Genomic DNA, 70,958 nt, shown 5'->3' with positions numbered 1-70,958 from the left:
TGTATAAATAAAGCTTGATTTAATTTGATCTAAAAGGCCCTGCTTAATCAAAGGCTTTATTAATTAAATATCTAATGTGACTGACACAATATGATCAGTGGATTTGTGGATTAATCTACTTCAGCCACACCTGTTGGTGACAGGTGTATAAAATCAAGCACACAGCCATCCAATCTCCATAGACAAAGATAGGCAGTAGAATTGTCTTACTGAAGAGCTCAGTGACTTCCAACGTGGCACCGTCATAGGATGCCACCTTTTCAATAAGTCAGTTCGTCAAATTTCTGCTTTGCTAGAGCTGCCCTGGTCAACTGTAAGTGCTGTTATTGTGAAGTGGAAACGTCTAGGAGCAACAACGGCTCTGCCGCTAAGTGGTAGGCCACACAAGCTCACAGAACGGGCCTGCAGAGTGCTGAAGCGCCAGCGTGTAAAAATTGTCTGTCCTCACTATCTAGTTCCAAACTGCCTCTGTAAGCAACGTCAGCAGAAGAACTGTTCGTCGGGAGCTTCATGAAATGGGTTTCCATGGCTGAGCAGCCGCACACAAGCCTAAGATCGCAATGCCAAGCGTCGGCTGGAGTGGTGTAAAGCTTGTCGCCATTGAACACTGGAGCAGTAGAAACACGTTCTCTGGAGTGATGAATCGCGGTTCACCATCTGGCAGTCCGACAGACGAATCTGAGTTTTGCGGCTGCCTGGAGAACACTACCTGCCCGAATGTATAGTGCCAACTGTAAAATTTGGTGAAGGAGGAATAATGGTCTGGGGCTGTTTTTCAAGGTTTGGGCTAGGCCCCTTAGTTCCAGTGAAAGGAAATCTTAACACTACAGAATTTAAAGACATTCAAAACAATTCTGTGCTTCCAACTTTCTAGCAACAGTTTGGGGGAGGCCCTTTCCTGCATGACAATGCCCCCATGCACAAAGCGAGTTCTGTACAGAAATGTTTTGTCAAGATCGGTGTGGAAGAAGCCCTGACCTCAACCTCATCGAACACCTTTGGGATGAATTGGAACGCCGACTGCGAGCCAGGCATAATCGTCCAACATCAGTGCCCGATCTCACTAATGCTCATTGCTGAATTGAAACAAGTCCCCGCAGCAATGTTCCAACATCTAGTGCAAAGCCTTCCCAGAAGAGTGGAGGCTGTTATAGCAAAAGGAGAGGCCAACTCCATATTAATGCCCATGAGTTTGTAATGAGATGTTCGACAAGCAGTTGTCCACATACTTTGGTCATGTAGTGTATAACATCATAGCCTAGGTTGAAATGCAACCTTTCATCACAAGAAGGAGAATGCCAGAGTTGTCACTTGTACTGGATATCTTTAGGTAGCTTCAGTGTGTGTGTGTGGGTGTGTGTCTCTCCTCTACCTTCGAGACGTGACTCTCCCTTAGGGGCGATAATGGCATTCTCCATGACAACGGCCACATGACATCGCCGCTGCCCTTGAGGGCCAGGACACATCCTCCGGGGGGGATCACCGTGGAAACACGATAGGGTCAGAGGTCACCTCACAAGCTAGAGGAGAGGAGTGTATCCCAGCGCTCTGCCCTGGTCTGGTAGTAAGAGACTTTAACCACAGGCTGCATCTGCTCTGGCTAGGCCTGACTATGTAGCGACGGCTGCTTGCTGGCTGTCTCTCTCTAAGGCCAGAGGTGAATCAATATACTGTGGATGCACTCAGCACCCATGCATACTGTTACACAGTGCAGCCTTCGGGCAGGGGTACAGTATGTCAACAGTACAAGATTTAACACTGTATATCATCTCAGTTTATTCAGTAATGTGTGGCACTCTGAACAACAATGCATTGCAAGAACATGATTTGTTTCACATCATGTCCATTTCATATCACATATCTTCCTGCAATGTTCTAAACATGGCACCCTGTAGAATATCCTTGTCAAATACCAACCATAACTTCATAATTGAAAAGATAACAAGGCTTGAAATAAAAACACTAATGCATTAAAAAAAAAACAGTAAAAAAAGTATAACCATTAAAGACAAAAGAAGATGAACGATAATTGATGCTCTTCTTTAGTATCTGGATATGTCAATGCTAATAATTGATCAAGTGTGGATCACAAAACAGCCCACTCAGTGGTTCTGTGCATGAGATATTTGTGAGGTGTGCTCCTGCCCTCCAGTGGCAAAAGAAAGCAACACACTAGTTGATTAAGGCATATCATTTACTTATAGTCATTTTACATGTCTGGGAAAAAATATATAGAATAATTCACTCAGAAAGGTGTGATATGTACAGAATGAAATGTAACATTTTAATTCGGCTTATTTCAGAGTTCTGTCCTTGGCAAACAAAAAGAGATGGTGAGGAGAGATTACGTAATATTTAATCTCGGTTTTGGCACATTTCAACACTAACGAGTCAGCAGGAAACTCCAAGTACAAAAATGCAGAGCCCATAAATACTGTACTACCAAGGTCAAATAAATACATCTTTGCATAAAAGTCAGAAATCGTAATAACATAACGAAAAGGCAGCACTGCCTCCAATTAATTCAGGTAGCATGATACAAAAACAAACATTCAGTGAACATAAAATGACCTGTACACTAATCAAACTCTTGGATGAAGTCCTGGATAAATGTTGTTTTAATAACGCGCTGACTCCCAGTGCAAAACAGGGGCCTGGGCTTCATTGGAATTTGTCAGTCGACCTCTAAGTGGGGTCCGTTTGGAGGTCATGTGACTATGTGGTGGCCGGCTCTACTTCACTGCAGTTGCCTCACCCTAAACAGAAACTTCCATTTCACAGATTTACTCTGAAGCCATTATGGCCCCTGTAGGACAAGAGACACGAATATCATCCGTTTAGATGAGGTCTTTCCTCCACCAGGTCACACAGAGTGTGAGCATGTCCATAGATGTATTCTACAGGGCCATATACCACCTTTTGCACAAACACATGAAGATAACAGACAAACACTAAGGTGTCTCAGAAGAATACCAGCCTGCCAGGATTGTTTAGAAAGGCATATGTCGCCATTTAATGTAACAAATGGCGTCTTTCCAGAGAGAGAGAAAAAAAATAAAAAATGACACTGTAGAATGTACACACTTCCATAAAGATATGCCCTTCCCTTCTTTCCTGTGTAATGCAGTGGAGGCTGGTGGGGTGAGCTGTATGAGGCTGGTGGGGTGAGCTGTATGAGGCTGGTGGGGTGAGCTGTATGAGGCTGGTGGGGTGAGCTGTATGAGGCTGGTGGGGTGAGCTGTATGAGGCTGGTGGGGTGAGCTGTATGAGGCTGGTGGGGTGAGCTGTATGAGGGCAGGCTCATTGGAATGTCTGGAATGGAAGGGTATCCAACACATAGAAACCCTGTTTCACTCTGTTCCATTTATTCCATTCCAGCCATTCCAATGAGCCCGTCCTCCTATGGCTCCTCCCACCAGCCTCCACTGGTGTAAAGAGTTCACCTGTGGAACATGTGAGGTTCACAGAGAGATCATGAAAGTTAAGAATGACAACTTTATGTATAGAAGGAAGCACATTGTAGTATGATAGGGGTAACCAATGGTTCAGTTTGGAGTCCAATCCAGTTGCTACAATGGCAAAATGTGCATGTCATCACTGTGTCAGTGCAGGTCAAAATCATCACTCACCGCATTGGTTAGCAGTAAAGCAGTGGAGGGTGAGGAGCCGGAGAGGGAGGGAAGCAAGTCTGGTGCTGGCCTTCGAGGACAGGAGGACTGGGACTTATGGGCGGCTAGAGCCACAGCCTGGGTAAAGCAGGAGGGAATGGCAGTTTTCCTGGCCAGGGCTGCAGGCACGTATATCAATGGTTTGTGCTGGGTCTAAGGCCTGGGTCTTCGCCAGGGTCAGGTCCACCTCCAAGCCTCTCTGCTCCTTCAGGGACGGCCCTAGGGGCACCACGGTAAATGTGGTCATCCCCTCCCTCAGACTGGGACTCCGACAAGCTTCACCAGGGTCCTTGGTCTTGAGGGGGGGGACTGAGTCCCTTACTTCCACCTGACGGTGTCAAGGACCCAGGTGAGCCTCCATTGGTGGAGTTGACGGGTCTTGGGGTTGGGAACAAAGGATGCTTGAGGTTGGCCCGGGTTTGACAAAGCAGGAAAGGGGTTAGTATCTCCCCTAGGGTGGCAGGGGAGGGAGAGCAGCAAGGAGAGGGATGGTAGGGATTGGAGGGTGGAAAGGTGCTAGAGGTAGTGGAGGGGGTAGAAGGGGGAGTGGGGGACACTCGAGGCTGACTCAAAGGCCTGGAGATGTTTGGGGATGAGGATGGGGAGTCCAGGTCCCCCTCACACTCTCCCATCACCTCCTCCAGTGTGTGAAGTGACTGTCCATTCCCTGTAAACACAGAGAAATTGTTAAGTTCATCTAGAATAGATAATGGCTGGTGGTTTGAGTAACTGAGGATTGCAATATAGGAAATAAGGGTGCAAAGATGATCGTAGATTAGATTGTGATTGAAATGAATACTAAGGTGGTTATAACTCCTTTTAGACACAGCCCAGTTTCTGACAAAACAAGTTAATCAAAGCACTTCAGTAAAATCGAACGAATACATTTGCACAAGGAATATCAACCTATTATCTCCTCAACAGACGTAGTTTAAACTATGACTGAAAAGAAAGAGGGGAATGGTAGAAAACATGTCAATTGAGGAGCAGAAAAACAAAGAAAACTGAAAGGACAAGTTGGAGACAATAAAAACCAAATCCCTTCGTGGTTTTATTCAAAAGCGAACTTGTGAGGTAATATACGTCATTTACACAGAGGTGTGTATTGTCTGATGCGTCTCTCTAGAAGGCACAGTTATGATGTTGCAGGAAATAAAGCAATGTGTTACTGTACTGAGAAACCTACCATCTAAACCCAGAGAAACGAAACAAAAGTTTACACAGGCGGTAAAAGCACAACACACTAACAAATGAAACAGAAATAAAATAAAGAGCTTATAAAGAAGACAACCAAGTGATAAACACGACAGTCCAAAAAACCAACATGGAGGAGAGCAGGAAGAATCGTTCACCACGGGGACAAGAGGAAGAGGAAAGGAGGACACAGCTCTCACTCGCCGTCTGCAGGGGAGAAAGAAGAGGACACAGCTCTCACTCGCCGTCTGCAGGGGAGAAAGAAGAGGACACAGCTCTCACTCGCCGTCTGCAGGGGAGAAAGAAGAGGACACAGCTCTCACTCGCCGTCTGCAGGGGAGAAAAGAGGACACAGCTCTCACTCGCCGTCTGCAGGACACAGCTCTCACTCGCCGTCTGGGAAGAGGACACAAGGGGAGAAAGAAGAGGACACAGCTCTCACTCGCCGTCTGCAGGGGAGAAAGAAGAGGACACAGCTCTCACTCGCCGTCTGCAGGGGAGAAAGAAGAGGACACAGCTCTCACTCGCCGTCTGCACTCGCCGTCTGGGGAGAAAGAAGAGGACACAGCTCTCACTCGCCGTCTCTGCGCCGTCTGCAGGGAGAAAGAAGAGGACACAGCTCTCACTCGCCATCTGCAGGGGAGAAAGAAGAGGACACAGCTCTCACTCGCTGTCTGCAGGGGAGAAAGAAGAGGACACAGCTCTCACTCGCCGTCTGCAGGGGAGAAAGAAGAGGACACAGCTCTCACTCGCCGTCTGCAGGGGAGAAACTCGCCGTCTGCAAGAGGACACAGCTCTCACTCGCCGTCTGCAGGGGAGAAAGAAGAGGACACAGCTCTCACTCGCCGTCTGCAGGGGAGAAAGAAGAGGACACAGCTTAGAACAGTGGTCTACAGTCCTGCTCAGGTGCCAGGATTGAGAAGTACTGCCTACAGGGAGCCCTAATCAGTGTTTAACAGCCTACAGATGAACACCACTGCCAAGGAGAACCAACAGTCAAGCAGGACAACCAGTCAGACAGGGGAATAGGAGTCAACAGAACGAGCCCACTAACATATTGACCACTAGCAGACAGGTGAGACACCATATGCAGTATATGATTCGACATGAGCCCACCCTCTAACTCAGGGATGGTCAACTGTATGATTTGGGTATGCAGACCCACGAGCCACTGCAGCCCCTCATGATAAGTTCTGTTTTTTTGTGCCCCCCCCCTCCATCAAAGTTGCCTATTCCTGATATAACTCAATATTACAACACTGCGAGTTCATTCAAATGTCAAGTCAACTAGTGATTCAAAATGACTGACCTTTGATCTCAGGGGTGATCCATTGTGGGTGTTAACACAGGAGGATGATGGTGGGGGGGCACAGGGAGGAGGCGTGGGGGCTCTCCTCTTCTTCCTAGAGGTCAACTGGAAAACACCAGAAACAAATACCACTTTAACCCAGGATCCTCCAAATCCACCATACATTCTCACTGTGTTCAGGGAACAAGGATTTGGACCACTAGTGTAAGTCTAAAGTCATCGGCTGAGTCTCAATAGTATTGACATGCTTCCTTTTCTTGTGTCCTTTTCTCTATAACCACTAAACTTGCAGGACATAGTCAGGCAATCAGATCAGGTGAAGTCAATATGGTGGAAGCCTCCCCTGTCCTTTCACCTATAGAGAGCCCCACGGTGGTGGTGTAATAATACCCATAAAAACCTAGTGGACAAACAAGGAAATGGTTCCAATCATTTTTCCACCATTCATTTTTCTAATAGGGGATTTTAGAAACACTTAAAATAAGGGCTGTGTTTCGTAAAGGCTGAACAAAGCAGACAAGCAAAGAAAACCATGAAATAGCATCGAGACACAGCCCTAAATCCTACTCCCTAACCACCAGTCACTCACCGGCTGGACGTTGAGGTTAGCAGGGGCGCTTTGGGAGCCTGCCATGGGGGGCATGGGTGCCCGTCTTTTCATGGCCATGGTGTTGTCCATGGGCAGGGTGTTGGAGGAGTGGGTACCCAGGGAGTTCATGCTGATGCTGGCCACCCGCTGGTTTTTCAGACCACGTGAGAAAGGGACACTCACTGAGAGACCCTTTAGAAGAAGACCACAGCAAAAAACACATCTCACAAAGCTTAATCAGTGTAGACTGAAATCCTACCACACACTCAATTCTAGTACGGCTGAGAGAAAAAACTGCATCCACAGATCTAGTCAAAGTATAAAATCTACTTCTGACACAATGCTTTACGTACAATATTAAAGCTAAGTTGTGGGAGAGTAAAATAAAGTACCTTTTCTGGTTTCTTCTTAATTCTCCTGGATAAGCAGAACAATCCTCTGTTCTCTTTCTCCTTCTGTTCCCTTTACTTGGTGGGGGGGGGGGACAGCTGTTCAAGATTAGAAATAGACATCCATGTTAGCATTTTCCTATTTACAGTATATAGACACGATGCACTCAGTGGGTAAATAATATACTGTAGACATTCTCCAAAACACAGTTTGGGTATGAAACAAGTATGCCACCAAAACTACCATGTCCTTGGCGTACAGTTCCCTTAGCCATCAAGGGACCTGCTCAGGTTTAAAGGTTCTTCAGAGCCATTGGCTCCCATTAAAATGGTGGACTCCAGGTCAAACTCACACTTCACACACACCGCAGGCAGGAGCTGCTCCAGAGGGACTCTAGGGCTGACCCTCACAACGACCTTATGGTTCTTCTTGTAGTTGATCAGCAGACGTAAAGTGACCTTTCAGGAAACAGTATCCCTTCAGTACATAAACTGACCTAGGTTGGAGATTGGCTAGTGTGTACAGATGCATTTTGTCAGTATTTACCTCTGGCACGTACAGCCTCCTTCTCCTCTCCCCCTTTAGGTTTCAGTAGGATCCTGTGAGGCTCCATGGCTCCAATCAGAGAGCTGGGATTGAAGGAGATTTGGTTTCTGGAGTTCTATGGTGAACTCCGATGGATTCAGGTGGTTCAGGGCACAGAGTGTGACCAGTATGTCCATCACAGGTTTACTGTAGGGAAAGAAACACAGCGCAGGTGTCCTACATGTGTCCACAGTATAGAGTTATATTCATGGTTTTAAATTCATTTCAATGATGTTCAAATAAATATGAAAGGAACCCATTTACATTTTAGTCATTTAGCAGATGCTCTTATCGAGAGCATCTTAGTGAGTGCATACATTTTCATAACTTTTTCGTACAAAGTCAATCCATTCCAAATACACAGTACGATTTTGTAGGGCTCCAACGAAACATTCTGTCTGTATGCCTCTTACCTCCCATGTATCTGGGCCGTTTTCTCCAGGCCTCCTGGTAGAACCACTGCTAGAGCATGCTCCCTCTCCAGCAGGTACTCCTCCATGGAGCCTTGACTGAATCTCAGGTGAATCTCCTAACAGAGAGGGACAATGTCAACATAAGGAGAGGAGATGACATCCTGTGAGAAGCTGATGCCACAGTCAACTAAAAGTGTTACTATAATACATGACTTACACTGCATGACCAAAAGTATGTGGACACCTGCTCGTCCAACATCTCATTACAAAATCATGGGCATAAATATGGAGTTGGTCCCCCTTTGCTGCTATAACAGCCTCCACTCTTCTGGGAACGGCTTTCCACTTGATGTTGGAACATTGCTGCGAGGACTTGCTTCCATTCAGCTACAAGAGCATTAGTGAGATCGGGCACTGATGTTGTGCGATTAGGCCTGGCTCGCAGTCGGCGTTCCAATTATCCTAAAGGTGTTCGATGGGGTTGAGGTCAGGGCTCTGTGCAGGCCAGTCAAGTTTTTCCACACCGATCTCAACAAACCATTTCTGTATGGACATCGCTTTGTGCACGAGGAACAGGAAAGGGCCTGCTGAAACAGGAAAGGGCCTTCCCCAAACTGTTGCCTCAAGGTTGGAAGCACATCATCTTCATTGTATGCTGTAGTGTTAAGATTTCCCTTCACTGGAATGAAAAACAGCCCCAGAACATTGTTCCTCCTACACCAAACATTACAGTTGGAACTATGCATTGGGGCAGGTAGACTTCTCCTGGCATCCACCAAACCCAGATTCCTCGGTTGCAACCGAGGACAGACAATTTTTACGCGGTACATGCTTCAGCACTTAGCAATCCCATTCTGTAAGCTTGTGTGGCCTACCACTTCACTGCTGAGCTGTTGTTGTGCCTATACATTTCCACATCACAATAACAGCACAGTTGACCAGGGCAGCTCTAGCAGGGCAGACATTTGATGAACTGACTTGTTGGAAAGGTGGCATCCCATGAAGGTGCCATGTTGAAAGTCATTGAGTTCTTCAGTAAGGCCATTCTACTGCCAATGTTTGTTTATGGAGATTGCATGGCTGCTTGCTCGATTTTATACACCTGTCAGCAACAGGTGTGCCTGAAAAAGTCAAATCCACTAATTTGAAGGGGGTGTCCACATACTTTTGCATATATAGTCTATCACAGACCGTAAAACAGCTATCCTCCTTTTCTCCGACAAAAACATGGACTTATCCTACAAGACTTACTCAGCAAGAGTAACTACGTTTAAATTGTTTTAATTTGAAATTGTCACCAGACTTGACCACCTGGCAATGACACACTAGTTCTAAATTAAATATTTGAATGTCACTGCTAAGTACATTCATACTTCTTCTCGTTTAAAAGTTATACAAACTACAACAACATGAATCTGCTTACGAGACAACATCGAAACGGCTTTTCTGGACACGTTGGTCAAATAAGGGAGACCTACTGTAATATTCACGCACCAACCGCGATGCACACGATCGTATTGTTCAAGGTTTTGGGGCACGCGTGGTTGACAAAACCGAGCACCAGCCTGCAAAGACTTTTATCTCCCTCACCAACTTCAAACATCTGCTATCTGAGCAGCTAACCGATCGTTGCAGCTGTACATAGTCTATTGGTAAATAGCCCACCCAATTTTACCTACCTCATCCCCATACTTTTCTGCTCTTTTGCACACCAATATCTCTATCTGTACATGACCATCTGATCATTAATCACTCCAGTGTTAATCTGCAAAATTGTAATTATTCGCCTACCTCCTCATGCCTTTTGCACACAATGTATATAGACTCTCTTTTTTTCTACTGTGTTGTTAATTGTTTACTTGTTAATTGTTTACTCCATGTGTAACTCTCTGTTGTCTGTTCACACTGCAATGCTTTATCTTGGCCAGGTCGCAGTTGCAAATGAGAACTTGTTTTCAACTAGCCTATCTGGTTAAATAAAGGTGAAATAAAAAATAAATAATAAAAATAAAGTGTCAAACCCCTGGTCTATAACAGACATCCCCCAGAGTATTTAAAGAAGTGAGTTCAACGATGCATGCCTTCCTCAGCAGCTCTGAGTAACTGTTCGTCACCACGTTCCTATACTCATGCAACGCATGAGTGTTTACTCTCTGGAATGAGTTGCTAGTAAGCTTTATAGCTGTTGGACTCGAAGAATTTGGGGGTGCCTGCGCTCCACTCAGTGTAGAAGAATATGCTGGGGGCTCCTTTGAACATCTACAGTGCCTTGCGAAAGTATTCGGCCCCCTTGAACTTTGCGACCTTTTGCCACATTTCAGGCTTCAAACATAAAGATATAAAACTGTATTTTTTTGTGAAGAATCAACAACAAGTGGGACACAATCATGAAGTGGAACGACATTTATTGGATATTTCAAACTTTTTTAACAAATCAAAAACTGAAAAATTGGGCGTGCAAAATTATTCAGCCCCCTTAAGTTAATACTTTGTAGCGCCACCTTTTGCTGCGATTACAGCTGTAAGTCGCTTGGGCTATGTCTCTATCAGTTTTGTACATCGAGAGACTGACATTTTTTCCCATTCCTCCTTGCAAAACAGCTCGAGCTCAGTGAGGTTGGATGGAGAGCATTTGTGAACAGCAGTTTTCAGTTCTTTCCACAGATTGTCGATTGGATTCAGGTCTGGACTTTGACTTGGCCATTCTAACACTTGGATATGTTTATTTTTGAACCATTCCATTGTAGATTTTGCTTTATGTTTTGGATCATTGTCTTGTTGGAAGACAAATCTCCGTCCCAGTCTCAGGTCTTTTGCAGACTCCATCAGGTTTTCTTCCAGAATGGTCCTGTATTTGGCTCCATCCATCTTCCCATCAATTTTAACCATCTTCCCTGTCCCTGCTGAAGAAAAGCAGGCCCAAACCATGATGCTGCCACCACCATGTTTGACAGTGGGGATGGTGTGGTCAGGGTGATGAGCTGTGTTGCTTTTACGCCAAACATAACGTTTTGCATTGTTGCCAAAAAGTTCCATTTTGGTTTCATCTGACCAGAGCACCTTCTTCCACATGTTTGGTGTGTCTCCCAGGTGGCTTGTGGCAAACTTTAAACGACACTTTTTATGGATATCTTTAAGAAATGGCTTTCTTCTTGCCACTCGTCCATAAAGGCCAAATTTGTGCAATATAAGACTGATTGTTGTCCTATGGACAGAGTCTCCCACCTCAGCTGTAGATCTCTGCAGTTCATCCAGTGATCATGGGCCTCTTGGCTGCATCTCTGATCAGTCTTCTCCTTGTATGAGCTGAAAGTTTAGAGGGACGGCCAGGTCTTGGTAGATTTGCAGTGGTCTGATACTCCTTCCATTTCAATATTATCGCTTGCACAGTGCTCCTTGGGATGTTTAAAGCTTGGGAAATCTTTTTGTATCCAAATCCGGCTTTAAACTTCTTCACAACAGTATCTCGGACCTGCCTGGTGTGTTCCTTGTTCTTCATGATGCTCTCTGCGCTTTTAACGGACCTCTGAGACTATCACAGTGCAGGTGCATTTATACGGAGACTTGATTACACACAGGTGGATTGTATTTATCATCATTAGTCATTTAGGTCAACATTGGATCATTCAGAGATCCTCACTGAACTTCTGGAGAGAGTTTGCTGCACTGAAAGTAAAGGGGCTGAATAATTTTGCACGCCCAATTTTTCAGTTTTTGATTTGTTAAAAAAGTTTGAAATATCCAATAAATGTCGTTCCACTTCATGATTGTGTCGCACTTGTTGTTGATTCTTCACAAAAAAATACAGTTTTATATATTTATGTTTGAAGCCTGAAATGTGGCAAAAGGTCGCAAAGTTCAAGGGGGCCGAATACTTTCGCAAGGCACTGTAAATGACATAACCAAAACACGTTATATTTTATAGCCGTTCCATTCTTGCCTCTACTAAGTACACAACGGAATGTTGGTAGTAATCAGAGCACCTAATTGAATAGGTTAAACACTTACATTCACACTTATTTTTTGTCTCTTTAAACAAGAGCAAATATACTCAGAATAGACCAAGCACATAATGAAATGCAACCCTGCCTGGGCCATGTTGGTCAACTGGCTAATGCAAACCAGAATAGGCTTTAGTCCTCCAAGAGCAGGAGGGATTAGTGCTCTCCAAGCCCTGTCTCAACATATTGTCCCGCAGTTACACAACAATCAAATCCACAAATCAGTTTCAAATAGACAATGTCCTTACCGCTCTCTGTCCAGAAATGAGATTCCATCAACATGACTGTCATTTCACCACCATCAGAGGGAGAGAATTAGAGAGAGGGAGATATCCCTTGTTTAGCAGACAGCCTACTGCACCTTCTGACCCTGCCCAGCCCTCTGACATCACATACTCTGTCCTGTCTACACATGGACCCTACTGTACTATACAGCCTAGTGAACCCTAACTACTGCACCTTCTGGCCCTGCCCAGCCCTCTGACATCACATACTCTGTCCTGTCTACACATGGACCCTACTGTACTATACAGCCTAGTGAACCCTAACTACTGCACCTTCTGGCCCTGCCCAGCCCTCTGACATCACATACTCTGTCCTGTCTACACATGGACCCTACTGTACTATACAGCCTAGTGAACCCTAACTACTGCACCTTCTGGCCCTGCCCAGCCCTCTGACATCACATACTCTGTCCTGTCTACACATGGACCCTACTGTACTATACAGCCTAGTGAACCCTAACTACTGCACCTTCTGGCCCTGCCCAGCCCTCTGACATCACAGACTCTGTCATGTCTACACATAGACCCTACTGTACTATACAGCCTAGTGAACCCTAACTACTGCACCTTCTGGCCCTGCCCAGCCCTCTGACATCACAGACTCTGTCATGTCTACACATAGACCCTACTGTCTGAAGGTAACCCATTCCGATTTCTGAGTCTACAATGCATTCACATCAATGGGGAGGACTGTTCTGGGGTGTATTCATTAGTCAGATTCCATTGCAAAACGTTTAGTCTGTTGCAAAACGTTTTGCAACAAAAACCCTTTACTCCAAATGAAAACAAGAGTTTGTATTGTACAAATTCATGTACAGTACCCGTCAAAAGTTTGGAAACTCATTCAAGAGTTTTTCTTTATTTTTACTATGTTTTACATAGTAGAATAATAGTGAAGACATCAAAACTAGGAATAACAAATATGGAATCATGTAGTAACCAAAATAGTGTTAAACAAATATACAAATATATTGTATATTTTAGATTCTTCAAAGTAGCCACCCTTTGCCTTGATGACAGCTATGCACACTCTTGGCATTCTCTCAACCAGCTTAATGAGGAATGCTTGTCCAACAGTCTTAAAGGAGTTCCCACATACTGTATGCTGATCACTTGTTGGCTGCTTTTCCTTCACTCTGCAGTTCAACTCATCCCAAACCATCTCAATTGGGTTGAGGTCGGCTGATTGTGGAGGCCAGTTCATCTGATGCAGCACTCCATCACTCTCCTTCTTGGTCAAATAGCCCTTACACAGCCTGGAGGTGTGTTGGGTAATTGTCCTGTTGTAAAACAAGTGATAGTCCCACTAAGCGCAAAACAGATGGGATGGCGTATCGCTGCCGAATGCTGTGGTAGCCATGCTAGACAAAATATCTAAATAAATCACAGACAGTGTCACCAGCAAAGCACCCCCACACCGTCACACCTAAAGGAGACAGTAAACAATTTGTTTCCTTTGCAAAACCTTTCGTCTGTTGCATAATGCAAAGCACATAATGCAAAGCATTATGCAACAGACGAAAGGTTTTGCAAAGGAATGCAACTAATGAATACACACACCCTTGCCTGTGATTTATGGAGACAAAGTAGTACCATTGAGGGAGTAGAAATCTACTGTTCGGAGGCTCCGCTTGGTTCAACACTATAACACAAGGTCAGATTGGACTATGGCAGGCGATGGACATTGTCCCTATACTAAAGTTTCATTTACACAGTAGCAGTCACTCACCAAGTAGGAGTTTAATCAAATTAAGCCCAGAGGAACACATGTCCACATTGAATGTAATTGTGTAACCTTCTTTAGTGGTTAAACAGTGAAGATTCCCCGCACCAGTTAGTTAGTAAATATATACTTATGTAAATGTGTTGTATTGGCTACATTTCATTGTTACAAATCAATTGTCACTTATCTGGTGTGCACTCATGTTAATATAGTGAAATCTGTGAGATGGACACACACACACACACTATCATTTTTAAATGGTTGTCTTAGAATAATAATCAACATTTCTCCTACTATTACAGCCTAGACACACAGATCTAAACTTATCCATCTTAAAACAGTGGCGGCCATGTTGATTAACATTTCTTAAAAAACGTTGCACCCTGACCCCATAGTGAATAGTCTTATCAATAGGTGAGGAAATAGAGTCAGTAATTATAAAGCCCTTAATATGAACTCATTTTCCTCCTCTGTTTTCCCGCATGCCTTTAAAAAAATCTCAATGCACTGTTTACTCGAGACAGTTTATTGAATAGGTCAGAGGTAACTCTGGAAGTTTTGACTCTGGCTTGTGTGTGTAGCCCCTAGACTCCTACTGGATTCCTGTCCTGTACAATGTCGGGGAAAATTGCAAGATTATGTTTTAATGCTTGTAAGATTGTTATAATGCTGGTATTACATTATAATAGTTGTTACATTCGACAGAATAGAGTATTGTGTGTGTGTGTGTTCCACTGAGGATGGGCCTCTATGAGATAGCACTGACAGAGGAGATTTACGATGTCTTTGGGTAATAAAGCCTAAAGAGCATTCCAGATAGTAAAGGTAATGTTTTTGTGCTATACCGTACCAGGGTGAGATGGGTTCCAGTTTGGAGTAGGAGGGGGCCAGACACTGGTCTTTACAATGAGAACTGTTGACAAAGCACTAACTATCTGCTATGTTTTATAGATATCTTTCATACAAATCTTAACCTTGTGAACTGTTCCTAAGATCTGTGGTTCGTCATGTAAGTTGAGAGGGGTGTATCTTGGCTATAAAAGATCTTTGTACTTTTCTGGTGGTACTTTTCAATGGTTCATTAGAGACAGCACATCATTGAAAGTCAAAAAGGGCTATTGCAAAGCTCTTAATAAAAAATATGTAGTTTAAGTGTAACTCTGACTGGTGTGTAGTTTGTAACTCTCCTCATTTGGTAAAGCATAAAAATGCCAACAATCACCTGATCACATGTCCACCAGTAAAATGGAGGTTAGTCAGAAAACATTACCATCTGACTAAATTAACAGTTTTAAATAAATCAACATTTGACCGAAGCAAGCGCAATTTAGGCAATTAATTCAGAATTTTCAATATTCAGTTATTACTATTTTAACAGTCTTGGAATAATCAGGAAGTGCAGTAGATATACAGTGTATTGAGTGGCTAACTAACTCCCAACACCCACTGAGTACTATGGCATGATATAACCCTAAATACCACAGAGCTGTAAGGGTCAAGCTGTTGCAAGGCACTCACATTCACCACTAGCCCTCTAATGAAACCGTTAGCAGAGTCACAGCCAAATGTCAAGAGGGGACAGGAGCCATGAGCTCCACCTCAGTCACATAGCTGACATTGTTTAAGGAGCACAATGAGGTCAGTCCGATGACCTGCCAGCCTGATAAACAACTAAAGAATTTGTCACAATATGACATCCCAGACACCTTCAACTGTCTTCTTCTACTCGAGTAGAATGTAATGTGTCCGGAATGTAATATTGTGACAATTTAAAAAATATATATTTATTGCATATGCCTGTAGTCACTTTGAATGGCAGGTCCAGGTTTAGATCAGCGCTTGATCAATAGTTTGATTAGATGCATTAAGGCTTAAAAATATGGTGTTTGGGAGAAACCCCAGTTTGTTCTTCTTGGAAAGCCATGCTAAGCTGAAGTCTTGGGTGTGTCTGTCGATGGAGTGATCGTTGATCGGGAGATCATGCGTGTGTGTGTGTAGTGCAAGTGTACAGCGCATTCGGAAAGTATTCAGACCCCTCCACTTTTTCCACATTTTGTTGTGTTACAGCCTTATTCTAAAATGGAATAAATGTTTTTGTCCTCATCAAACTAAACACAATACCCCATATTTTGCGAATATGTTAAACATAAAAAACGGTATTATCACATTTACATAAGTAAGCACCTTTGGCAGCGATTACAGCCTCGAGACTTCTTGAGTATGACGCTACAAGCTTGGCACACCTGTATTTGGGGAGTTTCTCCCATTCTTCTCTGCAGATCGTCTCGAGCTGTCAGGTTAGATGGGGTGCATCGCTGCACAGCTATTTTCAGGTCTCTCCAGAGATGTTCGGTCTGGTTCAAGTCCGGGCTCTGGCTGGGCCACTCAAGGACATTCAGAGATTTGTCCCGAAGCCACTCCTGCAATGGCTGTGTGCTTAGGGTTGTTGTCCTGTTGGAAGGTGAACGTTTGACCCAGTCTGAGGTCCTGAGCACTCTGGAGCAGGTTTTCAGCAAGGATCACTGTACTTTGCTCCGTTCATCTTTCCCTCGATCCTGACTAGTCTCCCAGTCCCTGCCACTGAAAAACATCCCCACAGCATGATGCTGCCACCACGCTTCACCATAGGGATGGTGCCAGGTTTCCTCCAGACATGACGCTTGGCATTCAGGCCAAATAGTTCAATCTTGGTTTCATCAGACCAGAGAATCTTGTTTCTCATGGTCTGAGAGTCCTTTAGGTGCCTTTTGGCAAACTCCAAGTGGGCTGTCATGTGCCTTTTACTGAGGAGTGGCTTCTGTCTGGCCACTCAACCATAAAGGCCTGATTGGTGGAGTGCTGCATAGATGGTTGTCCTTCTGGATGGTTCTTCCATCTCCACAGAGGAACTCAGGAGCTGTGGCCATCGGGTTCTTGGTCACCCCCCTGACCAAGGCCCTTCTTCCCCAATTGCTCAGTTTGGCAGGGCAGCCAGCTCTAGGAAGAGTCTTGGTGGTTCCAAACGTCTATATGTCGATTAAGGCAGCCCCCCGCACCTCTCTGACTCAGAGGGGTTGGGTTAAATACAGAAGACACATTTCAGTTGAATGCATTCAGTTGTACAACTGACTAGGTATTCCCCTTTCCCTTACGTAAATATGGTATTTCTGTTTTTTTAAATACATTTGCTAACATTTCAAAAAAACTATTTTCGCTTTGTCATTATGGGGTATTGTGTGTAGATTAATTATGGAAACATTTTATTTAATCAATTTTAGAGTAATTCTTTAACATGATAAAATGTGGAAAACGTCAAGGGGTAAAGTAAAACAATTAGCGCTTTCCATGTGTATAGGTGTCTGTGTGTGTTTTTGTGTCTGTGTGCGCGTGTATGTGACAGAAACTCACATGTATTACTTTTATCACTGAGACGGTAATGAGAAGAGAACAGTGTAACCATGATGACAGGCAGCTTCAGGAACTTTGATGAGCCAGGTGAATGTCAAATAGTCAGACACTCCACAAGGGCAACGCTACAGCCTTTTACTCACTATGACAGCATTGAAAAACGAAAATGTCATGTTCTGTGTTAAATTCAGGTATATTTTGGCATGTGAGGGGTTAGAGTGTATTTGATGGAGATGTGCTTTCTTGGCTTGAAGTAAAAATGCACATTCACCAGCAGAGGGCAGGGACCTGCAAGAATCACAGGGGGGTTACACTTAAGGTGGAAAAATGGTATAGACATGCTATCGTGCTTCCCTCACACACACACACACACACACACACACACACACACACACACACACACACACACACACACACACACACACACACACACACACACACACACACACACACACACACAGCTTGCCGGTTCTCCCTGAGTGCCACTACAGAAGGAACACATGTCGCTCTTTCGTTGGCAGTGTAGTTCTGTAGAATGCTCAAGTATGGCTTGTGCTAAGAAGACAGATCTGTAGCCTGTTTCACTCACACTACAGCCCATCTGACAGAGTGCCTGCGTCCCAATAGTCTACAGTGGCACCCGGACCTTGTGTCCTATCCTTCATCTTCTGCATTGATCTGAATGAAACAGCTGGATAGGTGGAAGCAAAATCATCTAATATGATTTCTGTCATTATATTTGGTGTTTTCAGATTGGTGCAGTTGTGGAGGATCAAGATCACCAGTGAGCTGGAGTTTCTTTATAGGCCGAGGCTACGAATACAGTTTTTACTCCCGCCCCTCCCTTCTGGAAACTTATTTCCCAAATCTAAGGATCCAAATCCCATACTGTACATGTGTTATTCACACACATTCATGTTTCTCTCTTTACTCACCCTCTTCTGAAGCCTCAACCGATTAGATCGATATGATGATGGAGCCTTTTCTCTCTGCCTCATATTTCTGAACAGCTGCGATTTTAACGAACGTTCCAAAAATATACAGCGAGCTCCAAAAGTATTGGGACTGTGACACATTTTTTGTAGTTTTGGATTGTAAATAATACAATGAGTGCAGACTGACAGCTTTCATTTCGGGTGTACCATTTAGAAACTTTTTGTTACATAGTTCCCCCATCCAACCAGTTTGTTGAGTCACAAGCTTGATGTTATCATTGCGTGCGAGGAATATGGGACCAAATACAACTACACTTGACTACTTTAATACACATAGAAGTGAATTTGGCCCAATACTTTTTGGTCCCCTAATATGGGGGGGGGGGGGGGACTATGTCCAAAAAGTGCTGTAATTTCTTTCTAAACGTTCACCTGATATGGATGAAAATACCCTCAAATTAAAGCTGACGTCTGCACTTTAAGCACTTTAACCTCACAGACATTGTGTAATTTCAAATCCAAAGTGCTGGAGTACAGAGCCAAAACAACAAAAAACGTCACTGTCCCAATACTTTTGCAGCTCACTGTATCTGAAGTCTACATACAACGGTCTGTCTGTTGTAACGGAAATTGCCGTAGCACAAGCAAGAAGCAGTCTACACATTGCATTGGGGCAAAAACAATTAGCGTTTTGTGTAGTAATGTAATTTTTGTAGTTATGCTGCCATATAGTTAACAATATGACTCCAGTTTAGCCAATGTTTGCAAAGATGCAAAAAAAGTTTAAACATTAAATTCGCTATTGACTATCTGTCTGTGACTTACTTGTATGATATGCTGAGTAGGCTACATATAGCTTGCCCTAAATATCTGCATGTAACTCCCCTCCTGAAAAAAGTACGAAATTGCTAGACAATCTGTTTGTGTTGTGCGTATTTTTGCAATAGCCTACTGTTACAATAGATTTACGTTTCTTCGAACCATCTCGTGAACACGCGGAAGGCGGAGTCATGGAGTGACTAAGCAGCTGCTGAGAGCAGTGTTGCCAACTAATTTTCACGGTAAATTGTTAGAGCGGCAGGTTGATTTGTTGCTAAAAGTTGCTAAATGACGTTGTGTTATAACATAAAACTGCGTCATTACGTTGAATACATAATAACGTTACACAAATTGACTGGCCATCTCGGCAAAAAATATGATTTTACATTTTTTTAGGTACAGACTCCCACTATTTTCTGTACTTCTGGCGGTATATTTTTGTTTAAGGCATGTTGATTGATGTTGTAAGTTCTGTTCAAGATCAAACATTCGTGACCAACTATATTCATTGGGTTTGGCTCGTCGAACCCCTACCACTGCTACTGCAGTCAGCCAACAACGATTTGAAATTAGCTGAAATTGCTGCTGGCTGTGCACCAGCTGAGCGCCTGCTGCTGACGTCACTCACAATGCACTTTTGCAGCCAGGCACGTGTGTTGTGACTGAGTGTGTGACAGAGAAAATCGTTTTTGTGTAATTTATAGGGAAAATGCCTGCATTTTAGCGTTTGAGTCACTTTTCAAAAGTTGCTAAAAGTTCAAAATACATTTTTAAACGTACCTAAATGTGTTGCTAGGTGCTGTTTGAAAAGAAGTTGCTAAATATAGCAACAAATTTGCTAAATTGGCATCACTGGCTGAGAAGTAGGAGAGTGGTCTATTTAATAGTCTATCTCAGACTTACAAATATATATATTTTTTGTATTATTGGATTTCATAAAACGTTCACACAAACATTACAAGACAATAACCCAATGATAACCTGGATTGTTGATGCTATGTAATGGCCAATGAGAGGCTTTGAAGCCACCGGCCGCCATATTGGCACTCCCCAGAAGGAGCAGTCCTCCATTGGAATGAAAGGAATACAACAGTATGTCAATAAAATTAGAAAATTGCATGTATTTAAGTATTTCATTTTTTGTAGTGGGCAAAGTATCATTAGCACTCTCAAATGTGTTTTTCTTAAGAAATATGTTTTATATACATGAAATAAAATCATGTTACGTTCACATAATATAGTATAAAAGTATGCATTAAGGTGTCTGTCGAACAGACTTGTCAAAAACGAATGTAGACATTAATAAATGCATTTTTTTGTATATTTTTTTTACAATGGAGGGGAGTACCAAAATGACTGTGCGGTTGGCTTTAAAACAGCACCCCCTTTCAGACATCGAGAGATATCATTGGCAATAAGCCAGATCCATAATTATTGGCACCCTTGAAAAAGATGAGCGAAAAAGACTAACACTCCTGCTTTCAATACTCTAGCACCCTCCCCTTGCGAGGATAATAACACAGCCTTTTTGTAAAATGTTTTATGAGATTGGAGAACACGTTGGGATGGATCTTAGACAATTCCTCCAGGCATAATCTTTCCAGATACTTGATATCTTTCGTCTGCTCTAATGGACTGACCTCTTCAACTCAAACCACAGGTTTTCAATGGGGTTCAAGATGTTGATTTGTCATGAACAGTGCTTGTGCCCATAGACATAGACATGGCGTTTGCGCACAGGGGGAGCGCAGGGTGTTCCCATTGGGGGAACCGAGTGAAATGACAATCAATTATTATTAGGCTACCTTCCTATGCTTCTTTCTTATAATCTCCAAATAATGGCCTAACTTTTTTATACGTGGGTGTCGCAATTAGATCATTTAATTTGTTGTAATACATATCAATGACAAGAAGCCTATTGTTTAACAGATTTGCCTTAAATTGACATATACACTTCTAGCAATGCATTTATCAAAATTGGTAGGGATGTTGTTGTCTCTAAATGTGTGTTACTCAAACACACGAACGCATTGAGCAAACGTTGATCACGATAATATTTCCCATCGATATTGTACAAATAGCTTGAGTCATTTGCGGTCATGATAATGTAAAAATAGATGGCTAAACCTCTTCTTAGGCTTTTACTTAGGATAGATGACTCTAGTGTCATGGACATAAGATATTCTCATGGCTATAGATGAAACACTGCTACATAGAGAATGTAGTGGCAAAATACCAACGTTTATCCATATTTCAGCTAACAGGATCTATAGTGGATCCATTACAAGGAATAAACAACTGGTAAGGGTAAGGGAACGCCCAGGCACTGTTAAGAGATCCATTCACACCCATTCAGTTGGGTGGTTCACGGTGACGCGCGCTTGGGAACAGATTTTGTCACTCACGTCACTGTTTTCGGGAATTGTGGTGATTGAGAGAGATGGCCACTGTTGTTTCTTAATGTTCCTCGCTCTTTCTAACTATGATCTGAGTGACTCGGTTTTTGGAGACTTATGTGCGTGTCAGATGGTGGTGGCAGGGCGGAGATGTTACAAATGAGAAGCGGTAAATTCGAGGAAATACACGGATACGTCAATATGGCGACAGCTGCCGCCTCCCCTGCTCGTTTTGAATCCACGACAATTAAGGTATGGCTACTAGCCTCACCTTCTCTTTCAGATTACACCTGTAGCCTGTGCTTATTGTTCGTGATAAGACTACATAAATGTATTTAAAAGCAAACCACTGCACTTGTCTAGACGGATGTATTAGCCATCAATCGATTCCTAACTTGTTTCACACCTTCATGTGTTTGGCTATGCGTTTCATGATGACAAAACGGCTGTATGTTGTGGTTACCTGTGTCTCTGTTAGTAGTTTACCATTTGGTTTCTGTCTGCCGTTGGGCGTATGAGCCACAAATTGGTGTTTTCCGTGTTGTTTCACATTTCAGCACCATGGACAGCAGACGGGTTCAGAGAAAATTAGGCAACGCAGCAATACGTACTAATATGAACGGTTACTATTACTCATATGTCACATTTAATGTATTGATATAATAGCAGTATGTATTGATTTAATATATGTCTTGAGTACATACTTTTGTTGATAACAGCCTACATAAAGTCTCGAGGGATTCGTGTGTCTGTGAACAGATCTGACAAATTCCAGCTGTGATATCGATCACCTGCTGAGTATGATATTCCCGAAGCTTCTTTATCCCTATCACAGACAGACATCATCATATTAAAACAACCTTTTTAAATGTGGAGGTCGACATTAGAAACATTCTTTGGATAAATGCCGTCCACCCAGGACTACCTTTTGATTTGAACTGTCTTTGGAAATGTAATGTCCATTCAAAACCCTAACGTACCAGAATGTATAGCTAACTATGCATGCTAGAACTGGAGATACCATTGAATTCATCGTTAGAGGATAGAAATAATCAGTGTGTGCAGTGTTGTTTGACTCCAGGCAAAACAAGCCGCCAGAGACTGGTTTAGTTGTGGGCGTGTGTACTAGCATAGGGTCTAGCAAACCTCTCATAGGGTTCTTAGATGAGGTGCTGTCGACTAACTCACACATCAGAGCAGTGGATCCCCAAGCTGTCATTAGAACACAAGCAGATGTATTTATGAAGTTCCCCATGGGAAAAGCTAGCTAGGACACAGTGACACAGATATCGGCTAAAGTACAAAGAACCATAGGATATAGAGTTGAAGTCAGAAGTTTACATACACTTAGGTTGTAGTCATTTAACTTGTTTTTCAACCACTCCACACATTTCTTGTTAACAAACTATAGTTTTGGCAAGTCAGTTAGGACATCTACTTTGTGCATGTGTAACGGATGTGAAACGGCTAGCTTAGTTAGCGGTGCGCGCTAAATAGCATTTCAATCGGTGACGTCAATTACTCTGAGACCTTGAAGTAGTGGTTCCCCTTGCTCTGCAAGGGCCGCGGCTTTTGTGGAGCGATAGGTAACGATGCTTCGTGGGTGACTGTTGTTGATGTGTGCAGAGGGTCCCTGGTTCGAGCCCCCGGGTATGGGCGAGGGGACGGTTTAAAGTTATACTGTTACATTGGTGCCGTGACCCGGATCACTGGTTGCTGCGGAAAAGGAGAAGTTCAAAAGGGGGGTGAGTGTAACGGATGTGAAACGGCTAGCTTAGTTAGCAGTGCGCGCTAAATAGCATTTCAATCGGTGACATCACTTGCTCTGAGACCTTGAAGTAGTGGTTCCCCTTGCTCTGCAAGGGCCGCGGCTTTTGTGGAGCGATAGGTAACGATGCTTCGTGGGTGACTGTTGTGCATGTGTGCAGAGGGTCCCTGGTTCGAGCCCCCGGGTATGGGCGAGGGGACGGTTTAAAGTTATACTGTTACATTGGTGCCGTGACCCGGATCACTGGTTGCTGCGGAAAAGGAGAAGTTCAAAAGGGGGGTGAGTGTAACGGATGTGAAACGGCTAGCTTATTTAGCGGTGCGCGCTAAATAGCATTTCAATCGGTGACGTCACTTGCTCTGAGACCTTGAAGTAGTGGTTCCCCTTGCTCTGCAAGGGCCGCGGCTTTTGTGGAGCGATAGGTAACGATGCTTCGTGGGTGACTGTTGTTGATGTGTGCAGAGGGTCCCTGGTTCGAGCCCCCGGGTATGGGCGAGGGGACGGTTTAAAGTTATACTGTTACATTGGTGCCGTGACCCGGATCACTGGTTGCTGCGGAAAAGGAGAAGTTCAAAAGGGGGGTGAGTGTAACGGATGTGAAACGGCTAGCTTAGTTAGCGGTGCGCGCTAAATAGCATTTCAATCGGCGACGTCACTTGCTCTGAGACCTTGAAGTAGTGGTTCCCCTTGCTCTGCAAGGGCCGCGGCTTTTGTGGAGCGATAGGTAACGATGCTTCGTGGGTGACTGTTGTTGATGTGTGCAGAGGGTCCCTGGTTCGAGCCCCCGGGTATGGGCGAGGGGACGGTTTAAAGTTATACTGTTACACATGACACAAGTAGTATTTCCAACAATTGTTTACAGGCAGATTATTTCACATATAATTCACTGTATCACAATTCCAGTGGGTCAGAAGTTTACATACACTAAGTTGACTGTGCCTTTAAACAGCTTGTAAAATTCCAGAAAATAATGTCATGGCTTTAGAAGCTTCTGATAGGCTAATGGACATCATTTGAGTCAATTGGAGGTGTACCTGTGGATGTATTTCAAGGCCTACCTTCAAACTCAGTGCTTCTTTGCTTGACATCATGGGAAAATCCAAAGAAATCAGCAAAGACCTCAGAAAAAAATTGTAGTCCTCCACAGGTCTGGTTCATCCTTTGGAGCAATTACCAAATGCCTGAAGGTACCACATTCATCTGTACAAACAAGAGTACGCAAGTATAAACACCATGGGACCACGCAGTCGTCATACCGCTCAGGAAGGAGACGCGTTCCGTCTCTTAGAGATGAACGTACTTTGGTGCGAAAAGTGCAAATCAATCCCAGAACAACAGCAAAGGACCTTGTGAAGATGCTGGAGGAAACGGGTACAAAAGTAAGGAGAGGCCACTGCTCCAAAACCGCCATAAAAAAGCCAGACTACGGTTTGCAACTGCACATGGGGACAAAGATCGTACTTTTTAGAGAAATGTCCTCTGGTCTGATGAAACAAAAACAGAACTGTTTGGCCATAATGACCATCGTTATGTTTGGAGGAGAAAAGGGGAGGCTTGCAAGCCGAAGAACACCATCCCAACCGTGAAGCACGGGGGTGGCAGCATCATGTTGTGGGGTGTGGGGGTGCTTTGCTGCAGGAGGAACTGGTGCACTTCACAAAATAGATGGCATTATGAGGATGGAAAATTCTGTGGATTTATTGAAGCAACATCTCAAGACATCAGTCAGGAAGTTAAAGCTTGGTCGCAAATGGGTCTTCCAAATGGACAATGACCCCAAGCATACTTCCATTGTTGTGGTCAAATGGCTTAAGGACAACAAAGTCAAGGTATTGGAGTGGCCATCACAAAGCCCTGACCTCAACCCTATAGAAAATGTGTGGGCAGAACTGAAAAAGTGTGTGTTCTGGGCAAGGAGGCCTACAAACCTGACTCAGTTACACCAGCTCTGTCAGGTGGAATTGGCCGAAATTCACCCAAATTATTGTGGGAAGCTTGTGGAAGGCTACCTGAAACATTTGACTCAAGTTAAGCAATTTAAAGGTAATGCTACCAAATACTAATTGAGTGTACGTAAACTTCTGACCCACTGGGAATGTGATGAAAGAAATAAAAGCTGAAATAAATCATTCTCTCTACTATTATTCTGACATTTCACATTCTTAAAATAATGTTGTGATCCTAACTGACTGAAGACAGGGAATTTTTACTTGGATTAAATGTCAGGAATTGTGAAAAACTGAGTTTAAATGTATTTTGCTAAGGTGTATGTAAACTTCAACTGTATGAGGTCACTGTAATTCCCCATTTATACGCCTATTCCATGCCATGAATTAGAACATAGGTGTTTTCTGGCACACTTTATTTAGATAGTCCATCTGTAGATGCTCAAACAGGGGTCATACTATCAACAAACTATCTGTTGATAAGCAACTGGTTGCTAAGGTTACGGTTAGGTTTAGAACACGAGTTATAGGGTAAGGGTTAGTGCTAGGATAAGGGTAACAGTTAAGTTTAGGGTTAGGATAAGGGTTAGGGTCAGTAGATGGTTAGTTGAATTGCTACTTATAGTCTGTAGAAACACTAATCAACTCTGAAAACACCTACTACTTTGGTGTCCGTTGCTTAAACGGCAATCAGAAACCAAATGGTGCTAACCTGATGAATGCAAATGAGATCCCTCCTCGGCTGGCCTAGGAGCCCTGTGGAAGTGTATGCTGGGTGCCGTGTCACTGTTTTGTACGTGCCATTTCTCATAAGTCAGACAATATTAGGGTTGCTAGGTGACACAACTGCAGCTCCTTCATTGTTTCAGAAATATTACATGGTAAAGACTGACAATGAAGGCTTTGTCAGTAGTGCCATTCTGTGACGAGGATCAAAGTGTTAAAGATGTGATGAGAGAGGAGCCGGTGAGGGAACACAGTCGTATTCCCTGGCCCCTGCTCCCAGACAAGGAGGCCCCCCACTGCCCTCTGAATATGTGTTGTCTTCAAGGTACAGGCTTTGTTCTAATTGCCCACTTGGGTTTTAAGGGAGTCCTTGTTTGTATCACTCCATTGGCCTCTGGAGGAAACAGGGTAGACCTTTGGAGAGAGGGAGAGAAAGAGAAACAGGGGAGTGGAAGGTGTGGGCGTTGATTGATGTTTATGGAGAATTTGGCCATGGTGAGAGAGAAAATGAGTGGTTATTTCCATCACAGATGTATCCACAATGAGAGTGATCTATCCACAGCAGTTGGCTGTTTTTAAAAGAACCACAGTGGCAGTGACAACCCTGGGGACATATTGAAGGTCACCTACGTAGAATTACATTTAAGAATCTTAAAATAATCTCTGTGTAACGATTGTCGTTGGTGTAAGAAGGTGAGGACCAAGGTGCAGCGTGGTATGTGTTCGGCATTTTATTAAATATAACTGAACACTAGGTAGCAAAAGGCACAACCGAAACAGCTCCGTCAGGTGCAACACACACTAAACAGAAAATAACTACCCACAACCCATAGTGGGAAAACAGACTACCTAAGTATGGTTCTCAATCAGAGACAACGACAGACAGCTGCCCCTGATTGAGAACCATACCTGGCCAAAAACAAAGAAATACAAAAACATAGAAAAAAGAACATAGAACGCCCACCCGTGACACTCTGTGGTCACCTATATCTCTGTTTTAACTTGGTGACCGCTTCCCTTCTCAGCAGAAAAAGAGTGTGTATTGTTTCATATAAACAAAAGGGCTGAAACCAGGTCTCTGTGCATGATGACGTACTGGTATATCTGAACATGGTGCTACAGTACAGTAAAATACAGTAGACGTCATGGGAAATGAAGATTATATTGCCATTCATGCTGTTTCAGTTGTGTCCTCCCAATACGTATTTGACATTCGTCTTAGGGGGAGGGGGGAGTAATCTGTCTAAACATACAGTAGAGTACTGGGTGTATCCCTGGCCACTTGTCATGCACACCATGTGCTATAGGCTAACTGTTGTAGCTGTGCCTTCCTGATCTCCCTCCCTCCCTCCCTCTCTCCCCAGCCCCCTGCCCTGGCGGAGCCCCAAGCGTTCCTGTGAAGGAGCACCATGACAAGATGGCACAGCTGCTTGTACCGCCCGGACCTGACAGCTTCTGCCACTTCTGTCCCGACTCGCTTGCCGCCATCGAAAGGCGCGTCGCCGAGGAGGAGACCGGGAGACCCCGCGTTGACCGCTGTAGCGACAGCGATGACAACGGGCCCAAGCCCAACAGCGACCTGGAGGCAGGGAAGTCCCTCCCCTTCATCTACGGTGACGTCCCCCAAGGCTTTGTCTCCACCCCTCTGGAGGACCTGGACCCCTTCTACTCCAATCAGAAGGTACGTCTGGAGTCTGGACACACCCACACCTAGCCTAAGTTCCAGATCTGTTTGTGCTGTCTAGCCAACTCCTATTTCATGTCATATGGTACTCAGGCTAAACCCCACCCACAACCTTTAAGGTTTGGTCTATTTTTCAATCCCAAATGATTATGGTACATTCACAAGACATTGCAAGACTCATTGGCAATCACGTTATCACCTGCTGGCCAATAATGACACATAGGAGTTCACAGAATGTTCTGAATTTTAAGCAAAGCTAGCATACCGTGCTCCAAAGCGGCAACATGGTGTTGTGTCCTCATGCTGCCTTCATGTGCCATGTTGTGTCATTTATGTATTAACTGGTGCAATCAGTGATGCATTTTCAAAGAATAACAAAAACAGACCAAATTACATTTGAGGCACTGTTTCTGAGCACTCAGTTCATGCCATCACACTCCAGGGTCCTCCTCAGATGGTGCCACGGCTAACTAGCAGCCACACTCTAGGGTCCTCCTCAGATGGTGCCACGGGTAACTAGCAGCCAACACACAGGTGACAGGAACTGAGCTGAACTGTGGCCCCAGCGGAGTTTTTGACACAGTGTACTGTAGAAGCCCCTTCTGTAGGGTGGTTGTTTACAGAGCTTACCTAACACTTTCACACTGCCATGATCAGACACACACACACCCACATAGACAGAAACACACAAACACACTTAGTGAGAAACACAAATACACACATACATGCATTACACTTGCATGGGTAAATGCACACACCCCTCACACCCTACAAACATGTGTACACATACAAACACATAGAAAGTCACACTTGCACGGGTACATACACACACACGCCTCATGAGTCCATCTTTGAGAGAGAGAGAGGGACTGCCTGACTGCTCTCCTTTTCTCTGGGGTTTGAGCGTGCCAGACAGAAGGATCAACACCAACAGTAACAGGACCACAGGACCACAGGACAGCCTCAGTACACCATCAACAGTGGTGGACAATGTCCTGGCCTTGCCTTGGTGCTGTGGTGGTGTGGTGGTGTGGTGCTGTGGTGGTGTGGTGCTGTGGTGGTGCGGTGGTGTGGTGCTATGGTGGTGTGGTGCTGTGGTGGTGTGGTGGTGTGGTGCTGTGCACAGCTGGGATGGGTGTGTTTCACACTCACAGTCACTTTTTGTAGTCTTAGTTCCATAGTCAGTCGAGATGTTCTACTTATTACCTCATGTCATGTCTCTCTGTCTCTCTCTCTCTCTCTCGCTCTCTCTTTCACTCTCTCTCTCTGTCTCTGTCTCTCTCTCTTTCACTCTCTCTCTCTGTCTCTCTCTCTTTCACTCTCTCTCTCTGTCTCACTCTCTTTCACTCTCTCTCTGTCTCGCTCTCTCTCTCTCTCTCTCTTTCACTCTCTCTCTGTCTCTGTCTCTCTGTCTCTCTCTCTCACTCTCTCTCTCTGTCTCTCTCTTTCACTCTCTCTGTCTCTCTCTCTCTCTCTCTCTCTCTCTCTCTCTGTCTCTCTTTCTCTCTCTGTCTCTCTTTGCCTCTCTCTGTCTCTCTCTTTCACTCTGTCTCTCTCTCTTTCACTCGCTCTCTCTGTCTCTCTCTTTCACTCTCTCTGTCTCTCTCTTTCACTCTCTCTGTCTCTCTCTTTCACTCTCTCTCTGTCTCTCTCTTTCACTCTCTCTGTCTCTCTCTTTCACTCTCTCTGTCTCTCTCTTTCACTCTCTCTGTCTCTCTCTTTCACTCTCTCTCTCTGTCTCTCTCTTTCACTCTCTCTCTGTCTCTCTCTTTCACTCTCTCTGTCTCTCTCTTTCACTCTCTCTGTCTCTCTCTTTCACTCTCTCTGTCTCTCTCTTTCACTCTCTCTCTCACTCTCTCTCTCTGTCTCTCTCTTTCACTCTCTCTGTCTCTCTCTCTCTCTCTCTCTCTCTCTCTCTCTTTCACTCTCTCTCTGTCTCTCTTTGCCTCTCTCTGTCTCTCTCTCTTTCACTCTCTCTCTCTGTCTCTCTCTCTGTCTCTCTCTTTCACTCTGTCTCTCTCTCTTTCACTCGCTCTCTCTGTCTCTCTCTTTCACTCTCTCTGTCTCTCTCTTTCACTCTCTCTGTCTCTCTCTTTCACTCTCTCTCTGTCTCTCTCTTTCACTCTCTCTCTCTCTCTCTTTCACTCTCTCTGTCTCTCTCTTTCACTCTCTCTGTCTCTCTCTTTCACTCTCTCTCTGTCTCTCTCTCTTTCACTCGCTCTCTCTGTCTCTCTCTTTCTCTCTCTCTCTGTCTCTCTCTTTCACTCTCTCTGTCTCTCTCTCTCTCTCTGTCTCTCTTTGCCTCTCTCTCTCTGTCTCTCTCTCTCTCTCTCTCTCTCTTTCACTCTCTCTCTGTCTCTCTTTGCCTCTCTCTGTCTCTCTCTCTTTCACTCTCTCTCTCTGTCTCTCTCTCTTTCTCTCTCTTTCTCTGTCTCTCTCTTTGCCTCTCTCTGTCTCTCTCTTTCACTCTCTCTCTCTGTCTCTCTCTCTGTCTCTCTCTCTTTTCTCTCTCTGTCTCTCTTTCTTCTCTCTCTCTCTCTTTCACTCTGTCTGTCTCTCTCTTTCTGTTTCTCTCTGTCTCTCTTTGCCTCTCTCTGTCTCTCTCTCTTTCACTCTCTCTCTCTGTCTCTCTCTCTGTCTCTCTCTCTTTCACTCTGTCTCTCTCTTTCACTCTGTCTCTCTCTTTCTGTCTCTCTCTCTTTCACTCTCTCTCTCTGTCTCTCTCTCTGTCTCTCTCTCTTTCACTCTGTCTCTCTCTTTCACTCTGTCTCTCTCTTTCTGTCTCTCTCTCTGTCTCTCTTTGCCTCTCTCTGTCTCTCTCTCTTTCACTCTGTCTCTCTCTTTCACTCTGTCTCTCTCTTTCTGTCTCTCTCTCTGTCTCTCTTTGCCTCTCTCTGTCTCTCTCTCTTTCACTCTGTCTCTCTCTTTCACTCTGTCTCTCTCTTTCTGTCTCTCTCTCTGTCTCTCTTTGCCTCTCTCTGTCTCTCTCTCTTTCACTCTGTCTCTCTCTTTCACTCTGTCTCTCTCTTTCTGTCTCTCTCTCTGTCTCTCTTTGCCTCTCTCTGTCTCTCTCTCTTTCACTCTGTCTCTCTCTTTCACTCTGTCTCTCTCTTTCTGTCTCTTTCACTCTCTCTCTCTGTCTTTCTCTCTTTCACTCTCTCTTTCAGACATTTATAGTGTTGAATCGCGGCAAGGCAATATTCCGTTTCAACGCCACTCCTGCCTGTTACATCCTAAGCCCCTTCAATCCTCTACGGAGAATAGCAATTGCAGTTTTAGTACACTCATATCCTTTCACATCTATATCAAGGCTTGGATTGAAATAATTATGGCCAAGTTTGGTGTCATATGGAGCATGTACAGGTGTATGTGAGAGAAATGTGACTAAATTGTATGTTGACTTTGAAAATATGTTATGGTAGAGGGGTCCCTGAGTGGTTCGTGACCATGTGACCTGACCAAGAAAAAACTCTGGGTCGATATTTCTCGGCTGTATAGGGCATGGAGTTTTCCTGGTAAATGCCTATGTTCACGGAACACTCTGGGCCTAGTCCTCATTATTAGTTAGCCTTGATGTCACATTGCTTTACATGTGTCTCTGAACGTGTTGGGTTCTTTCCTTGACTTGTGTCTCTGTACGTTGTTCAGCATGTTGATCATGTTCACCATTCTGACCAACTGTGCTTTTATGACTCTGAGCAACCCCCCGGACTGGGCCAAGAATGTTGAGTAAGTAACTTATATTCTAGATTTAATTCCTATAGGTTATTTATTATGGGATGTTACCCTATTCAATTGACACCAGTTTTTATAGCTTCCTTGGTAAGACAAAGATACCATCCTGTTTCCAGTGTGAGAATGCATATTTGCGTTTGGGCTCAAGTCATCTCAGGAATTTTTACTGTGAGAAACCAAAAGAAACAAATTAGCATGACAATTCAAACATTGGCCATGCTCCAGTATCCACCACAGGAGGTTGGCGGCACCTTAATTGGGGAGGACGGGCTGGTAATGACTGGAGGAATAGGTGGAATGGTATCAAATACATCAAACACATAGTTTCAATGTGTTTGATGCCATTCCATTCGCTCCGTTCCAGGCATTATTATGAGCCGTCCTCCCCTCAGCAGCCTCCACTGATATCCACACTAGCGTAACACTTACAATTGTTATCTTGGTATCAAAATTGGAACAGAGCCGACATTGGCACAGGACAAATAGTGTTGTTTTGGTCCAGCCCCGGAAAACAGGCATAAGGTTTTGATTGAATAGGGCTGTTGTTGTTGACTTCCATAGCAACCGTCATAATGCATTTCTCTCTTGGTTTGATCAGGTACACGTTCACAGGGATTTACACATTCGAGTCTCTCATTAAAATCTTGGCGAGGGGGTTCTGTGTGGGGAAGTTCACCTTCCTCAGGGATCCATGGAACTGGTTGGACTTCATGGTAATCTCCATGGCGTAAGTATTACCACAGATGTATGTATGACTTATATTTCCAGCTAGGATCAATAGAATAGGATATTATGAGGCATTGATGCATTATTACCTAGGACTGATGTCTGTATTCCTCCTAACCAGCGTAGATTAAAGTAATATCATTAATATAACACTTCACTACAAAACTGCTACTCATGTCACTAATCCAAATATCAATATACACTGACTATACCAAACATGAGGAACACCTTCAGTTGCTACCCCCCCCCACCCACGCTCAAAATGCTGGCCCATGTTGAGCGTGGAAAACCCAGCAGCATTGCAGTTCTTGACACAAACCGGTGTGCCTGGCACCTACTACCATACCCCGTTCAAAGGCACTTATTTTGGCTCGCCCATTCACCGTCTGAATGGCACACATACCCAATCCATGTCTCAATTGTCACGAGGCTTAAACATCTTTCTCTAACCAGTCTCCTCCCCTTCATCTACACTGACTGAAGTGGATTTAACGGATTTAAGTGACATCAATAAGGGATCCTAACTTTTCACCTGGAATCACCTGTTCAATCTATGTCATGGAGAGAGCAGGTGTCCTTAATGTTTGTACAGTCAGTGTATATTCTACTTCTGCCATGTAACTGGAAGGACTGGTTTTAAAAGTGTGGACACAGAGGTCTGTCAGGACACAGAGGTCTGTCAGGTCTGTCAGGACACAGAGGCTAGAGCAGTGTCACCACACTCAACACTCTAGACCGGTGGCATTCCAACTTTTTCAGCGGGGACCCCATTTTTTTTTGCCAGAATTTCTGGGGACCCTGTTTATTTTGTTCTCGCGACCCCACCCCTAATCTAATGGCGCAACCTTAGTTTGTTACGTTTCTATTTTTACATTAACAAAGGGCCATCAATTCATTACATTTGAATCTCTCTCCAAAATGAAAATAATCCATTAACTACATTTCCTCAATACATTTTTTTTTCAAATGATCTTTCTCGAAACGTATGTATGATATCTAATGTACTCCTATGTTTATGGTGTAGTGCATTTGATCGAATGAATTCTACTGTGAAAGTGTGTACTTGGTGTATTCATATGCGCGTATGTGTGTACCAGCGTCTGTACGTGTGTGTGTGTGTGTGTGTGTGTGTGTGTGTGTGTGCATTTGCAAGTATGTCAGGGTACAATGCAGATTTTTAACTGTGCATTTAATCCTGCAGGTATGTAACAGAGTTTGTAAACCTAGGCAATGTTTCAGCTCTGCGCACTTTCAGAGTATTGCGAGCTTTGAAAACTATCTCGGTCATCCCAGGTAAGAACCTGTGTCTGCTCTCTCACCCGTCAGCCAAGATGTCTTTTGTTTGTGACGTTTGTCGACCTCCCTGTCCTGTCCTGTCCTTTTGTGTGACTTCCCCCTTCCTTCCCTCGCTCCTCCTCCCTCCCCCAAACCTCCCCCTGCTGCCTTCCCTTACAGATATGTGACAGAGTTTGTGGACCTGGGTAATGTCTCGGCCCTCAGAACCTTCAGGGTTCTCCGAGCCCTCAAAACTATATCAGTCATCCCAGGTGAGAGAGCCCAGGTCAGAGGTTAAAGGTTAAATGCTTAAATGCTAGCAACAAGGCTATAAGCTAATGGCTAATTCGCTCCATCTGAGATACAGTAACTGCTCATCTCACATTAGCTTAGCCTAGCGTTGTTGCCTCTGTCACGCTGCCTTTCCACAGGCCAGTAAAAGCAGGAATCCGGGCCCACTCCATCGAGATGGAAGAGATTCCATGCTTTTAGACACATGACATTACTTTCACTTTCTTCCTGTAATTCTCTTTCTTTGTTATCTTGCCCTTTGGGGAAATTAGGTAGAATATTTATGATTTGTTTGGTTTTTATGCATGAGACATTGCAAAAATGTCAATTTGTGTGGTGAGCATTTGTGTCTAGGGTTCCCCCTCTGTCCTTGTTCTAGGTTGCATGTATGTCTTGTTCACTGTGTATGGTGGTTGTTGAATAGGGTTGTACTAGAGTGATGCTAGGCAATGCCATGACACACACTCTCACAAAGTTGTCATCTCTCGGTTTCATGGACCAACCAATCACATCATTGACCCCCTGATTAGTGGGGGTCGCTAACCTCAACCTACATCAGCCCGCTTTCAAATCAAATCAAATCTAATGTTATTTGTCACATGTGCCGAATACAACAGGTAGATCTTACAGTGAAATGCTTACTTAGAAGACCCTAACCAACAATGCAGTTTTAAGAAAAATACCAAATAAATAAAGAGCAGCAGAAAAATAACAATAGCGAGGCTATATACAGGGGATACCGGTACAGAGTCAATGTGCGGGGGCACCGGTTAGTCGAGGTAATTGAGGTAATATACATATGGGCAGAGTTATTAAAGTGACTTATGCATAGATAATAACAGAGAGTAGCAGCAGTGTAAAAGAGGGGGGGGGGCAATGCAAATATTCTGGGTAGCCATTTGACTAGATGTTTAGGAGTCTTATGGCTTGAGGGTAGAAGCTGTTTAGAAGCCTCTTGGACCTAGACTTGGCACTCTGGTACCGCTTGCCGTGCTGTAGCAGAGAGAACAGTCTATGACTAGGGTGGCTGGAGTATTTGACCATTTTTAGGGCCTTCCTCTGACACCACCTGGTATAGAGGTCCTGGAGGACAGGAAGCTTGGCCCCAGTGATGTACTGGGCCATGTGCACTACCCTCTGTAGTGCCTTGCAGTCGGAGGCCGAGCAGTTGCCGTACCAGGCAGTGATGCAACCCATCAGGATGCTCTTGATGGTGCAGCTGTAGAACTTTTTGAAGATCTGAGAACCCATGCCAAATCTTTTCAGTGTATCGAGGGGGAATAGGTTTTGTCGTGCCCTCTTCACAACTGTCTTGGTGTGCTTTGACCTTGTTAGTTTGTTGGTGATGTGTTTGTGCTCGGCCCTCCTTTTCCTGTAGTCTACAATCAACTCCTTTGTCTCGATCATGTTGAGGGAGAGGTTGTTGTCCTGGCACCACATGGCCAGGTCTCTGACCTCCTCCCTATAGGCTGTCTCGTCATTGTCAGCAATCAGGCCTACCACTGTTGTGTCATCTGCAAACTTATTGATGGTGTTGGAGTCATGCTTGACTATGCAGTCATGAGTGAACAGGAAGTACAGGAGGGGACTGAGCATGCACCCCTGAGGGGCCACCGTGTTGAGGATCAGCGTGGCGGATGTGTTGTTACCTACCCTTACCACCTGGGGGCGGCCTGTCAGGAAGTCCAGGATCCAGCTGCAGAGGGAGGTGTTTAGTCCCAGGGTCCTTAGCTTATTGATGAGCTTTGAGGGCACTATGGTGTTTAACGCTGAGCTGTAGTCAATGAATAGCATTCTCACATAGGTGTTCCTTTTGTCCAGGTGGGAAAGGGTGGTTGGGGCGGTATGCAAATTGGAGTGTGTCTAGGGTTTCTGGGATAATGGTGTTGATGTGAGCCATGACCATCCTTTCAAAGCACTTCATGGCTACAGACATGAGTGCTATGGGTCGGTAGTCATTTAGGCAAGTTACCTTAGTGTTCTTGGGCACAGGGACTGTGGTGGTCTGCTTGAAACATGTAGTTATTACAGACTTTGGATAGGGAGAGTTTGAAAATGACAGTGAAGACACTTGCCAGTTGATCGCCGCATGCTCGGAGTACACGTCCTGGTAATCCGTCTGGCCCTGCGGCCTTGTGACCTGATTAAAGGTCTTACGTCGGTTGCGGAGAGCGTGATCACAGAGTCGTCCAGAACAGCTGATGCGCTCATGCATGTTTCAGTGTCACTTGCCTCAAAGCGAGCATAGAAGTAATTTAGCTTGTCTGGTAGGCTCGTGTCACTGGACAGCTCTCTGCTGGGCTTCCCTTTGTATTCTGTAATAGTTTGCAAGCCCTGCCACATCCGACGAGCGTCGTAGCCAGAGTATCATGATTAGATGTTAGTCCTGTATTGACACTTTGCTTGTTTGATGGTTTCTTCGGAGGGCATAGCGGGATTTCTTATAAGCTTCCGGGTTAGAGTCCCGCTTCTTGCAACCGGCAGCTCTACCCTTTAGCTCAGTGTGGATGTTGCCTGTAATACATGGCTTCTGGTTGGGTTATGTACGTACGGTCACTGAGGGAACGACGTCATCGATGTACTTATTGATAAAGCCAGTGACTGATGTGGTGTACTCCTCAATGCCATCGGAAGAATCCCAGAACATATTCCAATCTGTGCTAGAAAAACAGTCCTGTAGCTTAGCATCTGCTTAGCATCACTAAAACCCCAACACACGTGGTCCCTATCAAAATGAATGATTGCAATTTGTCCATTACGTCATTATTACATTGCTGTTCAGATCACTAAGTAATGATATGAATATGATACGATATCTGTAGTGATCTGAGTCTATTCAGAAAGAGAATTTGATTATCAACAAACAGACTTTCTGTGTAGACAGTTTGCTAGGGGTTAATCTAAGTGTGTTATGAACTGGGTAATCTTAACACCAACAACACCATCTCTGGAGAGATCCATGAGAAAAAAGGATCAGTCTATACCTCAACCGGCTCCTGTATGAATGTCATACAGAAACTTGACATATGGATCTCCTATGCTGCTTGCTAGCTATCATTGGGGGCTGAAGCATTCCTATATACCTTAGCATTTCTATACTATATTTCTATACTGTATTATGTATATGTTCTATTAATCAGTTGGAGCTGTTAACCAGGAATGTGCGTCGTCCCTCCCTTGCAGGACTAAAGACCATCGTGGGCGCTCTGATCCAGTCGGTCAAGAAGCTCTCCGACGTCATGATCCTCACCGTTTTCTGTCTCAGCGTCTTCGCCCTGATTGGCCTGCAGCTCTTCATGGGAAACCTGAGGCAGAAGTGTATCCGCAACCTCGCCAATGACACGACCCCCGACGACCGCCTGAACAGAACTCTGGGAACTCCAAACATAAATGGAACTGATTTCAATGGCACTGATTTCAACGTCACTCGCTCCGTAAACTGGACTGAGTACATCAACGATGAGAGTAAGTTAAGTGCTTGTTTTGTCTGCAGGGGCACTGGGGTAATGAGGGTCGAGTTCTCTACCTCAGACAGTATCTGAGTCACACTACTCAGACAGACTTCCTATTCCGTGAAATAAATCAAGACAGACCATGCCCTGCCCACTTTCTGTGAAGCAGCGTGATAAAGAGTGACAGTGATTGGTGGGGAATTGTGGCAAATGTGGTGGATAATCGCCCACAACAACCCCCTCCACCCCCCATCCCCTCCTACACCCTGTCTGTGTGTGAGAAAATAGGCACATTATGAGAGAAAGAGAGAGAGAGGGGAGGCTGTCACTGGCCGCTGGTTGGGTGCGGCAGACGGGCAGGCAGGTGGGCACACAGACCAGACCAGCAACATATGACACTGATGTCATGGGGAGAGAGGGGACAAGGTGGAAACAGAGGAGGAGATAAATGAAGAAGAGAGAAAGGGTAGAGTGAAAATGGTCTAAGGATAAATAGGAAATGGATTTACAAAGATAGAGAGAGCGAGAGCGGGGGAGAGAAGATAGAGAAAACAGGGGGAAATGACGATGGAACTGATGCAATGTCATGCAAACAAATGTATTTGAGTGAGAGATGGAAAGATGGAGAGAGTAATGGAGGATGTGAGTCACAGAGGTCTGGGAGGGAGGTGTAGCAGTTAGCTGGGTGAGAGTTCCAGTAAGCCTCTCCATCTCTCTGCAGCCAGCAGTTTTTAGTAATCAAGGCCAGAGGGTCACAGGGTCAAACTCTCCTGGACATCTCTCTGTCCTCTTCCCCTACGCTGTTGGTACACTGCCAAACAGACAGTATATGTCTCATTGACCTCCAGTCTCAGGGGATACATTGGTTTGAATAATTGATATCCTTGTATAATTTAATGTTTACTCCTTTCGTCCTTTGTTTTTGTGAATTATTTATTGACAACAATCTATCATTCACCCACAGTAGTGGGTATGAAGTGGTCCTCCTCGGTCCATAGTGTTCCAGTTATGGTCATGATGAGATATTATTGGAGTTATTACCTCTGCACGATATATAAATATACAGTTGAAGTCGGAAGTTTACATACACCTTAGCCAAATACATTTAAACTCAGTTTTGAACAATTCCTGGCACGTAATTCTTGTAAAAATTCCCTGTCTTAGGTCAGTTAGGATCACCACTTTATTTTAAGAATGTGAAATGTCAGAATAATAGAATAATTTATTTCAGCTTTTATTTATTTCATCACATTCCGAGTGGGTCGGAAGTTTACATACACTCAGTTAGTATTTGAAAGCATTGCCTTTAACTGGTTTAACTTGGGTCAAATGTTTTGGGTGTGTCACGTTCATTGTAATGAGGAGACCAAGGCGCAGCATGAGATGAATAGATTCTTCTTTATTTAAACGAAGACCACTAAACAAACATGCCGCTATAAACACGAGTGCTGACATGCAACTACACAGACAATAACCCACAAAACCAAAATGGAAAAATGGCAACCTAAATAGGATCCCCAATCAGAGACAACGATAAACAGCTGCATCTGATTGGTAACCAATTCAGGCCACCATAGACCTACATATACCTAGACATAGAAAAAGCACATAGATATACTAAAACCCTAGACAGGACAAAAACATCTAGACAGGACAAAAACACCTAGACAATACAAAAACTAAACCAACCACCCTTGTCACACCCTGACCTAACCAAAATATTAAAGAAAACAAAGATCAGGGCGTGACAGGGTAGCCTTCCACAAGTTTCCCACAATAATTTGGGTGAATTTTGGCCCATTCCTCCTGACAGAGCTGGTGTAACTGAGTCAGTTTTGTAGTTCTCCTTGCTCACACACGCTTTTTCAGTTCTGCCCACAAGTCGTCTATAGGACTGAGGTCAGGGCTTTGTAAAGGCCACTCCAATACATTGACTTTGTTGTCCTTAAGCCATTTTGCCACAACTTAGGAAGTATTCTTGTGGTCATTGTCTATTCGGAAGACCCATTTGCAACCAAGCTTTAACTTCCTGACTGATGTCTTGAGATGTTGCTTCAATGTATCCACATAATTTGCCTTCCTCATGAGGCCATCTATTTTGTGAAGTGCACCAGTCCCTCCTGCAGCAAAGCACCACCACAACATGATGCTGCCACCCCCGTGCTTCATGGTTGGGATGGTGTTCTTCAGCTTGCAAGCCTCCCCCTTTTTCCTCCAACCATAACAATGGTCATTATGGCCAAACAGGTCTATTTTTGTTTCATCAGACCAGAGGACATTTCTCCAAAAAGTACGATCTTTGTCCCCATGTGCAGTTGTAAACCGTAGTCTGGCTTTTTTTATGGTGGTTTCGGAGCAGTGGCTTCTTCCTTGCTGAGCGGCCTTTCAGGTTAGGTCAATATAGGACTCGTTTTACTGTGGATGTAGATAGCTTGTATATGTTTCCTCCAGCATCTTCACAAGGTCCTTTGCTGTTGTTCTGGGATTGATTTACTCTTTTCGCACTGAAGTACGTTCATTTCTAGGAGACAGAACGTGTCTCCTTCCTGAGCGGTATGACAGCTGCGTGGTCCCATGGTGTTTATACTTGTGTACTATTGTTTGTACAGATGAACGTGGTTCCTTAAGGCATTTGTAAATTTCTCCCAAGGATGATAGGCTAATGATGTCAATTAGCCTATCAGAAGCCTCTAAAGCCATGACATGATTTTCTGGAATTTTCCAAGCTGTTTAAAGGCAGAGTCAACTTAGTGTATGTAAACTTCTGACCCACTGGAAGTGTGATACAGTGAATTATAAGTGAAATAATCGGTCTTTAAACAATTGTTGGAAGAATTGGTTGAAAAACAAGTTTTAATGACTCCAACCTAAGTGTATGTAAACTTCCGACTTCAACTGTATAAACACACACACACACACATTGAGTGTATAAAACATGAAGGATATCTGCTCTTTCCATGTCATAGACTGACCAGGTGAATCCAGGTGAAAGCTAAAGCCCTTATTAATGTCACATCAATCAGTTTAGATGAAGGGGAGGAGACATGTTTAAGCCTTGAGACAATTGAGACATAGCTTGTGTATGTGTGCTATTCAGAAGGTTAATGGGAAAGCCAACATATGTAAGTGCCGTTGAACTTGTCGAGTCCGTGCCCCGACAAATTGAGGCTGTTCTGAGGGCAAAGGGGGTTGCAACTCAATATTAGGAATGTGTCCTTAATGTTTTGTACGTGTTTTGTACACTTTTGTACACTCAGTGTGTGTGTATGTGTGTATATATATATACACACATATATATACTAAACAAAAATATATAAGCAATGTGACAATTTCTATGATTTTACTGAATTAGGCCCTAATCTATGGATTCCACATGATTGGGCAGGGGCGCAGCCATGGGAGGGCATAGGCCCACCCACTTGGGAGCCAGGCCCAACCAATCAGAATGAGTTTTTCCCCAAAAAAGGGTTTTATTACGGACAGAAATACTCCTCAGTTTCATCAGCTGTCTGAGAGGCTGGTCTCAGACGATCCCGCAGGTGAAGAAGTTTACACGGGGTCTGCGGTTGTGAGGCCGGTTGGACATGCTGCCAAATTCTCTAAAATGACGTTGAAGGTGGCTTATGGTAGAGAAATTAACGTTAAATTCTCTGGCAACAGCTCTGGTAGACATTCCTGTAGTCAGCATGCCAATTGCACACTCCCTCAAAACTTGATACATCTTTGGGGTTGTGTGACACAAGTGTACATTTTAGAGTGGCCTTTTATTGTCCCCAGCACAAGGTGCACCTGTGTAATGATCATGCTGTTTAATCAGCTTCTTGATATGTCACACCTGTCAGGTGGATGGATTATCTTGGCAAATGAGAAATACTCACTAACAGGGATGTAATAAATGTGTGCACAAAATAGAGAAATAAGGTATGGCACATTTCTGGGATCTTTTATTTCAGCTCATGAAACATAGGACCATAGGACATGTTGCATTTATATATTTGTTCTGTGTATATTAAGGACACCTTCCTAATATTGAGTTGCACCCCCCTTTTTGCCATATATAATGATAATAACAATTATTTTAATCAAGTGATTTTGTTTATTTCACTCAAAGCAGAGCCACAGCAGATTGTTTGCTTAATTCATTAATCAGAATACTGTACAAGTTTGAAAACCCATTAACATTATTTGCTCAATTTCAAACCTTCTAATCCAGTTTCAAGCCACCCTCCTCTCTTTCCTCCTTGCCTGCCTCCCTCCTCTCTTTCCTTCCTCCCTGCCTGCCTCCCTCTTCTCTCTCCTCCCTGCCTGCCTCCCTCCTCTCTCTCCTCCCTGCCTGCCTCCCTCCTCTCTCCTCCCTGCCTGCCTGCCTCCCTCCTCTCTCTCCTCCCTGCCTGCCTCCCTCCTCTCTCTCCTCCCTGTCTGCCTCCCTCCTCTCTTTCCTGCCTGTCTGCCTCCCTCCTCTCTTTCCTGCCTGTCTGCCTCCCTCCTCTCTCCTCCCTGTCTGCCTCCCTCCTCTCTTTCCTGCCTGTCTGCCTCCCTCCTCTCTTTCCTCCCTGTCTGCCTCCCTCCTCTCTTTCCTCCCTGCCTGCCTCCCTCCTCTCTCTCCTCCCCGCCTCCCTCCTCTCTCTCCTCCCTGTCTGCCTCCCTCCTCTCTCTCCTCCCTCCCTGCCTCCCTCCTCTCTCTCCTCCCCCTGCCTCCCTCCCTGCCTCCCTCCTCTCTCTCCTCCCTGCCTCCCTCCTCTCTTTCCTCCCTGCCTGCCTCCCTCCTCTCTTTCCTCCCTGCCTGCCTCCCTCCTCTCTTTCCTCCCTGCCTGACTCCCTCCTCTCTTTCCTCCCTGCCTGCCTCCCTCCTCTCTTTCCTCCCTGCCTGCCTCCCTCCTCTCTTTCCTCCCTGCCTGCCTCCCTCCTCTCTCTCCTCCCTGCCTCCCTCCTCTCTTTCCTCCCTGCCTCCCTCCTCTCTTTCCTCTCTGCCTCCCTCCTCTCTCTCCTCTCTGCCTCCCTCCTCTCTTTCCTCCCTCCCTGCCTCCCTCCTGTCTTTCCTCCCTGCCTCCCTCCTCTCTTTCCTCCCTCCCTGCCTCCCTCCTCTCTTTCCTCCCTGCCTCCCTCCTCTCTTTCCTCCCTCCCTGACTCCCTCCTGTCTTTCCTCCCTCCCTGACTCCCTCCTGTCTTTCCTCCCTCCCTGACTCCCTCCTGTCTTTCCTCCCTCCCTGACTCCCTCCTGTCTTTCCTCCCTCCCTGCCTCCCTCCTGTCTTTCCTCCCTCCCTGCCTCCCTCCTGTCTTTCCTCCCTCCCTGCCTCCCTCCTCTCTTTCCTCCCTCCCTGACTCCCTCCTGTCTTTCCTCCCTCCCTGCCTCCCTCCTTTCTTTCCTCCCTCCCTGACTCCCTCCTGTCTTTCCTCCCTCCCTGCCTCCCTCCTCTCTTTCCTCCCTCCCTGACTCCCTCCTGTCTTTCCTCCCTCCCTGCCTCCCTCCTCTCTTTCCTCCCTCCCTGACTCCCTCCTGTCTTTCCTCCCTGCCTCCCTCCTCTCTTTCCTGCCTGCCTCCCTCCTCTCTCTCCTCCCTGCCTCCCTCCTCTCTTTCCTCCCTGCCTCCCTCCTCTCTTTCCTCCCTCCCTGACTCCCTCCTGTCTTTCCTCCCTGCCTGCCTCCCTCCTTTCCTCGAGCGCCCCTCAACATATTGACTGATTGTTCCTCTCTCTGTTCCTCCTTGTAGGTAATTACTATTACCTCCTCAACCGCAGGGACGCCCTCCTCTGTGGGAATGGCAGTGGAGCCGGGTGAGACTTGACAACATCCTTTATTTACATAGCCAATTACATTCACCAACCCAGCCTCAACACGCATACGGAGTTACTGAGCACGATTACATGCGCACAATAAATATGTTTATTGTGCACTGTCAGAGGAATATAATAGTTTGATTAAAACCTTTAACGTGCTCTGCAAGAAGAGCGATTGACCTAATAATCATGTTTAAATGGACACATTGGAAAATCAGCAATCCAAATAAACGTTTTCACAACATGTTATTTTTGCAAAGACCATTTGAGTTTGGACATATGAAGTTTGTTTGTGAAAAACATTTGTAAGATGCTTTCAGTATGTACGTGCTGGTACATACAAAGACCAGACTCACAGCTGGAACGCCAATGAAGTTGTTTACATGTCCTAATAATTAGAAAGACTGCTCGGAAAACCAGGTCCTTTAATTGACTTTGACCTGACGCCGGTTAAGATCAGCAGAGTAAGGTGTTTACTCGGCCTTCCGCCTTAATCAGTTTAATATCAAGTTATTAGTGGGCATTGTAAGCGTACTCACTCGTTTCCTTAACACTTTGGCATTGAAGACATGCTAACTAGAATAGAGAATATGGCGCAAATAAAAGAGAGTGAAGAGGACTATACTATTTCAGCAGAATTGATTCATTTGATGCAGTCAAGTATAAAAACAGGTGCTATAAAAACAGGTGCTACTTACAGTGGATAGTGTTCATGTAGTCAGGCTGATCCTAGAACATGAAATCACATTCAGTGTAAGTGCAGTTAAAACCAATGCTGCTCAGTGGACATCGTAAGTATCCACTGTATCGCTCTGTACTGTACAAGTGGCTTGTGGCAGTGGTTTAGTGACCACCACATGGTTGCTGACTTGTGTGTTGTGTATGGGGATCTTCACCACAGGTTGTGCCCAGAGGGATTCACGTGCATTAAGGCGGGCAGGAACCCAGACTACGACTACACAAGCTTCGACTCGTTTGGCTGGGCCTTCCTGTCCCTGTTCAGACTCATGACCCAGGACTTCTGGGAAAACCTCTACCAACAGGTGGGCCAAAGCTATTCGTTAGAAACAAAATGTCCGCTCACTGTTTGCTGATCTGATATACTTGATCCCCTTTTAGTGCTTTATCATTTACCAGGAATACTGGTTAAGAAAAGTGCTTTATCATTTATCAGGAATACTGGTTAAGAAAAGTGCTTTATCATTTACCAGGAATACTGGTTAAGAAAAGTGCTTTATCATTTATCAGGAATACTGGTTAAGAAAAGAAAATGCATATAATGAAAACAATTCTCTATCTCCCTCCCTTCCCTCTATCCTTCTCTCCCTCTATCCTTCTCTCCCTCTATCCTTCTCTCACTCCCCTCCCTCTATCCTTCTCTCACTCCCCTCCCTCTATCCTTCTCTCCCTCCCCTCCCTCTATCCTTCTCTCACTCCCCTCCCTCTATCCTTCTCTCCCTCCCCTCCCTCTATCCTTCTCTCCCTCCCCTCCCTCTATCCTTCTCTCACTCCCCTCCCTCTATCCTTCTCTCCCTCCTCTCCCTCTATCCTTCTCTCCCTCCCCTCCCTCTATCCTTCTCTCACTCCCCTCCCTCTATCCTTCTCTCCCTCCCTCCCTCTATCCTTCTCTCCCTCCCCTCCCTCTATCCTTCTCTCACTCCCCTCCCTCTATCCTTCTCTCACTCCCTCCCCTATCCTTCTCTCATCCCTATCCTTCTCTCCCTCCCCTCCCTCTATCCTTCTCTCCTCCCTCCCTCTATCCTTCTCTCCCTCCCCTCCCTCTATCCTTCTCTCCCTCCCCTCCCTCTATCCTTCTCTCCTCCCCTCCCTCTATCCTTCTCTCCCTCCCCTCCCTCTATCCTTCTCTCCCTCCCCTCCCTCTATCCTTCTCTCACTCCCCTCCCTCTATCCTTCTCTCACTCCCCTCCCTCTATCCTTCTCTCACTCCCCTCCCTCTATCCTTCTCTCCCTCCCCTCCCTCTATCCTTCTCTCACTCCCCTCCCTCTATCCTTCTCTCCCTCCCCTCCCTCTATCCTTCTCTCACTCCCCTCCCTCTATCCTTCTCTCCCTCCCCTCCCTCTATCCTTCTCTCCCTCCCCTCCCTCTATCCTTCTCTCCCTCCCCTCCCTCTATCCTTCTCTCACTCCCCTCCCTCTATCCTTCTCTCACTCCCCTCCCTCTATCCTTCTCTCACTCCCCTCCCTCTATCCTTCTCTCACTCCCCTCCCTCTATCCTTCTCTCCCTCCCCTCCCTCTATCCTTCTCTCACTCCCCTCCCTCTATCCTTCTCTCCCTCCCCTCCCTCTATCCTTCTCTCACTCCCCTCCCTCTATCCTTCTCTCACTCCCCTCCCTCTATCCTTCTCTCACTCCCCTCCCTCTATCCTTCTCTCACTCCCCTCCCTCTATCCTTCTCTCCCTCCCCTCCCTCTATCCTTCTCTCCCTCCCCTCCCTCTATCCTTCTCTCCCTCCCCTCCCTCTATCCTTCTCTCACTCCCCTCCCTCTATCCTTCTCTCACTCCCTTCCCTCTATCCTTCTCTCACTCCCCTCCCTCTATCCTTCTCTCACTCCCCTCCCTCTATCCTTCTCTCCCTCCCTTCCCTCTATCCTTCTCTCACTCCCTTCCCTCTATCCTTCTCTCACTCCCCTCCCTCTATCCTTCTCTCACTCCCCTCCCTCTATCCTTCTCTCCCTCCCTTCCCTCTATCCTTCTCTCACCCCCTCCCTCTATCCTTCTCTCACTCCCCTCCCTCTATCCTTCTCTCCCTCCCTTCCCTCTATCCTTCTCTCACTCCCCTCCCTCTATCCTTCTCTCACTCCCCTCCCTCTATCCTTCTCTCACTCCCCTCCCTCTATCCTTCTCTCACTCCCCTCCCTCTATCCTTCTCTCACTCCCCTCCCTCTATCCTTCTCTCACTCCCCTCCCTCTATCCTTCTCTCACTCCCCTCCCTCTATCCTTCTCTCACTCCCCTCCCTCTATCCTTCTCTCCCTCCCCTCCCTCTATCCTTCTCTCACTCCCTCCCTCTATCCTTCTCTCACTTCCCTCCCTCTATCCTTCTCTCACTCCCCTCCCTCTATCCTTCTCTCCCTCCCCTCCCTCTATCCTTCTCTCCCTCCCCTCCCTCTATCCTTCTCTCCCTCTATCCTTCTCTCCCTCCCCTCCCTCTATCCTTCTCTCCCTCCCCTCCCTCTATCCTTCTCTCCCTCTATCCTTCTCTCCCTCCCCTCCCTCTATCCTTCTCTCCCTCTATCCTTCTCACCCTCCCCTCCCTCTATCCTTCTCTCCCTCTATCCTTCTCACCCTCTCCTCCCTCTATCCTTCTCTCCCTCCCCTCCCTCTATCCTTCTCTCCCTCCCCTCCCTCTATCCTTCTCTCCCTCCCCTCCCTCTATCCCTCTTTCCCTCCCCTCCCTCCATCCCTCTCTCACTCCCCTCCCCCTATCCCTCTCTCCCTCTATCCCTCTTTCCCCCTCCCTCTATCCCTCTCTCCCTCCCCTCCCTCTCTCCCTCCCCTCCCTCTATCCCTCTCTCCCTCTCTCCCTCCCCTCCCTCTATCCCTCTTTCCCCGCTCCCTCCCCTCCCTCTTTCCCTTCCCTACCTACCTCCTTATCACTCTCTCCCTCCCTCCCTATCTCTCCCTCCCTCTCTATATCTCTCTCTTTTCTTCTTCTTCTCTCTCTCTCTCTCTCTCTCTCCCTCCCCTCCCTCCATTCTCCCCCTCCCCACTCTCTCTCCCTCCTCCGTCCCTCTCTCTCTCCCTCCCTCTTAGACCCTGCGAGCGGCGGGGAAGCCCTACATGATGTTCTTTGTGTTGGTGATCTTCCTGGGTTCCTTCTACCTGGTCAACCTGATCCTGGCTGTGGTGGCCATGGCCTACGATGAGCAGAACCAGGCCACCATAGAGGAGGCAGCCCAGAAGGAGGAGGAGTTCCAGGCCATGCTGGAGCAGCTCAAGAGACAACAGGAGGAGGCATTGGTATTGGCTGATTTCTGGTTGTGCATTTGCATTGCGGAGTTTGACTTTTTTATCATTTGCATTCGAGTCATCACACAGACCGTCTTATCCAGAGCGACGACACAGTAGTGGGTGCATACAGTCCTCCCTGTCTTTCTCTGTCTTTCCCTACCCTGCCCTCTATTGCCCTTCCTCTCTCAAGTCCATAATCCTCTCTTACATAAGTATGTCTTGGTGCTTGCTTGGTGTCAAGCTTCTACAGACAATGGTGCTCCATTACTATGGAAACAAGAGGTAGATAAAGAAGGAATAATTACTCTGTGCAGTATTGGTAGTACAGTATTAGGTTCCGTGGAGGGAGGGAGGTTCCATCTGCTACACATCATTTCATATTTACAATAACAGCTTGACCAATAGTCCAGCAATGCAATAATAACAAAAACATGGATATCACAAAGATTTTATATACCGAGTACAATGTTGCTTTTGATGTTGTATCCCATGCTTTTTGTTGTTGTAAATGAATCCACAGGGATTCAGGTTGTGCAGGGCTTGTTATTATTTCAAAGAGCAATTGGGTTGTTCACTTGCTTCTGGAACAGATAACCTTTTAGTCTTTGCCAGTTTCGTTAAGAAAACAGTCAGTTTGTGGGACAAAACACAGGTCTCCATTTTTAGAAGTTCTTTGAAGTTGATTTGGGTATTTGTGCTGCCTGCTGCTCTGCTCTGTGCTCTGTCCACCAAAGACGGGTGCCGGTTGCCGTGACAACTGTGCTTGTGTGTGATTGGCTGGCAGGTTGCCGCGGCAGCAACCACAGAGAGCCACGAAGAGTACAGCGGGAGAGGGGGGCCCTCCTCAGAAGCCTCCTCAGGGACCTCCAAACTCAGCTCCAAAAGCGCCAAGGAGAGAATGAACCGTCAGAAGAAGAGAAAAGAGAGGGGCGAGCACGAGAAGTTCCACAAGTCCGAGTCGGAGGACAGTATCAAGAGGTTAAGCTTCCGGTTTTCGATAGATGCCAACCGGCTGTCCTACGAGAAGAGATGCTCCTCACCCAACCAGGCGAGTACACAGTGAGGGGAAAGGGCCATTGTCTTAGTCACCATTGTCCTCATTACCATCATCTTCCTCATCACTCCACTGGGCAGAGTGTCCTCTGAGCCACTCCAATCATGTTGATCTCCCTTCTTCTGGTTCATCGTCTCTATCACCTCCATCCTCCTCCTCTTTCTCAGTACTGATACCTTTCTCTCTCTCCTCCTTCTCCCCTTCCACCAGTCTCTCCTCAGTATCCGCGGCTCCCTCTTCTCCCCGAGGAGGAACAGCCGGGCTAGCCTGTTTAGCTTCCGAGGCCGCGCCCGCGATGTGGTCTCCGATAACGACTTCGCCGACGACGAGCAGAGCACGTTCGAGGACACCGACAGCCGCCGCGGCTCCCTGTTCGTGCCTTGCCGTGTTGAGCGCCGCTCCAGCACGGTCAGTCAGACTAGCCTGGCCCCTCAGCGCGTCCTGCTGCCCGCCAACGGCAAGATGCACTGCACCGTGGACTGTAACGGCGTCGTCTCGCTAGTGGGAGGGACCTCGGTGCCCACCTCGCCTGTAGGACTGCTCCTGCCTGAGGTGAGCTATAGTTTTTATCAGTCCAGGCTCCAAATAGTATTACTTTTCTTTTGGTTGAGCCAGATGACACGGGTTTGCACGTTTGGGATTATTCTATTGGTTCCATTGCCCATCTAAAGTATTTGACAGAAAATAAATACTATTTGAAGTGAACCCCACATAGATGGTATAGTCGTGGTTATGGTCCCTTACAGGCCACCTAGTCCATACACTGAATAACTCTTCCAGATGTTTCTTTGTCTCCAGGGGACGACCACTGACTCTGAGATGAGGCTGAAGAAGAGGAGGTCTCGCCAGGCTTCCATGGCCTACCTAGATGAGCCAGCCAGAGCCAGAGCTATGAGTGTGGCCAGTATTCTCACCAACACCATGGAGGGTTGGTGTCACAACAAGTTCTCAAATAATATGTTATAATACTATACTGATGAACCAAACATCTTGAAGACCCATAGCCTACAACAACCTTTAGTTGAGTCGACGGTGAAGAATCTGTCTGTGCCCCGTCGATGTGCCCTTGAGCAAGGCACTTAACCCTAATTGCTCCTGTAAGTCGCTCTGAAGAAGAGCGTCTGCTAAATGACTAAATCGTTTTTTTTTAAAGGAGGGAAAATGACATTAGAAAGTGTCACTAAAATGTGTCTGTTTTAACCCTTTCCAGAGCTTGAAGAGTCCAGGCAGAAGTGTCCACCATGCTGGTATAAGTTTGCCAACACCTATCTGATCTGGGACTGCTGTCCTATGTGGTTGAGTTTCAAGCGGATCGTCAACACGGTGGTGATGGACCCCTTCGTGGACCTGGCCATCACCGTCTGCATCGTCCTCAACACCCTGTTCATGGCCATGGAACATTATCCCATGACCACGGAGTTCAACCACGTCCTCTCTGTCGGGAACTTGGTGAGTGTTCGACATTATTGAGGTAAACTGGCAAGGCTTTATCGAAATATCAAGCTGTTAAAGATAGGCTGTTACTGGGGTGTTTTTTTCCCCCTAACGGCCATTTCTAATTGTATATTTTTTTCTTCATACAATGCATCGTATATATTTAGATATTTTCTTACTCCCAAACCATTTACTCAGCAATCTGATAGCATATGTCAAAATGAATCGTGAAATAGAAACACAGATGAATACATGCCTTACATAGTCCATCTATTGAACAATACTTCACAATACATACATCAAAAACAGTTACAAATGATAGAGATCCATTCCTGGATGTACAGGTCTGGTTGATAAAAGTTCCGAAATGTCCGCTGCTGCTTTTTTCATGTGTAATGAATTTGTAAGGAAAATCTCTTGCACCTGATATAGCTTCTCCTCAAAGTCACACGTGGCACATTCCAAATCCCCAATCTGTTATTTTCCACAGTTTCATTGTCTAAGTCTATTTTAGAAGATTCCGCCACCAAGTTGGCCACATACTATTGAAACTGTATACAGCGATGTACATCTATCCACTATCCATAGGTCCAAAATAAGTATGGCTAGCCAAGCTTAACCCACACACTACCCACACAACCATTAACACTCAGTCTATGGAAGTGTGTCTAACCTAAGCTCAAATCTAACTACTGCCTCTGTCTCTGTGTAGGTGTTCACGGGCATCTTCACGGCTGAGATGTGTTTCAAGCTAATCGCTCTGGACCCCTACTACTACTTTCAACAGGGATGGAACATATTTGACGGCATCATCGTCAGTCTGAGTCTGATGGAGCTCGGCCTGGCCAATGTAGAGGGCCTGTCTGTGCTCCGGTCTTTCCGATTGGTGAGATCCCACTTCTGACACCAGTTTCTCCCGAGTCGACCCTGTCAGAGCAGATTGTGTACATTCTAGTTGACACATTTCTATGGGAGACATAACTATTCCTTAGCGGAATAACAGATGCCCTTTCTTTTACGTACTCCTTGATACAGTGGTAATATTCATCTTCACCCTTTGTTGATTGATGCTTGCTAGATATTAATACCGTAGTCACAACCGGGGACAACAAAATGAACTCCTGATGTGATTCTTCTTGTCAACAGTTGAGGGTGTTCAAACTGGCCAAGTCTTGGCCCACCCTGAACATGCTGATCAAGATCATCGGTAACTCAGTGGGAGCGCTGGGTAACTTGACACTGGTCCTAGCCATCATCGTGTTCATCTTCGCCGTGGTGGGCATGCAGCTGTTCGGCAAGAGCTACAAGGAGTGTGTGTGTAAGATCGCAGACAACTGCCAGCTGCCCCGCTGGCACATGCACGACTTCTTCCACTCGTTCCTCATCGTGTTCCGGGTGCTGTGTGGGGAGTGGATCGAGACCATGTGGGACTGTATGGAGGTGGCTGGCCAGAGCATGTGTCTCATCGTCTTCCTGATGGTCATGGTTATAGGGAACCTGGTGGTAGGTGGTTGTACTGTCGTCATTGTATATCCCAGAATCCCCATACCTATGGATGATATCACTGTACTTGTGATGAATCTTTTTGTGGTCAATATCTGGGACAGCAGATATGTTTTAAGCATTGCCATATTCACGTGAAATGCAATTTTCAATTTGACCTGAATCTACAAATGAACAACTGAACCCAGATCAGAATGTCCTCCAACTATCCTCCCTCCTGGTCCTTTCCTCCCTCTGTCTCTGCAGGTCCTGAATCTGTTCCTGGCCCTGCTGCTCAGCTCCTTTAGCGCCGACAACCTGGCGGCCACAGACGACGACAGCGAGATGAACAACCTGCAGATCGCTGTGGGCCGCATCCAGAGGGGCGTGGCCTGGGTCAAGGTGACCATCCGACAGGTCATTCAGAGCCTGTTCCTCGGGGGCGGAGCCACCAAAGGGGTCAAGGAGGAGTCACTGGAGGAGGGCAAGCCCCTGGACGAGCTCCACAGCTCCATCAACGGCAAGGGGGGCAACTGCATCTCAAATCACACGTTGGTCGAGATCAGTAAAGATCCGAGTGGGGTCTATCTGAAGGAGGGGAACGGGCGGCCCGGAGGGGGGTTGGGAGTGGGGCTAGGAGATAGTACGGAGAATTACCCGAAGGAGGAGTGCAACTACATGTCGTTCATCCACAACCCCAGCCTGACGGTGAGTGTGCCCATCGCGGTGTGCGAGTCAGACTTTGAGACCGCTATCACGGAGGACTTCAGCAGCGACTCGGCCTCCGAGGAAATGTCGATGGGCAGCAAAGAGGTAAGAGGTTTGACTAGAGACCCTGTGCTGCTCTGTTCAGTAGAAACAAGCACAGTCCCATCACATCTTTTAATTGTGGTATCTTTGAGTGGTGTCTGTGTTAGTTTTGAGTGGTGTCTGTGTTAGTTTTGAGTGGTGTCTGTGTTAGTTTTGAGTGGTGTCTGTGTTAGTTTTGAATGGTGTCTGTGTTAGTTTTGAGTGGTGTCTGTGTTAGCTTTGAGTGGTGTCTGTGTTAGCTTTGAGTGGTGTCTGTGTTAGCTTTGAGTGGTGTCTGTGTGTCACATCTGGGTCAAATACACTGTCAAATACTGGAGGTGCCGTGATTTAGCTTGACCTTAAGCAGAGTGGGCGCTTTTGGGACTATTCCATCGGTTTACACTTTTGGGACAATTCCATTGGTTTACACTTTTGGGATGATTCCATTATTTAACACTATTGGGACAATTCCATTGGTTTACTAGCCTTGTGAACCATAACTAACCATGTGTGATCCCGTTTCATGTCATGTGTAGTGAAACAGAATGTGAGCTCGGGAGATCAGGATGGTTGAACAAGGCTTATTGGATTAAAAATGTTGGACTATTCCATTGGTTTACACTTTTGGGACTGTGCCATTGGTTCCATTTTGTCAGGCAAGCTAAATACAGCGCAACTCTATGGTATTTCAACGTTTTTGTCATATGTATTTGACCAAGGTCTGCTGTGTTTGACGTAGATCTGTAAACAGAATCAGTGGTGAAGTGGAAGGGACATAATCAACGTTCACAAACCTTTTCATCTCGCCAGGCGTTTACCCAGCTAAAGAGGAAAAATGCATTGAAAATATAGACAGCGTTACTTTGTTCAGCTATTCTTTTTTTACCACTACACATCAATGGATAGAATCTGAGAAGTCCAGACTTTCCAGAGGCAGTTACCAACTAGATATTTTGCTGACTCATTGAGTCATTGCATCATGTCTTTCGAGCCTAGTCTACTATCCAGGGAGCTGTAGTGTACTTTTATAAAGCCCTAAGCATCAAAACAATGACGTTGCATAAGACAACAGTACAGTCACTACAGATAATGAGTCAGAATGGCCTATGGCGCAAGTAGCAGGTCATTTCTGGATGTTTTCATTAGATATCTATAATGGGCTGATGTGTGTGTGTGTGTTATCTGGTTGACTGAGTATACTCATGGATGTGTGTGGAGGCTCATGGATGTGTGTGGTGGCTCATGGATGTGTGTGGAGGCTCATAGATGTGTGTGGAGGCACATGGATGTGTGGGGTGGCTCATGGATGTGTGTGGAGGCTCACGGATGTGTGTGGAGGCTCATGGATGTGTGTGGACGCTGATAACCTGTGTCGCTATGTGCCTGGCAGCTGATGAAAACAGACATAGAGGTTGTACTGTACATTATGTGCTGGCTCATGGTTGTATCACATTACCTTGCTTAACCCACCGTTTGTTATTGCAGCTGTGTTACAGACGCTCACAAGGTTGTCAGTGAGAGAGAGGAGACTTGTAAGACCATTTTATACTACATAGCACTAACCATGAGGACTGCCTATGCCATTTAACAGAACCAACCAATACTTGTCTTGCATTTGTTTCAATGGATTGCCTATTTTTTCATTCTCTGCCTGAATAAACCCCCCCCCCCACCTGCTTTGTATTTTATCTCATTTTTTATTTCTAATTTGATCATCAGGCTTTTTTGTACTTTCCACACCATTATGAATGAGCTGCACCCACTTTTCCCATTGATAGGTGGAGTCATGTGACTTGTTTTTGATTTCCTTGCTTGGTTTGTATTGATTTTGGAGGTGATTCACATTGTACACCCCAAGATTGGAAACAAAATAACAGAGAATTGATGAAGAGAGAAAATGAGGAGAGGAAGAGACAAAGATTAAATTAATTAATTTTGCCCAAAGTACTGTAGGTTAAGATCACGAGGGTTACATTTTCTCCCTGTGCAGATCTAGCGAATGTTTTGGAGTCTGAATATTAGTCTCTTTGAAACCCTGGTAGATTAGTGGTGGCATACCGTCAGCCATACCATACTGATGCAACAGTTATAGCAAACAATTGAAATCAAGACACAAATTACATATTGCCTTCCTAAGGCATGGCAGGAGGGCACCCTCAATTTATATATAGCCTTCACCCTGAACAAAGAGAGAGAGAGATGGCAGAGAGAGAGAGACTGGGAAGGAGGGAGAAGGAGAAGATGTGTGAAAGAGTAGAGAGAGGGAGGGAGACGGAAAGGACGGAAGCAAGCCGGATGAGAAAATGTGTGAGACAGAGGGAGAGGTAGAATGTGTGTGAGACAGAGGGAGAGGTAGAATGTGTGTGAGACAGAGGGGGAGGTAGAATGTGTGTGAGACAGAGAGAGGTAGAATGTGTGTGAGACAGAGGGAGAGGTAGAATGTGTGTGAGAGAGAGAGGTAGAATGTGTGTGAGACAGAGGGAGAGGTAGAATGTGTGTGAGAGAGAGAGGTAGAATGTGTGTGAGAGAGAGAGAGGTAGAATGTGTGTGAGACAGAGGGAGAGGTAGAATGTGTGTGAGACAGAGGGAGAGGTAGAATGTGTGTGAGAGAGAGAGAGAGGTAGAATGTGTGTGAGAGAGAGAGAGGTAGAATGTGTGTGAGAGAGAGAGGTAGAATGTGTGAGACAGAGGGAGAGGTAGAATGTGTGTGAGACAGAGGGAGAGGTAGAATGTGTGAGACAGAGGGAGAGGTAGAATGTGTGTGAGACAGAGGGAGAGGTAGAATGTGTGAGACAGAGGGAGAGGTAGAATGTGTGTGAGACAGAGGGAGAGGTAGAATGTGTGTGAGACAGAGAGAGAGGTAGAATGTGTGTGAGAGAGAGAGGTAGAATGTGTGTGAGAGAGAGAGAGGTAGAATGTGTGTGAGAGAGAGAGGTAGAATGTGTGTGAGAGAGAGAGAGGTAGAATGTGTGTGAGAGAGAGAGGTAGAATGTGTGTGAGAGAGAGAGGTAGAATGTGTGTGAGAGAGAGAGAGGTAGAATGTGTGTGAGAGAGGTATAGAGAGGGTGAGGAAGGAAGGAATAGAGAACATGTGCGAGAGGGGGGATATAATATGTGTGAGAGAGAGAGTGGTGTAGAGAGAGAAAGAAAGAGTTAGAGAGAGCGCCACCCCTCCTTCTGGAACATTGTGCATCTCGGGGCGGGAGGGGCGTGGAGCGGGCAGGGCAGCATGCTTCCATTGTTCCCACTACGTATTAGCTGGGTCCCACGGCAATCAGACCTGCTGCACTGTCGAGTACTGATGGCATGTTACTCCTCTGTCTGCCAGCCAGCCAGCCAGACACCCCAAACTCCCTAGACATTGCACCATGTTTTATCAATGAAAACAGGACAGGGATTCCAACCTACGGAGCTAAGCTAGACCTTCTCACCATACAGTACACAGAACACTGTATTGCATTAAAAAAAATGTATGTAACCTTTATTTAACTAGGTAAGTCAGTTAAGAACAAATTCTTATTTACAATGACGGTCTACCCCGGCCAAACCCTCCCCTACCCCGGCCAAACCCTCCCCTACCCCTCGGCCAAACCCTCCCCTACACCCCGGCCAAACCCCCTACCCCGGCCAAACCCCTACTCCTCGACCAAACCCCCCTACTCCTCGACCAAACCCCCCTACTCCTCGACCAAACCCCCCTACTCCTCGACCAAACCCCCCTACTCCTCGACCAAACATCCCCCTACCCCGGCCAAACCCTCCCCTACCCCGGCCAAACCCTCCCCTACCCCGACCAAACCCTCCCCTACCCCGGCCAAACCCTCCCCTACCCCGACCAAACCCGAACTCGGACGATGCTGGGCCAATTGTGCGCCGCCCTATGGGACTCCCAATCACAGCCAGTTGTGATACAGCCTGGAAATCTAACCAGGGTCTGTAGTGACGCCTCTAGCACTGAGATGCAGTGCCTTAGACCGCTGCGCCACTCGGGAGACAAATCAGCATATAGATGATATATTTATATACAGTGCCTTGCGAAAGTATTTGACCCCCTTGAACTTTGCGACCTTTTGCCACATTTCAGGCTTCAAACATAAAGATATAAAACTGTATTTTTTTGTGAAGAATCAACAACAAGTGGGACACAATCATGAAGTGGAACGACATTTATTGGATATTTCAAACTTTTTTAACAAATCAAAAACTGAAAAATTGGGCGTGCAAAATTATTCAGCCCCTTTACTTTCAGTGCAGCAAACTCTCTCCAGAAGTTCAGTGAGGATCTCTGAATGATCCAATGTCGACCTAAATGACTAATGATGATAAATACAATCCACCTGTGTGTAATCAAGTCTCCGTATAAATGCACCTGCACTGTGATTTCTTGAAATATCCAATAAATGTCGTTCCACTTCATGATTGTGTCCCACTTGTTGTTGATTCTTCACAAAAAAATACAGTTTTATATCTTTATGTTTGAAGCCTGAAATGTGGCAAAAGGTCGCAAAGTTCAAGGGGGCCGAATACTTTCGCAAGGCACTGTATATAAAAATATCTCTAGTACTGTATTATGGATGACTTGCATGGATTGCAGGGCTCTAATGTCAAAGTGTGCATTATAATCCAACGCTTATCCTGCCAATAGCAAAGAATAAGGACAGTAGTACTAGTCAGCCCCAGAGATTCCTCCAACATGATTTCCTCTTGGTGGGACATTTCCTCTTAGTCTACAGTGGATAATCACAACAGAGTACCCCATTTAGCTGTGTCTCCCCTGTATGTTTTCTGGGTAGCATGGTCACACTGCATCTAATGTTATATTAGAATTCATGATATTATTATCATCTGATAGCTCCAGACCACATGCTGTCTTGTAAACAGTGCACAGTACTGGGTTTTGCTGGTTAGCTAACGTGGTAATACCCATTTATTTTCCCGAAACAGAGACCGAAGCTTGTGAACACTGGTTTTTTTTTAAGGGTGGGCAAAAAAATGTGTTTTCATGTCAAAGAGGAGAATGTTCAGTATTTCGGGGGAGGGAGGGAAGAGGGGGGAAATGATTCGCTATCGTCTTTTGATCGATGGGGCTATCAACCAATCAAATCCTGGGCCATTTTTCAGTGGACATGAAAATCCGTCAGCCCACGTTCTCTTGCTTGTTTTCCGATTTCAGGATTGGAAATGCACTGGAATACTGCATGCCCCCTTCGACTGTCTGAGCCGATATCAAACATACCCACAGTGCATTGTAACACCAACCTCTCCCTGTAGCGTGTATTGTTGCTACCAGGTGCTGTGTGATTGGATATCCCCTGATCAAACTGATCTCAAGCCTGTAGGTACGTTTGATCGACGCTGCATGTAATGATGATTATAATGATGAAACGGGTCCAACTCTTGAGTTTATATTTAAGCCAAAGTCATGTCTCCAGTCCAGACCAAAGTATCTGGTGGGACTACTGTACTGTTACAGTCCATGACAATGGAGAATGAACCATTGCAAGAATCTCAAGATCTCTAGTAGCTCAGAAGGTTTTCTCCTCTATGGAGGGAGCTGGTGAGAAGGGCTGGGGCTGTGTTACTGTAGACATTGTCTGGTTAAACGTGCTGGTTCTCTCCCCCCGTATAGAAGCTACCTGTAGAGTCCCGGCAACTTACCTCGTCGGAGGGCAGCTCGGTGGATATCGGGCCCCCGGGGGATGGAGCTGAGTCAGTGGAGCTGGAGGACGAGGAGTCAGAGGACCCAGAGAACTGCTTCACTGATGGTGAGGGAGGGAGGGAGGATCTGGGGGAGAGGATGAGGAAGAGGAGAGAGGGGCTGGCGAGAGGAAGGTTTGAGAGAGACTGACAGAGACAGAAGCTTTATCTTTGACATACTTTGTCCTTTCAAACATTAGAAGTAGTCTAAAGGGAATTCCGAGCTCTGATAGGGGGGCAACTGTTTGAAAAATGGGAGGACAGTTTTGTTTCAGTCAAGGACAAGGCATTATTTTATCGACTCTCTCAATTCAATTCAATTCAATTTAAGGGCTTTATTGGCATGGGAAACATGTGTTAACATTGCCAAAGCAAGTCTTCTCTCTCTCTGTCTCTCTCTCTCTCTCTCTCTCTCTCTCTCTCTGTCTCTCTCTGTCTCTCCCTCTCTCTGATTCTCTTTGTGTCTCTCTCTCTGATTCTCTCTGTGTCTCTCTCTCTCTGTGTCTCTCTCTCTGTCTCTGTCTCTCTCTCTCTTGTCTCTCTCTCGCTCCCTCTCCCTCTCTCTCTCTCTCTCTCTCTCTCTCTCTGTCTCTCTCTCTCTGTCTCTCCCAGGCTGTGTGCTCAGGTTCCAGTGTTGCCAGGTCAACGTTGAGCAGGGCAAGTGGAAGATGTGGTGGACCTTGAGGAAGACGTGTTTCATCATCGTGGAACACAACTGGTTCGAGACCTTAATCATTTTCATGATCCTGCTCAGCAGTGGAGCTCTGGTGAGTGGCTGCTGCTCACCTGGCCTGTGTAATGTTGTACCGCTCCTTTAAGAAAAGTCAAGTAAACGTGTGCTCTAGTTGTCTTTACATCACAATGGGAGTGTCAAATAATTACAGTCTGCTTACTTTGATGTAGAGTGAAGATGAGCTTTATGGCTTCTTGGTTAGCCTGACCCTTCTGCTTTGAACTGAAAACTGAAATGTTGATTGATCAGAGTGTACTCCTCAGTAGGGTTGAGTCTGGACAGGGAAAACTCTGATCCATATGTATAACTAGGGCCCAGAGTATTTCCTGGTCAGGTCTTGTGTTCAGAAAAAACTCAGAGCCTCTACATTTGACCCAAAAAACACCAACCTACTGTGTGTGACTCAAAACACTTGACAAACATGACCTTAGCCCAGACCTCAGACACTGTCAACTATCTGATGCTTGATTCCTTGTTTGTGTCTCCGTGTAGGCGTTTGAAGACATTTACATAGAGCAGAGGAAGACCATTAAGGTAGTGCTGGAGTACGCAGACAAAGTCTTCACTTATATCTTCATCCTGGAGATGCTGCTGAAGTGGGTGGCCTACGGATTCAAGAAGTACTTCACCAACGCCTGGTGTTGGCTGGACTTCCTCATTGTTGATGTATGCATTTGCTGGAGTTGTATGCGATCTCCGTACACACATGGTGACCTTGAACGGGCTTTGTCAGTAGATTCATTCAAATCTTAGCTTTGGCAAGCAATTGAAAGTGATTTGATTAATTCTGTGATCATTCATTCACCAATTGAAATGAATGGAAATCACATTACATTTTTTTACCCATGTGCCACACATACCTCTCCTTGTGCAAATGTCTCTCCTGACATTGCTTATTTCTCTCTCTCTCTCTCTCTCTTTCTCTCTCTCTCTCTCTCTCTCTCTCTCTCTCTCTCTCTCAGGTGTCTCTGGTGAGCTTGGTAGCCAATGCGTTAGGCTACTCTGAGCTGAGTGCCATCAAGTCCCTACGAACACTGCGGGCCTTAAGACCCCTGAGGGCCTTGTCGCGGTTCGAGGGCATGAGGGTAAGGGTTACTGGAGAACATGTTTCATACTGAACTGCAATCAGAAAGAGCCTCTCGAGCAGCTTTTAGGATATTTGTTACGATAGAAAGGCCACAGCAATTGAGTCTCTTGAAAATAACTAAATGTCATAACTAAATGTAACTTATTTTAGGAGAGTAATGCCTTGTTACATTTGACATCATGTAGAATTCTTAGCCGCAGTCCTTTTTAAGTGGCTTAGGCCTCTAGAAGGAGGAAAATAGGAACCAGCGATGTATTTTAAATGGATGCATGCCTGTGTATAGAGCTGGATTTCGAGATACGTCTCTCGTTGTGTGTATCTGCATGACTTTCTCCACATTGTGTCGATAGATTCTATATCGATGTTCTCTGACACTGCTCTGCCTCGATGTTGCTTGTGTGGGGCCTTTTGATGTGTAAATATTTTTTCTTTGTGTGTCTTTTCATTTGCAGTAAAACACTGTTGTGACTTCATCCTGACTCTTCTAAGGTTTTTTTTCTGTTTTGAGTGGTTAAATGTGCTCCGCCGCCACTCCTTTGAAAGAGCGTCTCCTCCCTTTTCCTTTCCTCAAATAGTTAACTGTCAAACTCTCGCTAACCCTCTGTGGTAGTGCTAGTAACATGCTTTGTAGTGAAAATAACACAGTGAAAATACTGTACACATATTCTTATGTGTTCCTAAACCTAACACAATATCTCCATATTACCGGCTCTATTAACCCTCCCTATACATGTATGATTATATTATTATTACATATGTTATCATCTATGGTAACCAGGTTTCTTGGCTAAGCCTAGAAATGCATGTTTTCTTGAGCAACAAGAGTGTGCATTTCAGCTTCAACTTTATCTCACTCAACAACTTGGGTCACATTACTTTCTAGTCCTATCCAGAGAAACCTCAGCGAACCGGTTTGACCGAGCCCTCTAACCGTGTCATCTGTGATTTGACAGGTGGTGGTGAACGCCCTCCTGGGTGCCATTCCGTCCATCATGAACGTGCTGCTGGTGTGCCTCATCTTCTGGCTCATCTTCAGCATCATGGGCGTCAATCTGTTCGCAGGGAAGTACTATCACTGCGTCAACACCACCAACGACGAGACCTTTCCCATCGAGGTGGTCAACAACAAGAGCGACTGTCTGGCCCTGGCCAATGACAGCGCCCGATGGAAGAATGTCAAGATCAACTTTGATAATGTCGGGGCCGGGTACTTGGCCTTGTTGCAAGTGGTGAGTGGGACAGTTGTCTATTGCCGTTTTACATTGCTCAGGAAGATTATCCTTTAAATCTGGTTTAAAAGTGTAGTTATTATGAAATGTGTATATAATGTTAATTTACATTGAGTGAACAAAACATGAGGAAAACCTGCACTTTCCAACAAAGTCAAGGTATTAGAGTGGCCATCACAAAGCCCTGACCTCAATCCTATAGAACATTTGTGGGCAGAACTGAAAAAACATGTGCGAGCAAAGAGGCCTACAAACCTGACTCAGTTACACCAGCTCTGTCAGGAGGATTGGGCCAAGATTCACCCAACTTATTGTGGGAAGCTTGTGACCCGAAGCATTTGACCTAAGTTAAACAATTTAAAGGCAATGCTACCAAATACTAATTGAGTGTATGTAAACTTCTGACCCACTGGGAATGTGATGAAAGAAATAAAAGCTGAAATAAATCATTCTCTCTACTATTATTCTGACATTTCACATTCTTAAAATAAAGTGGTGATCCTAACTGACCTAAGACATGGAATTTTTACTTGGATTAAATGTCAGGAATTGTGAAAAACTGAGTTTAAATGTATTTGGCTAAGGTGTATGTTAACTTCACCTGTAGCTATGCACCTTTGACAGAGTGTTGAGACTGTTCATTTCATATTTTCTTCCTGCTACCAAAATAGCTCTCCTTAACTAAAAGTAGTGAAGCGGAGGCTGACTGCAGGGCTGCAGCTAGGGAACAGGGAAGTCAGATGTAAGTAACCACTCGAGAGTGACCCCTCAGAGAGTAACTCATTCTGTTCTCTGTTCTCTGCTCCTAGGCAACGTTCAAAGGTTGGATGGACATCATGTACGCAGCTGTGGACTCTCGTAATGTAAGTGTTTCTTTGGGGCTCTGGTCATGGTGAATGGCTGACAGTTTAAAGTCAGGTTGACTCTTGCATTTAAGGTTTGGAGCTGACATTTGATGGGGTTTTCGTGGCTTTTGTATAAAAATAAAAGTGTTTTTTTTCTCTTAGGAATGACCTGTCAATAAGGGTTTGACTTGAATATGGTGTAATATGCGCTATGATTAGACATTTTACTGTATCTTTCTTGTTTGTGTTTCAGGTGGAGCTTCAGCCCCAATATGAACAGAACCTCTACATGTATCTGTACTTCGTCATCTTCATCATCTTTGGCTCCTTCTTCACTCTCAACCTCTTCATTGGTGTCATCATTGACAACTTCAACCAACAGAAGAAAAAGATACGTATTCAGTATCAAAGAGGGGGAGGGGTGGGGCGGGGGCAATGCAAATAGTCTGGGTTGCCATTTGATTAGTTGTGCAGTAGTGACCAGGTGTTCGTTTACACTGCGATATTGTTAGCACATCTCTCAGCTAACCTGCTGCTAGCTGAGAGATGATTCATAATACAGCAGGCATATGAGTCAGACACACACACATTCACCTTCCAGTTGTTAAGAGAGCTAACACTGTGAATGCAGTCTCTATAATACAGAGACAGAGGAGACAAGAGAAAAAGAAAGAAAGAAAGAAAGATCAAGGAGAAAGAGGAGAGAGCGTAAAATAGCATGAGAGATATCGAGAGAAGAGAGGGATGAGAAAGAGAGATCTGAAAAGGGTGCCTTGCCCTGAGCTAACAATGACTGAAAGAAACTGGAGCGAGAGACAGACAGACAGACACAGAGAGGGAGAGACAGACAGACAGACAGACAGACAGACAGACAGACAGACAGACAGACAGACAGACAGACAGACAGACAGACAGACAGACAGACAGACAGACAGACAGACAGACAGACAGACAGACAGACAGACAGACAGACAGACAGACAGACAGACAGACAGACAGACAGACAGACAGACAGACAGACAGACAGAGACATGCATGCATGCTCTGGGTGTACATGTGTTGGGTTTTTACCAGGTTTTGTATTGTTCCCTTTACTTTGGAGGTCAGGACATCTTCATGACAGAGGAACAGAAGAAGTACTACAATGCCATGAAGAAGCTCGGCTCCAAGAAGCCCCAGAAGCCTATTCCCAGGCCAACGGTTTGACACTGATATTGACACCTATTGATATTACAATAACCATTCACACAAACAGTAGCTCAAATATTCAAGACTGATTAAGAACGAATATTTAAGACTGATTTCTCATAGCAAAATAACAAATATTGTAAATCAATATTTATTTTGAATTCTCACTATAATGATCATTAAAAATATATATATTTCTATCGCTCTCTACCTCTGTTTCTCTCTCTCCCTTCATCTGTCTTTCCGTTCTAGAATGCATTCCAAGGCTGTGTGTTTGACTTCGTAACAAAGCAGGCTTTTGACATTGTCATCATGATCCTCATCTGCCTCAACATGGTCACTATGATGGTGGAAGAGGATGACCAGACACCAGAGAGGGAAAAAATCCTCCACTGGATTAACTTTGTCTTTATAGTGCTCTTCACTGGGGAGTGTACGCTCAAAATGATATCCCTCCGCCATTACTACTTCACCATTGGCTGGAACGTGTTTGACTTTGTCGTTGTCATCCTTTCAATCGTAGGTAAGAACCCTGACTCTTCGTAGTCTTTTGAATCAAAATGTAGCATTCAGAATGTTTGGAGTTGTAACTGAGAAATTGTATGTGTTTAATTGGTGTGGTTTTTGTCTCTGTCCTTACAGGTATGTTTTTATCAGAATTGATTGAGAAGTACTTTGTTTCCCCAACGTTATTCCGAGTCATCCGACTTGCCAGAATCGGCCGCATCCTCCGTCTCATCAAGGGCGCCAAGGGCATCCGGACGCTTTTGTTCGCCTTGATGATGTCACTTCCTGCCCTGTTTAACATTGGCCTCCTGCTCTTCCTGGTCATGTTCATCTACGCCATCTTCGGCATGTCCAACTTCGCCTACGTCAAGCACGAGGCGGGAATCGACGACATGTTCAACTTCGAGACGTTCGGCAACAGCATGCTCTGCCTGTTCCAGATCACCACGTCGGCGGGCTGGGACGGCCTCCTGGCGCCCATCCTCAACAAGAAGGAGCCCGACTGTGACAGCCAGATTGAGCACCCGGGCACCTTGTACCGGGGAAACTGCGGCAACCCGCCAGTGGCCATGTTCTTCTTCGTCAGCTACATCATCATCTGTTTCCTCATCGTGGTCAACATGTACATCGCCGTCATCCTGGAGAACTTCAGCGTGGCCACCGAAGAGTCGGCCGAGCCGCTGAGCGAGGACGACTTTGAGATGTTCTACGAGGTGTGGGAGCGCTTCGACCCGGACGCCACGCAGTTCGTGGAGTACGACAAGCTGTCGGACTTTGCAGACGCTTTGGACCCACCGCTGCGAATGGCCAAGCCCAACCACATCCAGCTGATCAAAATGGATCTGCCCATGGTCAGCGGGGAGCGCATCCACTGCCTTGACATCCTGTTTGCCTTCACCAAGCGTGTCCTGGGAGAGGGCGAAGGCTTGGACCTCCTCCGGGGCCAGATGGAGGAGCGCTTCATGGCCTCCAACCCCTCCAAAGTCTCCTACGAACCCATCACCAGTACCTTGCGGCGCAAGCAGGAAGACATGTCTGCCGTGGTGATCCAGAGGTCCTTTAGGCGCTACCTGGCCCGACTCGCCCTGAAGAAAGCAGCAGAGCTCTACAAGGAGCAGCCTAAAGGCAGCGTGATGTGCGAGCTGGAGGACAAGGAGGTGCTGGTGATAGGGAAGTTTGCTGACAACTCCACCTCCACAGAGAAAATGGACATGACGTCCTCCACCGCCTCGCTGCCTTCGTACAACAGTGCCACAAAGTCGGAAAAGGACAAATATGAGAAAGAACAGAGGGAGAAAGAGGACAGGGAGAAAGATCTAAGAGAGCAAAATAAACAAGTGAACAAGAGGAGAAATGATCAGTACTGAGACGTTTGCTTTGAAGGGAAACTTGTTTACAGTTTTGGATTATCGATGTATGCTAAATGCTAAATGCTAATGTGTTGGTGTAGGGTGTGTGGTGGTGTTGGGTGCTAGGCCAAACTGATATGTAGCTAGCTAAGGCTGAGGCCTGAGAGCAGGTTTGGAGCCATTTAAGGGGACTGTTCCAGGGGGTTACATAGTAACAAGGCAGGGGAAGATTATTGTTATGTATCACTGCCAGGAGTAAGTGAAAGACGGCGACTCAAAAAGCCGTTGCGTAACCGCTTGTGATTTTCTGTTGAGTGTTACTATCTGACACACCTGTGTATACTGTGAAGTTTTCTGTAGCGAGTGCTGCTGCTACCATCATACATCCAGTGTCTTGAATAACGGTCGCCGTGTTACTTAAGGTTCTTGCATTTTTGTATAACTTCTTTATTTTTTTATGGTAAGGAATGTTTTATCGTGTAATTGTGAGAATGTGTCCACTGCTTTTCACGGTTTTAAGAACACCATGTACAGCAAAACTCAGTGACTTAACAAATCCGTGTTCCCAATACTAACACCACATGCGTTTTGTTACTCCCAGAACTCTTTGTGCTCAGGCCGCAGTTTTCGTGTATCCCTCTGGGAATAAGCATAGATACTGTATATGTAACTAACCGGGTCTCCTGCACACCACAAGACTGTGCTAGCCCGCTGAGGTAAGGTCTGAGACTTAGCTCGGGGGAGCTAACCCAGGTGTTCAGGTTACTCACCACGTGAACATTACATTATGCACACGCTTAATTCCACAACCAATCATCGGTGACACTTGGCAAAGATATATCCTGTACCTCTATATGATTTGCTGTTGTTCTCCCCACGCTGTTTCTATGAACACGCCCATGGACACAGAGATCCTGAATGTATGTCAACAGATCCATTGGGAGGGATTCAATGAGATCTTCTTCATCTTCGTAGACCTTCATTGTCACAAAGCAATGTGTCCAACAGATGTATTTTAATCTCTCTCTCTCTCTGTGTCTCTCTCTCTCTCTGTGTCTCTCTCTGTGTCTCTCTCTCTGTGTCTCTTTCTCTGTGTCTCTCTCTCTGTGTCTCTCTCTCTGTGTCTCTCTCTCTCTCTCTCTCTCTGTGTCTCTCTCTCTCTCTCTGTGTCTCTCTCTGTGTCTCTCTCTCTGTCTCTGTGTCTCTCTCTGTGTCTCTCTCTGTCTGTCTCTCTCTCTCTCTCTCTCTCTCTCTCTCTTTCTCTCTGTCTCTCTTTTTCTCTTTCTCTCTCTCTTCTCTCTCTCTCTCTCTCTCTCTCTCTCTCTCTCTCTCTCTCTCTCTCTTTCTCTCTCTCTCTTTCTCTCTCTCTCTCTCTCTCTCTCTCTCTCTCTCTCTCTCTCTCTCTCTCTCTCTCTCTCTCTCTCTCTTTCTCTCTCTCTCTCTTTCTCTTTCTTCTCTCTCTCTCTTCTTTCTCTCTCTCTTTCTCTTTCTCTTTCTCTCTCTCTCTCTCTGTCTCTCTCTTTCTCTTTCTCTCTCTCTCTCTCTCTCTCTCTCTCTCTCCACTCCTTGTTTCTGTCGAAACGCTCTTGTAAAGAAAGGTGACTAACAAAAATATAATAAAGGGAACACATTGATGGTCTTTTTCAACGGTGTCTAACTCCATTATAATACGTGCATATGACACCTGGCGTTGAGTTTAGCACTCGTCTGTGCTGCACACTGTACTCATAGTTCATTAATGACTTTAATTCAAAGCCTGATCCTTTCAACATAGTGATTTGGTTCGATTTATAAATAGTATGGTGTACTATATAGACCCACAGTATGCATAACACGTTCATTTGATGTAAGAGCACTTGTTTAGCTTTTAATGGCCACCCCCAAAGGGTATTATGTGAGCGTGTGTGTGACTGGGGGTCCACAGTTTACTTATATTACAAGTATCATAAATAGTGCTTCTACTGTAGCTACTGTTGCTTTTTGAAGTAAGGTTTAGGTTGCCATTTTTCTACAACTTGTTTTACATTCTGCACACATTGACACATGAAACACGTGTATGGTCCACATTTCTGTAGATATGAGCCATAAAGCAATCGGCAGCCCTTTTTCCTTCAGCTAGTGTGTTAGTGAAGGGCATGCAGGTCAGGACTAGTATCAGCTCATCTGCTAACATGAATGGAAACATTCTAAAGAATAAAGAACATATTTGTTTTTACACACCTGTTACTTTCTGATAGAGCTTAGCTTAAAAGCGAAAGGTATGACGATTGCTGGATATTGCTGTATATCTGGTTTGAAGGGGTCATCCATGTGGTTGAACTTCATGTGACACTGAAATGTATACATTTGCAAATGTGTGACAAGTGACATTTTTGTTAGAACCAAAGATGTGACCACAAAACACAAAATCAAGATTTCTAAAATAAAACCGATTTTGGAAAGCAATTCTTTGTACACAGAATATTTTCAGTCAGATGGAACTGTTGCGTTATGCAATCTATTGTTAGCATGTTGACTGGTCAATAGGCAGCTGGGAGACATACTGTATACGAGCTGTATACAGAGGGAAAGAGATTGAGATTACCCCCGCCCTTACTGCCTCTCAACACTTTGCTGAACCTGCCGCCAGATTCTCCCCTGCTGTTGCTTGGCAACCTTACATCACAGCTCCCCCGCTCTTGATTGATCAGTAGTGTTTCCCAACTGCCTACCCACAATACCTTGCTGCGAGCAGGCATACCCTTCCCAACCCCTTTCCTTCCCTCCTTCCCTGCATCAGAAATAAACACCATGATCAGAAGCCATGTAATACACTTATTATACTGTACAGTACTACAGTATATGCATAGTATCGATGAACTGCCTTCATATCCCTGCGCTTTAATCCATACACGTCTTTTGTGAGGTGGGAAGACAGGACCAATTTACACCCTAACCTGCCTGCCACCAAAGAGAGGACTGCCTGCAAAACAAGGTCAGTGGCTCCACCTAGAGGTGGGGAGACACATGAACAGTCTGGGTAGCACTTCTGGCTGATTTCAATGAGCTTTTTCAATAAACATGTTCTATGAGTGCTTGTTGACTGGCTCAAATCATGCAGTAGGCTGAACTTATGTGCTCAATTAACTACTCAAATTATGTCATTATAGTAGGTTATTATGTCTGTTGAACTCTTCAGAATAATTTCCATGATTACCTAGCAATAGTTGCTCAGCAACAGCACAAATGGGCAATAAACAATAACCCCCCCATAGGCAAACACAGTAAGCAAGGGAATTTTGGTTTTGTCATCAAGTTCCATTGAGTCAAACCGTACAACCTATTATAATTTTTTTGTATTTGTATTATGTAATTGTAATAATATTTTAATTCATGTACTAATGATTATTTCAATGTTGTCACTGAACTCCTCATTAAGCCATAATTTAGACATGATTAAATCTGTTGTCAACTATCCAGGTATAGAGGTATAGCACGGGACTGACATCTAAAGACTATGATTTGACAGTCAGTTTAAAACCTATGACCTTGTTCCTAATGTATTTTCTGAATATTTCTCAATTCACTACAATCGCTACTTTTGAAGGTATGAACAAGATCACAATAGTATTCGCTATAACTGACGTTATACTAAATAACAATACATACAGTGCCTTCAGAAAGTATTCAGACCCCTTGACTTTTCCCACATACCTTATTCAGCCTTATTCAAAAATGGATTAATACATTTAAAACTCAGCAATCTACACACACAATACCCCATAATGACAAAGCAAAAACAGACATGTTTGAAAATGCATTAAACATAAACTGAAATACCTTATTTACATAAGTATTCAGACCCTTTGCTATGAGACTCATGTTTCCATTGATCATCCTTGAGATGTTTCTACAACTTGAATGGAGTCCACCTCTGGTAAATTCAATTGACTGGACATGATTTGGAAAGGCACACATCTGTCTATATAAGGTCCCACAGTTGACAGTGCATGTCAGAGCAAAAACCAAGCCATGAGGTCGAAGGAATTGTCAGTAGAGCTCCGAGACAGGATTATGTTGAGGCACAGATCTGGGGAAGGGTACCAAACAATTTTTGTAGCATTGAAGGTCCCCAAGAACACAGTGGCCTTCATCATTCTTAAATGGAAGAAGTTTGGAACCACCAAGACTCTTCCTAGAGCAGGCCACCCGGCCAAATTGAGCAATCGTGGAGAAGGGCCTTGGTCAGGGAAGTGACCAAGAACCCAATGGTCACTGACAGAGGTCCAGAGTTCCTCTGTGGAGATGGAAGAACCTTCCAGAAGGACAACCATCTCTGCAACACTCCACCAATCACGCCTTTATGGTAGAGTGGCCAGACAGACGCCCCTCCAAAGTAAAAGGCATATGACAGCCCACTTGGAAGTTTGCCAAAATGCACCTAAAGCCTCTCAGACCATGAGGAACAAGATTCTCTGGTCTGATGAAACCAAGATTGAACTCTTTGGCCTGAATGCCAAACGTCACGTCTGGAGGAAACCTGGCAGAATCCCTATTGTGAAGCATGGTGGTGGCAGCATCATGCTGTGGGGGTGTTTTTCAGTGGCAGGGACTGGGAGACTAGTCAGGATTGAGGCAAAGATGAACGGAGCAAAGTACAGAGAGATCCTTGATGAAAACCTGCTCCAGAGTGCTCAGGAACTCAGACTGGGGTGCGAAGGTTCTCCTTCCAACAGGACAACAACCCTAAGCACACAGCCAAGACAACGCAGGAGTGGCTTCGGGACAAGTCTCCGAATGTCCTTGAGTGGCCCAGACAGAGCCTAAACGTTCTTTGTCATTATGGGGTATTGTGTGTAGATTGATGAGGAAAATTGTTTTTTTTAATCAATTTTAGAATAAGGCTGTAACCTAACAAAATGTGGACAAACTCAAGGCGTCTGAATACTCTCCGAAGGCACTGTACATCCTGGAATAATCCGTTGCTGAGATCAGTTGCATTACCTAATGTACTTTTTTTTCTTTACCTTTATTTAACTAGGCAAGTCAGTTAAGAACAAATTCTTATTTACAATGACGGCATAGGAACAGTGGGTTAACTGCCTTGTTCAGGGGCAGAACGACAGATTTGTACCTTGTCAGCTCGGGGGTTTGAACTTGCAACCTTCCGGTCTTGAGCGCAAGACAGCAGTCTTAGCTATGTGTTACCCTGGGGAACAGACACATTCCGGAGAATCCATCTCACTCTGACTCTGTGGGCGGGACAGACAACATGGCACTGGTTTTCTCTGGGGATTTCAGAGGCTACATTTGGAACTGAAAAATGGGTGTTGACACAGACTTAAAAAAACAACAACTATAAACTGAAACAGCAATATTTCTGTGTATTTAGATTTTGTCTTCCTTTAATAATTACAACAATAGATTACATTTCTGATATGTATGATTCATCTTGACAAAATGTCAAGGTCATAATAATCCGTAACCAAAATGATTGACAAGGGACACAATTATTCCATTGGTTATTTATTCTCAAAGTCTGATGTTTGTGGAAAAAGGAACAAATGTTGGTGTAAAAAAGAAGAGACAAACAGAGAAAATCTATTTTAGGCCCCCAGTTCTAGGCAGTCTTGATAAACAAAGAGACATTCTGGAACAAAACTAAACAGAACAGGACGTCTGTGTCCCAAATACCCTATAAGGGTACTACTTCCTTGTTCAAAAGAAGTGCACTATATAGGGAATAAGGTGCCATTTGGGACAAAGTAAAAAAAAAAAAAAAACATGAGCTCTGTGAACTCCAAGGCCTTCATGACACAACAGACTGCTGCGAGAATTAATCACAATAAAATACCCAGTTTCACATTTACCACAATATAGACTACAAAATCATATCTACAGCAGAATAGCAGAGACGGGTACAGACGTAGCTTACTTCACTATAGATCACCTGAACATGAACGCTTTGGCACCCTTACGCTACACACCACCTCATTGGCTGATGTGATATGATGTCACAGGATGGGAGAGAGAAGAGAGAGGTCATGAGAGCAAGAGAAAGAGAGCGTGAGAGAGCAAGAAAGACAGAGAGAGAGAGCGAGAGAGAGCGAGGAGAACCATAAAGGGGCTAGATGAAGAGACTGGATACATAGAGAAAAGAGAGAGGAGACAAAGAACATGCTGTGATGGAGTAGGTCCATTCCTTCCTCAATCCCTCCAGTACCCCTGCACACTGTAATAACAGTACTGGCACTGTACTGACCTGTATATAAGAACGTTATATAACTCCATTCTCCTGTTTCTTTTATTTTCTTCTTCTGTCCTATTTCATGTGTTTTATTTCTTATCTCTAATACTACCGCTATTGCGTGTTTTTTGGTAAAGAGCCCCCAATTAAGGTTCTCCCTGTACTGTTTTACACCTGCTGTGTCCTGTGCATGTGACAATAAAGCTTGATAACAAATCATAATAGCAGCACTGAAAATATAGCTTGTCTCATGAAATTCAGCAAGACGTTTAAATCGATTTCAAACGACGTAC

At 45.2% G+C, this 70,958-nt stretch overlaps 3 protein-coding genes across 4 annotated transcripts; 1 reads left to right on the top strand and 2 right to left on the bottom strand.

Annotated features, from left to right (window-relative positions):
- Positions 1-1,811: 1,811 nt before the first annotated feature.
- Positions 1,812-7,242, bottom strand: LOC121846837 (protein cordon-bleu-like). Its single transcript, XM_042325022.1, has 4 exons — positions 7,153-7,242; positions 6,761-6,952; positions 6,172-6,276; positions 1,812-4,335 (listed from the first exon to the last, which is right to left on the bottom strand). The coding sequence occupies exons 2-4, from the start codon at positions 6,887-6,889 to the stop codon at positions 4,300-4,302; spliced, it is 270 nt and encodes an 89-aa protein (XP_042180956.1). The 5' UTR covers positions 6,890-6,952; positions 7,153-7,242; the 3' UTR covers positions 1,812-4,299.
- A 460-nt stretch (positions 7,243-7,702) lies between these two features.
- On the bottom strand, positions 7,703-8,375 carry LOC121846836 (cordon-bleu protein-like 1). The gene is made up of 2 exons (XM_042325021.1): positions 8,149-8,375; positions 7,703-7,882 (listed from the first exon to the last, which is right to left on the bottom strand). Exons 1-2 carry the CDS (start codon positions 8,232-8,234, stop codon positions 7,732-7,734), a joined length of 237 nt encoding a protein of 78 aa, XP_042180955.1. The 5' UTR covers positions 8,235-8,375; the 3' UTR covers positions 7,703-7,731.
- A 13,291-nt stretch (positions 8,376-21,666) lies between these two features.
- LOC112255142 (sodium channel protein type 2 subunit alpha) lies at positions 21,667-65,559 on the top strand. 2 transcript variants are annotated; one of them, XM_042323961.1, is made up of 27 exons: positions 21,667-21,945; positions 27,498-27,814; positions 30,985-31,103; positions 31,457-31,546; positions 32,151-32,279; positions 33,734-33,825; positions 37,028-37,309; positions 43,008-43,071; positions 43,976-44,117; positions 46,848-47,054; positions 47,830-48,093; positions 48,310-48,651; positions 48,898-49,027; positions 49,310-49,548; positions 50,246-50,419; positions 50,680-51,036; positions 51,283-51,828; positions 57,434-57,569; positions 58,114-58,268; positions 58,727-58,900; positions 59,197-59,319; positions 60,275-60,550; positions 61,360-61,413; positions 61,649-61,786; positions 62,491-62,595; positions 62,836-63,106; positions 63,226-65,559. In XM_042323961.1, the coding sequence occupies exons 2-27, from the start codon at positions 27,551-27,553 to the stop codon at positions 64,455-64,457; spliced, it is 6,105 nt and encodes a 2,034-aa protein (XP_042179895.1). In that variant the 5' UTR covers positions 21,667-21,945; positions 27,498-27,550; the 3' UTR covers positions 64,458-65,559. The 2 variants fall into 2 exon arrangements, with proteins under 2 accessions (XP_042179895.1, XP_042179896.1); XM_042323962.1 differs by lacking the exon at positions 33,734-33,825 and adding an exon at positions 33,480-33,571.
- The last annotated feature ends 5,399 nt before the right edge of the window (positions 65,560-70,958 follow it).

Source organism: Oncorhynchus tshawytscha, linkage group LG07 (genome assembly GCF_018296145.1).
Source record: "Oncorhynchus tshawytscha isolate Ot180627B linkage group LG07, Otsh_v2.0, whole genome shotgun sequence".
In the NCBI taxonomy this organism is placed as follows: domain Eukaryota; kingdom Metazoa; phylum Chordata; class Actinopteri; order Salmoniformes; family Salmonidae; genus Oncorhynchus; species Oncorhynchus tshawytscha.
The sequence above is the reverse complement of the archived record's forward strand: the minus strand, read 5'-3'. Positions and strand labels throughout refer to the sequence as shown.

Coding starts and splice junctions, on each gene's coding strand:
- LOC112255142 (XM_042323961.1), top strand. CDS start 27,551: ATGGCACAGCTGCTTGTACCGCCCGGACCTGACAGCTTCTGCCACTTC. Junction 48,094..48,309: donor GATGCTCCTCACCCAACCAG/GCGAGTACACAG, acceptor CCCTTCCACCAG/TCTCTCCTCAGTATCCGCGG. Junction 58,901..59,196: donor TGGACTTCCTCATTGTTGAT/GTATGCATTTGC, acceptor TCTCTCTCTCAG/GTGTCTCTGGTGAGCTTGGT.
- LOC121846836 (XM_042325021.1), bottom strand. CDS start 8,234: ATGGAGGAGTACCTGCTGGAGAGGGAGCATGCTCTAGCAGTGGTTCTA. Junction 7,883..8,148: donor ACGGCCCAGATACATGGGAG/GTAAGAGGCATA, acceptor CTTTCCCTACAG/TAAACCTGTGATGGACATAC.
- LOC121846837 (XM_042325022.1), bottom strand. CDS start 6,889: ATGAACTCCCTGGGTACCCACTCCTCCAACACCCTGCCCATGGACAAC. Junction 6,277..6,760: donor CTAACCTCAACGTCCAGCCG/GTGAGTGACTGG, acceptor GGTGTTTTCCAG/TTGACCTCTAGGAAGAAGAG. Junction 4,336..6,171: donor GATCACCCCTGAGATCAAAG/GTCAGTCATTTT, acceptor CTGTGTTTACAG/GGAATGGACAGTCACTTCAC.